Source organism: Scylla paramamosain, chromosome 3, assembly GCF_035594125.1.
Source record: "Scylla paramamosain isolate STU-SP2022 chromosome 3, ASM3559412v1, whole genome shotgun sequence".
In the NCBI taxonomy this organism is placed as follows: domain Eukaryota; kingdom Metazoa; phylum Arthropoda; class Malacostraca; order Decapoda; family Portunidae; genus Scylla; species Scylla paramamosain.
This window is the reverse complement of record NC_087153.1, coordinates 24,810,147-24,882,235: the sequence shown is the minus strand read 5'-3', so window position 1 is coordinate 24,882,235 and position 72,089 is coordinate 24,810,147.

The following is a 72,089-nucleotide window of genomic DNA, read 5'->3' as shown; positions in this document are numbered from 1 at the left end:
CTGAGCACCAACAATGGGATGCACCACAGGGTGAGGTAAACCAGTAGATTTCCAAGACCCAACTCCTTGGCCTCACCATCGGAAACACCCCCAGCTAAGTCATATGTTTCCTTCAGTGGCTTAATGCAGTCAGCCCCAGCATTATGACTTGAGGATGAGCCCTACTCTGGCTTGTCCATCTTGTCCAGCAAGATACAGAACACTGGGCTAAGATATGATCATCTGCCAACGTAGCTGCCTCCTTCAAGATCTTAAACCTCTTCTCCCAGAGCAATGGGATAATCTTCTCAGCCACATTAATAAGTAACTATTAGTTTATTAAATTCATGGAAAGATGTGGCCCGCTCCCTAGCAAACCACTTTTCAAATACGTACAAGTGGTAGCAAGAACAGTCAAGATAGGAATCTCCAAGCCTTTTCTTAGCCCCCCTAAACTGTAGTTTTTTTGGGGGGTCTAAGAAAAGGCCAGGAGGAGGCAGTAGACACCTGCAGAAACGATAATTACTCCCAGTGAGGTCTAAAACACTGTTCAGGGTGTGCTGTGAACTTATTAAACCCAGCTGTGACATCACTGAACGTTTCCCTTTGTGTCTCACAACACAAGGGGGCAGTCACACCCTGCCCTCTAAAGACAACTCTCTTGCTCCACACAAAACTACAAGCACCTAATAACACACACACCCTTCACTCAAAAATTTCAAAATCATCATGGGGACTCCTACACCAGCCTCGGAGTCCCCATCTGGGGAGGGGACCATAAATGTCCCCAGGTCGGACTGCCTTTCTGTCGACGGCCCTAAGTGTGTTGACACCCCCTCTCAACTTTTTCTTCATTAACTTCTGAAACATTCGCGGTCTAAGATCTAATTTTCAGTCTGTAGAACACCACTTCTCCCTTCTAAACCTCATCTTCTTTTCCTCACTGAAACTCATTTGTCTGAGGCAACTGACAGTAGCCCTTTTTCTGTTCCCTCCTACTTTCTCTATTCTCATTTTCGATCCAAAGCTGGATATTGCGTTTATGTGCGCAAAGACTTAACCTGCTACCGTGCCCATGCTCTTGAATCTTCCGAGTTTTCCACCATCTGGCTACGACTACAGAGTCATTCTCATACTAAATTTATCTGTGCTGTATACCTCTCACCTAACTCTTCTGACTATAAGAAATTCTTTGACTACTTAACTTCCAAAGTGGAGCACATTCTGACCCTCTTCCCTTTTGCAGAGATCTCCATTCTTGGAGACTTCAATGTCACCAGCTTTGGCTTTCCTGTCCCTTCACTGACCATAATTGGTGAATCAAAGCTTTGTGCCAGACTCTATCAAAAGCTTTTGATATGTTCAAGGCAACAACAAAAGTTTCACCAAAATCTCTAAAAGAGGATGACCAAGACTCAGTAAGGAAAGCCAGAAGATCACCAGTAGAGCAGCCTTGACGGAACCCATACTGGCGATCAGATAGAAGGTTGTGAAGTGATAGATGTTTAAGAATCTTCCTGTTGAGGATAGATGAAAAAACTTTAGATAAGCAGAAAAGGGACGGTAGTTTGAGGGATTAGAACGGTCACCCTTTTTAGGAACAGGTTGAATGTAGGCAAACTTCCAACAAGAAGGAAAGGTAGATGTTTACAGACAGAGCTGAAAGAGTTTGACTAGGCAAGGTACAAGTACGGACGCACAGTTTCGGAGAACAATAGGAGGGGCCCCATCAGATCCATACGCCTTCCGAGGGTTTAGGCACGCAAGGGCATGGAAAACATCATTGTGAAGAATTTTAACAGGTAGCATGAAGTAGTCAGAGGGTGGAGGAGAGGGAAGAACAAGCCCAGAATCGTCCAAGGTAGAGTTTTTAGCAAAGGTTTGAGCGAAGGGTTCAGATTTAGAAATAGATGTGATACCAGTAGCGACATCTGGTTGAAATAAAGGAGGGAAAGAAGAAGAAGCAAAGTTATTGGAGATATTTTTGGCTAGATGCCAGAAGTCACAAGGGCAGTTAGATCTTGAAAGGTTTTGACACTTTCTGTTAATGAAGGAGTTTTTGGCTAGTTGAATAACAGACTTGGCATGGTTCCGGGCAGAAGTATAAAGTGCATGAGATTCTGGTTATGGAAGGCTTAAATACCTTTTGTGGGCCACCTCTCTATCATGCATAGCACGAGAACAAGCTGTGTTAAACCAAGGTTTGGATGGTTTAGGTCGAGAAAAAAGTGAGGAATGTACGCCTCCATGCCAGACACTATCACCTCTGTTATGCGCTCAGCACACAAAGACAGGGCTCTGGCACGGAAGCAGTAGTCATTCCAAGGAAAATCAGCAAAATACCTCCTCAGGTCCCCCTAACTAGCAGAGGCAAAACACCAGAGGCACCTTCGCTTAGGGGATCCTGAGGGAGGGATTGGAGCGATAGGACAAGATACAGATATGAGATTGTGATCGGAGGAGCCCAACGAAGAAGAAAGGGTGACAGCATAAGCAGAAGGATTAGAGGTTAGGAAAAGGTCAAGAATGTTGGGTGTATTTCCAAGACGGTCAGGAATACGAGTAGGGTGTTGCACTAATTGCTCTAGGTCGTGGAGGATAGCAAAGTTGAAGGCTAGTTCACCAGGATGGTCAGTGAAGGGAGAGGAAAGCCAAAGCTTTCATTGACGTCTCCAAGAATGGAGATCTCTGCAATAGGGAAGAGGGTCAGAATGTGCTCCACTTTGGAAGTAAAGTAGTCAAGGAATTTCTTATAGTCAGTGGAGTTAGGTGAGAGGTATACAGCACATATAGATTTAGTTTGAGAGTGACTCTGTAGTCGTAGCCAGATGGTGGAAAACTCGGAAGATTCAAGAGCGTGGGCACGAGAGCACATAAACGCAACATCCAGCTTTGGATCGAAAATGAGGATAGAGAAAGTAGGAGGGAACAGAAAAGGGGCTACTGTCAGTTGCCTCAGACACCTGAATTTCAGTGAGGAAAAGAAGATGAGGTTTAGAAGGGAGAAGTGGTGTTCTACAGATTGAAAATTAGATCTTAGACCGCGAATGTTGCAGAAGTTAATGAAGAAAAAGTTGAGGGGGGGTGTCAAGACACTTAGGGTCATCGACAGAAAGGCAGTCCTACCTGGAGACATTTATGGTCCCCTCCCCAGATGGGGACTCCGAGGCTGGTGTAGAAGTCCCCATGATGATTTTGAAATTTTTGAGTGAAGGGTGTGTGTGTTATTAGGTGCTTGTAGTTTTGTGTGGAGGAAGAGAGTTGTCTTTAGAGGGCAGGCTGTGACTGCCCCCTTGTGTTATGAGACACAAAGGGAAACGTTGTGAGGTCACAGCTGGGTTTAATGATAAGACGCAGGAGACTCAGGGCATGAATCATCCATGCCTTTCTTTCAATGATCTAGGCTGGATATAAACGCTTACAAATTACAAGCAAAACAAATAACACCGAACTGCCTCTCCCAAATGACTGCGAAAATTTCTAGCTATCGTGGTGAGGTCGCCAATCCTATTACAACCAGATCCAGCCCCTCTTACGGCTGCCACAAATTCGGGTCGACTTTCCCTAGGCTACCACCCTTGCAGCCTAGTGCTGGGCAAATACTACACGAATCCAGGCAATTCGCCGGTCGCAAACAGCTATAAGCCTCAGAAGGTCACCACCCTGTGTCATCCAACAGGGAAAAAAATACAACGCCAACATCTCACACCTGCTGAAAAAGGACTCACCAAGCCACGTGCCAGGGAGAGACAAGCGAAAAAGACGCCACAAACACGAGGATATAATACCCAGTGGATAAAACCTCTCACAACAGATGTCCACACACTGCCCAACACGATATTATAAGTCGCTGGTGCGAATTCAAGCTTGTCTTCAATCTCCCCAAAGGTAGGCTCTATCCCCTTAAAATTGGTGAGCCTGGGGAGAAATCAGATGGCAGAACATGGACGGCAACACAATTTTATCCTCTAGCCAAGATGAAAGACAATAATACACACAAGGCCAGTACCAATTAACCAAAAACGACACTCAGACACGAGGAAGGAGTCACTTGCCCACTCCTGGGAAGACAAAGACAAGACGAGACACAACGACGAACTCTGAGTAGGATCAAGGACAAGCTATGCCTTGCAGAGAGGCCGAGAGCAGTCCCAAACTAGCCACACATTAATAAACCCTGAGAGTGTAGTAGTTGCCTTATGTCTGTAACACACTCTCCCAAATGCAGACTCTCCATAAATCTTCTCCTTCTTGATATGATATTAAGAGAGAGAAGAGGTAAGGAGAATCTGCATTGTAGGAGACATCTACTGACTCCACACAACTGTGGAGATAAAGAAGAGAGAACCAGTGGGCAGAGCTTTCCCACACTCCCAGCCAGGCACAAAGCATGGGGAAGGGAGTGGGTGGGAGATGAGGGGGTGAGAGGCACGTCCCACTCCCACATACAACAAGCTACTTCACTTTGAAAAATACAATGTTTTCACAAAAAAAAAAAAAAAAAATCACTACATGCTTATTTAAGGGGCTGGATAAGATTTAATTTTTTTTATGCCTCTTCTCTTTTAGGTATTGAATTCAGCTCTCTCTATCAAGAGGAAGTGAGGAAAAAAATAGAGGTAAGCGGCATTTTATATATAAAACACGATGTACCTATGCGGCAGGCGTGAGTCAACGCCTTCCTCCCTTTCCTCTCGCCTCTCTTCTTCTCGTCTTCCTTCTCTCTATTATTTCTGCTAATGAGGTACCACTTGCAACGATATATATATATATATATATATATATATATATATATATATATATATATATATATATATATATATATATATATATATATATATATATATATATATAGTTAATACACAAATTCAGCCCTATTAACAGCTGCCGCTATACTCAGGACAGCCTTCCTTCTAACCTAGTATGGGCATAAACACGACGAATCCAACACTTCCCGCTCCTTCCAAACGATAAAAAATTGAGGTCGTCGCTCGCCTAAAACCCCGACTGAGAAGGGGAACATAACAAACACCAAAGAAACTACCACTTGCTGAGAAAGATTCACAAACAAATCACATGCTACGGAGACTGACAGCTAAGACAAGGGATACACAAGTATAAGGTATAAAATATTCTGCGAGCCAACTCCTTCTGGAGATAAAACCACCCACACTCACAAAACATTATATCCTCCTGCACGTGAATTATCTATCTGTGGTGTCCTAGAGGCCTACATGCTGCTACACACACGCAGAGTTACGAAATTCTCTGGCTTTTGAACTCCCAGCAGCAAGCTCTGGAAGCCTGTACCAAAATATTGATTACACACATATTCCACAACCGACACGGCCTGAGATGGTCAGAAAACCACACCCAGGCTCCCAACACGACACAAACCATTAGGACGCTATAATGGAGAGGATAAGACTCGCAGTTCACCACTTCAACTGGCACACACACTCAGCCAAACCTGTGACTGGTGCTTATCCTACCTAGCAAAGGCAGGGGTGTACTGGTGCTAACACTCAGGCAATAGTTACTAATAATGGCCATCTGCCAGTGCTCTGTCACTCAAGCAGGCTATATGCACCCTTCCTTATGACAACAAGTGACGGAGTGGACAAAGAAAGCAGCCATGCGCCCACTCATGGCTGTCACAAGACAAAGGGGGGGTTAAGAACGAGGGAGGGATGGAGAGGTGAAAACCAGCCTGATACGCTTGCCACTCTCGCACATGGTCACTCTAAAAAGGATTACAATTTTATAAAAAAATAAAAAAAATATTACGGGATAACTACAGGGACTGGGTAGGATCTGATCAATTTATATGCGAGGTTAACTCATCTATTATATTACATAACGGACTCAACACGAGGGGGCAAAGGGAAGTTGTCAAAATTAATACGGGAATACACTACGTAGGCAGGTGTGTTTTTAAAGTAAGCTGGGGAGGGCGGGCAGACACTTATCTTGCCCCAGGCATCTCTCTCTCTCTCTCTCTCTCTCTCTCTCTCTCTCTCTCTCTCTCTCTCTCTCTCTCTCTCTCTCTCTCTCTACTGCGCCACTCATAACACGCCTCTTCTTAAATTAAAGAATTTTGGAACTTAAGTAAATTTACAAAATTTTTAGGCATTTGACAGATCAAATCTGGGCTAATGAATATATAAATCACAACATACAGAGGGGGGAGGAGGCACACAAATTACAGCTTTACAAAAAAAAAAAAAGTTGACACTATCACCGCAACAAAGGCAAACAGGCCCATAACACCGTCCTTCCCCAGAACACAAACTCTGGCACTTTCTTTTTCTCCTCTTTTTACTCCTCCCATGAGACCTGTCTCTGGCTCTCACCCAGGACTTATACTGGTCTCTCCTGTAATGCTAATGTGAGGAATTACTCCTGCAGGGAATCATGGTTGCGGCACCTTTCTTCCAGCAGCCATGGCTGCTCCAACTTCTGTGACTTTTATCTCTCATCTTCCTTTTCTGTCATCTCTTACTATTCCCTCTACTGGTTCTACTGCTTCACCTACTCTCACCTCTCCTGCTCTCTCTGCTATACAGCCTACTCATTCTTCTGCACAGCCTACTCATTCTTCTGTATTTCCTCTACTGGTTCTACTGCTTCACTTACTCTCACCTCTCCTGCTCCCTCTGCTACACAGCCTACACATTCTTCTGCACAGCCTACTCATTCTTCTGTACTCCCTAAAACACAAATACAAGTGACATCCAACAGTGACATCCCTATATTCCTGACACAACGTGCTCACCAGACGCCGTAGCCGTTTGGTGTATCGTCGCGGCACTGCCAGACATCATACTCCCTAGCCAAAACAATTCCTTGTGGGCCATCAATTAAGACTAAATCACTGACCACTTCAGTTCTCCTCACTGGAGAACACACTACATCTTCCACTGCGACTTCACTGCCCACACCTTCACTCCGCATTGCCCACTCCTGGCTGCTCAAAGCTTCCATGTCATATCCATAAAATAAACAAACTAAAAAGGCTACTTTTACACCAAAAATAAGAGGAGCCTCCTGCCCGGTCTTACTTAAATAAAACGGCACTTACAGGGTTTAACACGAACAAGCTCGTTTCTTACTGTCAGGCACAATACAACTATTTCTCACTCATTCCACCGACCAACCGATGACACAGAAGTCGCCGCAACGATCTGACAGTTGCTTCTTTCCAGGACACAGCACATCTATTCCCGCACATGGAGCAAAACTCCCACACATGGCCATCCAAACACAACAATCCCTGGCTCCAACCTGCATGGCCAACGTGCCTCTGGGTCAGCTGCACTGGTCCCAGCAACAGCTCCCGTGTGCAATCAGTTCACATCATACCTGACTTCTTGTCACTTTGAAAAGGATGGCATCCATCATCACATACTATACTACTCGGACTTAGCATCTAACACTTAACAGCAACTAGGCCAACTGAAGCCCCCAGATACGCTGTGGGTGCCTCCCGAGCGGCAAGCAACAGATCATCACCGACAACCTCACTCAATGCTGCCTCCCGATGCTGCGCTATAACGCTCACGTCAGCTGCAACATTCTTACAGTTCCCACAGGAAGGAGGAATCGGGTTAACAACATCTCGTATTATTCCCATACCAAGGAAATCAAAACCAGCCATGGCATGAGGGAGAGGGGACCCAGACAAGAGGTAATCGGGCTTGCCCGCCTGACCAACACGGCTACACCCAATAAATGTGACCACACCTGGCCACGAAAACTACTTCAACTGTTTTTAAGTCAATCCGAGTCCAAATTGGCCACACACCAGGCCTCTACATGCTATTGCACCCATGTCTCCTTAACTGTAGATGGCATAATAGAACGGAGTATCAAACCTCTATCCTCCTCTCTCTACCAGATATAAAAAATATTGTTACTCTCAACTCTACCCGAACTTCTATTTCCTTACTGCCCTCTCCTGCCTTGGCAAGAAGTGGGGCAACGCATCCCTGAAAGACAGAATCCTCCCTGGGGACGGTGATAGCTGTATCCTTGGCTATCAAAAGGAGTGGCTCAATACATGAGCCAACACATCCACTGTGTCTGGTGCTGGCAGGGGAGTAGCCTGCTCCCCAACTCTGATACACTCCGCAAGCGAGGAAACTCTTGCCTCCCCAGCAGAGCTAGGAGCCTCTCCGCCCTCGGCAGTGACCCCTAACATAACAGACACACCTGGCTAGGGCTCGGATTGAGTACCTACGCCAACAATCTCCAAACCAAGTGACGACTCTGCCTTAATGCCATCTCCAGGGTGCTCTGCAGAGTGAGACAAGTCATCAGACAAACTATCCAAATCCAGCACTCCACCCTCACCCTCGGCAACATCCCCAAACAAGTCATTTACTTCCTGCGGTAGTTCTGCTCTGTCGCAGATGCCCGGGGGCTTGCCTCGCCTTGGAGCGAGTAACAAAACTAACGGAGTTAGAAACCTCCACAGCCTCCACATCTGGGATAGGGTCTGCGGATGGGGGCTGCACCCAAACTAGTCACTTTCCTGACCTGCCAGGTCATTTCCTAACAGGAAATTGACACCCAACACTAGCAGGTCTTCCGCAAGTACCACCCGCGCTTCTGCGGTCAGTAGCAGGCACACAAGCCTCATCGCCGTAGCGAAGCTTTCTATGTTGCCAATAACGGAGTACTCAACCCCAGCAATCTCAGCACAAAAATGGATGGTACCAGTCCAAATCAGACCTCATAGGGAATGGTGAGGTATCAACAGACGAGGGAGCAGCCACTCCTGCCATTCTACCCTCACAACCAAACAAACACTGGATGGACCTCCTGGTCTTGACTCTGAGACACAATCAATGCCTCCGGCTTCTGGAGGAGTCTTAGAAATCGTGGTTGTCACTAAAACTAACATAGGACAGTTAAACTTAAAGTGTCCAGTATTCTTGCAACAGTGGCACATAGGTTGCATCAAACCATGCTCCCAGTCTGTCTTGGTTGAGGGCTGGATGGAGACTTATTAGCAACAGGACTCACTTGTCCTTACTTATTTTTTTTTATGTAGGAAGGACACTGGCCAAGGGCAACAAAAATCCAATAAAAAAAATGCCCACCTAAGTGTTAGTCCCACAAAAGGGTCAAAGCAGTGGTCAAAAATTGATGAATAAGTGTCTTGAAACCTCCCTCTTGAAGGAATTCAAGTCATAGGAAGGTGGAAATACAGAAGCAGGCAGGGAGTTCCAGAGTTTACCAGAGAAAGGGATGAATGATTGAGAATACTGGTTAACTCTTGCGTTAGAGAGGTGGACAGAATAGGGATGAGAGAAAGAAGAAAGTCTTGTGCAGCGAGGTCGCGGAAGGAGGGGAGGCATGCAGTTAGCAAGATCAGAAGAGCAGTTAGCATGAAAATAGCGGTAGAAGACAGCTAGATAGGCAACATTGCGGCTGCGGTGAGAGAGAGGCTGAAGACAGTCAGTTAGAGGAGAGGAGTTGATGAGACGAAAAGCTTTTGATTCCACCCTGTCTAGAAGACCAGTATGAGTGGAACCACCCCCCCAGACATGTGAAGCACAATCCATAAATGAACGCATAAGGCCCTTGTACAAAGTTAGCAGCTGGGGAGGGTGAGAAAAACTGGTGGAGACGTCTCAGAACACCTAACTTCATAGAAGCTGTTTAAACTAGAGATGAGATGTGAAGTTTCCAGTTCAGACAGACCGAGGATGTTCAGTGTAGAAGAGGGGGACAGTTGAGTGTCATTGAAGAAGAGGGGATAGTTGTCTGGAAGGTTGTGTCGAGTTGATAGATGGAGGAACTGAGTTTTTAAGGCATTTAACAATACCAAGTTTGCTCTGCCGCAATAAAAAATTTTAGAAAGATCAGAAGTCAAGCGTTCTGTGGCTTCCCTGCGTGATATGTTTACCTCCTGAAGGGCTGGACGTCTATGAAAAGACGTGGAAAAGTGCAGGGTGGTATCATCAGCGTAGGAGTGGATAGGACAAGAAGTTTGGTTTAGATCATTAATGAATAATAAGAAGAGAGTGGGTAACAGGACAGAACCCTGAGGAACACCACTGTTAATAGATTTAGGAGAAGAACAGTGACCGTCTACCACAGCAGCAATAGAACGGTCAGAAAGGAAACTTGAGATGAAGTTACAGAGAGAAGGATAGAAACCGTAGGAGGGTAGTTTGGAAATCAAAGCTTTGTGCCAGACTCTATCAAAAGCTTTTGATATGTCCAAGGCAACAGCAAAAAGTTTCACCAAAATCTCTAAAAGAGGATGACCAAGACTCAGTAAGGAAAGCCGGAAGATCACCAGTAGAGCGGCCTTGACGGAACCCATACTGACGATCAGATAGAAGGTTGTGAAGAGATAGATGTTTCAGAATCTTCCAGTTGAGGATAGATTAAAAAACTTTAGATAGACAGGAAATTAAAGCAATAGGACGGTAGTTTGAGGGATTAGAACGGTCACCCTTTTAAGGAACAGGTTGAATGTAGGCAAACTTCCAGCAAGAAGGAAAGGTAGATGTTGACAGACAGAGCTGAAAGAGTTTGAGTAGGCAAGGTGCAAGCACGGAGGCACAGTTTCGGAGAACAATAGGAGGGACCCCATCAGGTCCATAAGCCTTCCGAGGGTTTAGGCCAGCGAGGGCATGGAAAACATTATTGCGAAGAATTTTAATACATGGCATGAAGTAGTCAGAGGGTGCAGGAGAGGGAGGAACAAGCCCAGAATCGTCCAAGGTAGAGTTTTTAGCAAAGGTTTGAGCGAAGATTTCAGCTTTAGAAATAGATGTGATAGCAGTGATGCCATCTAGTTGAAATAGAGGAGGGAAAGAAAAAGAAGCAAAGTTATTGGAGATATTTTTGGCTAGATGCCAGAAATCACGAGGGGAGTTAGATCTTGAAAGGTTTTGACATTTTCTGTTAATGAAGGAGTTTTTGGCTAGTTGGAGAACAGACTTGGCATGGTTCCAGGCAGAAATATAAAGTGCATGAGATTCTGGTGATGGAAGGCTTAAGTACCTTTTGTGGTCCACCTCTCTATCATGTATAGCACGAGAACAAGCTGTGTTAAACCAAGGTTTAGAAGGTTTAGGACGAGAAAAAGAGTGAGGAATGTATGCCTCCATGCCAGACACTATCACCTCTGTTATGCGCTCAGCACACAAAGACGGGTCTCTGACACGGAAGCAGTAGTCATTCCAAGGAAAATCGGCAAAATACCTCCTCAGGTCCCCTCAACTAGCAGAGGCAAAACGCCAGAGGCACCTTCGCTTAGGGGGATCCTGAGGAGGGATTGGAGTGATAAGACAAGATAAAGTTATGAGATTGTGATCGGAGGAGCCCAGCGGAGAAGAAAGGGTGACAGCATAAGCAGAAGGATTAGAGGTCAGGAAAAGGTCAAGAATGTTGGGCGTATCTCCAAGACGGTCAGGAATACGAGTAAGGTGTTGCACCAATTGCTCTAGGTCATGGAGGATAGCAAAGTTGTAGGCTAGTTCACCAGGATGGTCAGTGAAGGGAGAGGAAAGCCAAAGCTGGTGAACAATGAAGTCTCCAAGAATGGAGATCTCTGCAAAAGGGAAGAGGGTCAGAATGTGCTCCACTTTGGAAGTTAAGTAGTCAAAGAATTTCTTATAGTCAAAGGAGTTAGGTGAGAGGTATACAGTACAGATAAATTTAGTATGAGAGTGACTCTGTAGTCGTAGCCAGATGGTGGAAAACTCGGAAGATTCAAGAGCGTGGGCACGAGAGCAGTTAAGTCATTGCGCACATAAACGCAGCATCCAGTTTTGGATCGAAAATGAGGATAGAGAAAGTAGGAGGGAACAGAAAAGGGGCTACTGTCAGTTGCCTCAGACACCTGAGTTTCAGTGAGGAAAAGAAGATGAGGTTTAGAAGAGGAGAGGTGGTGTTCTACAGATTGAAAATTAGATCTTAGACCGCGAATGTTGCAGAAATTAATGAAGAAAAAGTTGAGGGGGGTGTCAAGACACTTAGGGTCGTCGACAGAAAGGCAGTCCGACCTGGGGACATTTATGGTCTCCTCCCCAGATGGGGACTCTGATTTTAAAATTTTTTGAGTGAAGGGTGTGTGCGTTATTGGGTGCTTGTAATTTTGTGTGGAGGAAGAGAGTTGTCTTTAGAGGGCAGGCTGTGACTGTATATATATATATATATATATATATATATATATATATATATATATATATATATATATATATATATATATATATATATATATATATATATATATACTGGCTTGTACGACTTTAGAGGCAATATGGATCCACTGAGTATATTAGCTAACATTACTGAACTTGTTAGTGAACTAAAAAAAAAAAAATAGAATGGAGATATTTATAAGCCAGCTTGTACCAGCATTTGTCTCGGAGGGATTTCAAGCCAGAATAGATCTTGATAAATGAAATTTGCATTATAAAGACTTACTTAGCTCTCAAATTTGGTATCGCTGAAGTAGATGATTTTTATGTTATGATTTATCTAGGGAGTCATCAGGATGTATCTTCAATAGATATGGAGTAGTTAGACTTAATACTTTTAACAGACAATGTCCCTCTTTCATACTATCTCCAAAATGGGACAGCATCAAAAAATATGGACGTGCAGTGTGGGATACTGACGCCTCCCTTTTCACGTGATTACAGAGTGGTGACAGGGAGCAGTCACCTGGGTCTCTCAGTAGTTTCAGTTCTCAGCGTAAGCTTGTAGGGGAAGGTAGCGTTGCTGTTCTTCCTTATGCATGTAGTGTTGGGGGAGGTTTGGACCCCAGTGCCATGTGACTTTACAAACTTACGTGGGTTCTGTATACTCCACAACCGTGAACATGTATAAACCGCTCTATTTTAGTTGAGAGAAAGCATGGAGAGACATTTGCTGCATAGGTCCAGGGGCAGTGATAAGCCCCACGTTATCTGACTTTCTGTGCATGCTTGTGTTTCTTTTTTATAGGCTTTAAATACTTGTTTTCTGAATATAAAATTGGCAGGCAAAGGAAGAAGAACTTTAAGACATACAGTAAAATCCCTCTCATCCGGCATTCGATTATCCGGCAGCTTCAAGTATCCGGCACATTTTTCCCCGAGCCTTAAAATCAATAAAAAATCAGTGTACTCATAAAATCGATTAAAATTCTCGCGCGAGGCATACTTTGTCCCCTCGCCACCCGAGCGCACTGCTTCGCGCCACCCGCGGCCCACTGCACTGTGTTTATTCTGTGACTCAGTCCCGCGTGTGCACTGTTTATCGCCTGATGCCTTCATCATGCCTAAAGTTGTAGAAAAGAGGAAGCGTGTTGTGCTTACACTTAAGCAGCTGATCAGATCAGCTACTGATTAAGATCAGCTGATCTTTGTTATGGTAAGATGCGTGAGTGTAGGATGGTGATTTTTCACTTCTATTCAAGTATCCGGCAATATTCAAGTATCCGGCATGTCGGCGGTCCCGTTGATGCCGGATAAGAGGGATTTTACTGTAATGAACAAGTCTGGTTTTACTGATATAAGTTTCCTACATGATATTGAAAGTGAAGATTATTTATGACTCAAATATGAACAAAGATTATGAGCAACCTTCATCAAGTAGTGAGGAGAGTGCTGAATATGAGGAAGAACTGTTTCAGAGGGGGGCACGAGGGAAGAAAAGGAAGACATCAACTCATAAGCCATTTGATGTTCACATGACTCCCACCCCTATCACCTCGGGTTCGCAAAAGGCTCGTAGTGCTGTTGTGCGACATCCTACGAAAAGTGCCTCCCCTGCTGCTTGTGCTGTGCATCCTGCTGTGCTTCCTGATGCCCCTGCGGTGGCTACTCCTGAGCCTGCTGTTTCCCCTGCTGATCCTGCTGTCCTCCCTGGTGTACCTGATATTCCCTCTGCGATGCCTGATGTGAAGATGGGTCGTTGAACATATGCTGCTGATGACGATGATATTTCCAGAATCGTTAACTTTGGCACAAGCACAGTGACAACAAAATCTGGATTCAGGAAGAACTGTCGTCCGCAGTCACCAACGGCAATAAGGACAGCAGCACGGAACATTGTCGCTCCTTACATCCCAGGACCAGCACCTGAGGCAAGGAGTGCTGACACTCCAGACAAGTCAATGAACTTGTTTTTTTGATGACGGAATTATCAATAAAATTGTGTAATGAACAAATCAAGCCATACCTACAGCCACAGCCAAAGACAGTTATCACAGGGCAATGATGTCCCTGACAGAACCAGATGAAGTGCGAGCAATTCTGGAAATCCTCATCTTCAGTGGTTGCCAGAGGGACAACCACCTTTCGACCAGGGAAATATTTAGTCCTCAGAATGGCTCAAGTTTTTACCGTGCTGCAATGTCAGAGGATTGTTTCTCCTTCCTGTGCAGCTATCTGAGGCTCGATGACAGAGGCACAAGGGAGGAGAGGCGGCAGACTGACAAGTTTGCAGTCGACAGAAAGATCTGGGAAAGTTTCATTGACAAATGTGGCAGAATGTATGTGCCAGGTGAACAGCTACTGGCATTCCATGGGAATTGCCCCTTCCGAATGTATATTCCCAGCAAACGTGCTAAATATGGAATAAAGATTGTCCTTGTGAATAACAATAAGACAAAGTACATACTGGGTGCAATGCCCTACCTGAGAAAACAAGACACTAGACTCCAGTCCGTTTAGGAAATAAATACAAATCAAGAAACTGAGAACGATACGAGTAGACTGATTAGGTAGATACATGAATAGATAGATAGATAGAGAGAGAGAGAGAGAGAGAATAACCAAAGAATGAATAAATAATGTAAGTTACATAGGTAAACAACAGTAAAAGCTATTTTTACAGCAAAGATATGTTATCTCTTATTTCAGTCAAAATCATCGTTCATTTACAGTAAAAAGAAAAAAAAATGTAAAAAGGAAAAAAATGCTACAACTTCGTCATTGGCCTCTCAAAACATTGTTCTTACCTTTTAATTTCATATAGTTTTCATAGAGAGTGAAAAAAAAAAATTCAGTAATAGGAAGTTTTTTTTTTTTTTCACTTGAAAATAAAGCCCTTCTTTGTTTCTCTCCCATATAGTCTGTGATGTTGCCAGTAGGCTGTGGTGCTGGAAGATGAAGCTTCCACAACCAGGGTGTTTTTGTTTCGTCGGGCAAGACTTCAGTACGATTATTTTTATTTATCTATTTAAAAAAATTTATTTTTAGGTGTAGGCATCTATATTTTTTTTTATTTATTTATTATTTATTTATTTTTTTTAGCAGCCTCTAAGAAAAGTAATATACCTCATTATTAAGTACAACATAACACATTCTGGAAGTAAAGATGTTATTTTTTCTTGTAATGTTTTTAAATTTATTAATAAAAAAAAAGATACAACACACCCCAGAACCGTGTTAAGATTTGCCACGACCGTGTTCTAGGGTTAATTAAAATGTTTAAAATTAAAATTAGGTATTTATTTATTTTTGTTATGGAATTTTTTTTTTCTTAAATTAAGTGACCACCAGTCATGGTTTCTGCCAAATGATTTTTGACCCGCTTTTGTATGCTAGCGTTTTAGTTGGTCTGTATGGCACCGAAAAATCCCATGACAACCAGATTTTTTTTACCTTTCTTTTTTTTTTTTTTTTTATGTAAGCTTCTGAGTAACATATAACGTTTTCAAATAATTTTTTCCTCTTCTGATTAACAATGATATTTCTAGTATATTTTTTTATGTTTATCTTAGAGTTATGGGACCTCCTATACTGGAAACAATGATACCTAATCAGTTCATGATGACAAAATTTAAATGAATAAGTTTTAACAATTAAGTGGTGCTTCTAGTTTGCCTTAATTTTTTGGTAGGAAATATCCTAATTGTGTAGGTGTTACATTCAATTGTGTGTTTATCACTAGTGTTTGACTACTACCTTATCAAAGACAATTTATCCGAATCTGTTTACTTCCTAAATTTTGTTTCCACCCCCTCTCAAAAAAAAAATAAATAAATAAAATGAATAAATAAATAAATAAATAAATAAAATAAATGAATAAATAAATAAAGATAAATAAATAAAAATATAAACAAATAAATAAAATAAAAAAATAAATAAATTAAATAAACAAAATAAAATAGAATAAATAGATAAAAATAAATATATAAATAAATCATTCAATCAATCAGTAAATAATAATAATCAAATGACAAAGGGAATTTTACATCCCTCTTCCCTCTGTGGGCAACGATGTTAATGTCTCTCACAAATAATTAATATATATATATATATATATATATATATATATATATATATATATATATATATATATATATATATATATATATATATATATATATATATATATATATATATATATATATATATATATATATATATATATATATATATATATATATATATTGTTACACCAGGGGTATGGGTGCGGGTGGCAACACTGTTGGAGGTGGCAGCACTGGGAGAGGCGGGAAGGCAAAGAGAGCGAACACGCGTGCCCCGAGAGGAAGCCAGCGTGTATCTGCCTGCTTTGGAAGTGTTTCCCTGTCTGTTGAGTGCCTGTCATGCCCTGGGAGACTTGTGGTGCCCCTGTGAACTTGTAAAGCAGTTTACTTGCAGAAGATTTGTCAATAAACCTAGGAAATAGTGTCCGTGTTTTCTTTTGTGCCCCGGCCTCGTGTGTGTGTGCCTTGTCAGAGTGCGACTTATTTGAGGCCCCGCTGCTCTAGTTTCTCGACCCGTGCCCGTGTGGATAACACGCCCGTCCGGAGTGAGGGGTGGGTGCAACAATATATATATATATATATATATATATATATATATATATATATATATATATATATATATATATATATATATATATATATATATATATATGCACAAAAATAGTTATTTTCATATGAAGAAAGTCTTCAAACAATCCAGGATTTCAAGAACTGACGAACGTACCTGTAGACAAAGATGTCAAGTCGCCCAGTCAAAGACTGGGCGCGAAATATCGCGCCCAGTCTTATCTAGTGGCCTATAACATCTAAAACGAGTTCCTCCACATAACTAAAAGTCATTATTTTGCATATCCTTAATATTTTAGACCCCTTCTACATTCACAAATTATTCTTGAACATTTTTTACTAATGGTCTCACGTACTCCTGGATTCTATTAATAGTCTATTCTATTCTATTAATAGTCTATTAATAATTTCTGGATCTAAATATTAAAAGAAAAAAAAATATCAGAATACATAATATCATCAGTTCTGGCATATTTCCTGAGTCTACAATATTTTGTGATTGGGATTTTTCATGTGACTGGCCCAGCAGAAACTCCTTGACCTTGTAAACCCCCTTCCTCATCTCCATTTATCAACATCTAATTTAACAACTTGTAGCTTAAAATTTCATTTAATTTTCTTGCCCTGAAGTTTTACTTATTGCAAAAATATATAGAAAATTCTATTTACATAACCAAGAAGAAAATAATTTTTTATATTTATGACCGTTCCTTTAGGCTATAAAAATATTTCACTGGATTATTATCATTTAGATGGTGTTATCTTTTTTCTTCCTATTTGCTATTATGTTTTATGACGTGATTGTACCTTTATGGTTTTAAAAAATCACCCTAATCTAGATTTATTACATGACATACATATCAAAAATATAAATGGTAGAAAAAAATAATTATATATATATATATATATATATATATATATATATATATATATATATATATATATATATATATATATATATATATATATATATATATATATATATATATATATATATTACCACCCATATCAGTTATCACACATAAAAAAAAAAAAATTCAATCCAGAGTGGGTGATCTGGTGTCTGGTGATCCATTTTACTATCATTATTTATTTTTTTCTCAATTTCTCCTTTCTCTCTTTTTAATATTCTTTATTCTATACCTCAATTGAGGTTCACGCGTTAAGCTGGAATGCGTCCCCCGAGATCCAGTGATCTGTCTCCTATCTCTCTTTTTATATTAAGTACTAGCAGTGAGGAACTCTCAATCGAGAGAGAACCGGTTCTCTTGGAGAGAACATATGGCTGTGAGATCCCTAACATACCAACAATACAATGATGAATAAATCCAGACATACTTATGCACAAAAAATAAATACATATCAACCAGCCAAAAAAAACAAGAAAATACCATTAACCAATCATTCTTCTTCCATTTAACTATCAATCCCAACAGATAATCTCTCTGAATTTTGGCCTAGTGGTCCACCCGTCATGAAGATGCACTCACTCCTGCATCTTCGGGGAGATGTATGGTTTGGCAGTTTGGCTCTACCTCAGTAATAGACAAGGTCTCTGAACTTTTCTCCATAGAAGGACCCCGTTGTTTTAAAATCATAATACGATCATTTCTTTTCCTTTCTTTTTGTCCTTTCTCTCCCTCTCAGAGACGGGCCTGCTGAGATTCACCCTAACTTTCCATATTCAAAACATCACTACCACCTACTCCTATAACTTAAAACAGAACATGGCACTTTTATATTTTTTTCTCTTGAAGGTCTTCTTTTTCCGGTCCTTCAACTTCTGGTTCAGTTTCTGTATTATTGTTCCTCTGTGGCATTCCCTCAGGGGGTGACATAATGGACCTCCATCTGTTGCCTCCAGCAAACTCCTTGGTCTTCTGGTGCAAATTCCATTACCATTAACATTTCCTGCTGCTCTGGGGCTCCCAATGTTTGTTACATAATTTGCCATGTTCTGGTGAGAAATGATGTTACACAATCCTATTATTTTGTCCTAATCCTCCCCTTGCTGTCATCTAATGAGGCGTTTTCTTTAGTTTTAAATTTTGATTCTGTGGGAGCAATTTTAATTAGGTATTGACTACAGTGATGGGTGAGTTCCCAGCAAGGATTCAGTTCCTTTTAGTTACTGTGACATTGTTAGCAGTACGTTGTCAGGTTGTTAGGCGCCCTGGTTAGGTAGAGATATATTTATGTATTCTGAATAATATTGTATTTTTTATGCATCTTATGTACGTATCCTCCCGTCTCATACAGGCTTGATACCCGTCCTGTTGGACGCGTCTCTTTCAGTTGCCATACAGTGAACATGTGTATGTAATCTCGTACCTTGACAGGTACTAAAACTATTAACAATAATTTTCCACTACTTTAGTAGAGTACATCTGATCACTAGCACACTTTACTAACCACAATATTAAGTGTGTAAGCAATTTCCTTGTCATTACCTGCAACACCACCCACGCCTCACGATGCCGGCTTGGAGCGGCACCGACAGATCTCCCTTGGGTGACGTGACGTTGAGAAGTGTGAGCCGTGACTCTGTTGTGTGTGATTGACTGTGGTGACTCTCGTGGTGACTAAACTGGTGAAAACTTCCCGGCAGTGTCTGAACATTTAATGACTCGCCTTTCTTCACCTTGTGTATATAATTTTTTTTTTTATTTTCTATTAATGTAGGAAGGACACTGGCCAAAGGCAACAAAAATCCAATAAAAAAATATGCCCACTGAAATGCCAGTCCCATAAAAGGGTCAAAGCAGTGACCCTTCCGAATTCCTGGATTTAAACAATCCAGGAATTCGGAATATGACGACCGTACCTGAGGGCAACGATGTCAATCAGTCTTTGACGCCGATTTTTTTTTTTTTTTTTTTTTAGGGAAGTGAAAAGATAGGTAGTTAGCTAAAGAGAAAGTGGGTGGGAAGGGAAGGGGTGAAAGAGCGTAAGAGGAAAGATAGGTTGTGGGCTTGACCACATTGTTTTTTTTTTATTATTTTTTTTTAATAGCAACAACACACTTATTTATACGCATACTCATTCGGAGGTCACAACTGCCCCTGCAAGACCACAGCTGTCCCTAAAACAAAGACTTTTGGTTAAAGTTCATCTGACACTGTAGTGCGAGAGAGAGAGAGAGAGAGAGAGAGAGAGAGAGAGAGAGAGAGAGAGAGAGAGAGAGAGAGAGAGAGAGAGAGAGAGAGAGAGAGAGAGAGTGTTTGTGCTTTATTCCCGAATGTGTTTTAGTCAGCCTTTCCCGAAAGAGACACAACTAATCCCTTAACAAAATTTGACTGGTAGGTACTGTGACCCCGAAAATATAGTATGTACAGGGTGTACTGAGTCCATTAAATTGTATTACATTTAAATACAATAGGGTAGCTGATTTACACTTTAATTTTGTTAAGTCATACATTCAAAATGTATTGAATCATGTAAGGTTGAAAAACAAGAAATACTAGAGTTGAGGTGCTGGGTAGGGTAAGATAAGTCAAGGTAAGTAGAATATGTAGGAAAGAGTAGGATGGGTAAGGTCGAGTAGGTAAAGGACTAGGTCTTTAGGTATAGTTAGGTAAAGTAAAGGAGTAGGATGTAAAAGGTGTAAGGATGTGATGCGACGTCGTCTTCGCTGATCCTGGAGGTCCGTCATCACTTATTCCCATCATGTAATTAGTGTAAGATGTCTTTTCCTTTTAAAACTTTGATTTTACTCCAGAATTGCTTACTGTTTTTGTTCCTTCGTGTAACTTCCTGTTTCAATCTGTGAAAAACTAGAAAACAAATTAAAACTGCCTGGTGACGGTGGTTCCATATTAATTATGCTATTGCTTTTTAGGAACAACTTATGTGTGTTATTACGTGGAGTTACTAACTGCTCATACTGTTCATTTTCCGTAATTTTTATTATTACCGAAGTTTTGTTCGCTTTGTAATAGTTGGATATATTGAGAGGTGCAATATGTAGTTCTTCTGTGTTCAATTGTTCTTCATTACGGTGTATAAATCTCAACGCTTTGTTCAGTAGGGTCTGCATTTTTCTTTTTTGGGTTAGTGAAGCCATGCATATTAGTATGGAAGGGTACTCCATGACTGGAATTAATAAAGGTTTTACTAATATTGTTTTTATTTTAGGTGTTAAATTCCTAGATCGTCTTAGTTGCGTTAATACGCCATTACCCTTATTTATTGTTTTGGTGATATGATTAACAAATCCTTTCGAGGAAATATTAAGCCCAAGAAGTTTACCAACACTACTGGTTTTGATTTCTTTGCCGTTACCATTTTTTTTTTTGTTTAAGTTGTGCCATTGGAATACTTTTAAACTTTTCTTCCCTGGTTTTGATCTTCCATTTCTTTTCAAATCTATTTATTCTTTCAATTTCACGCTCAGCTTTAACTTTCATCATTAGCTTTGATTTACTGCGAGAAGTTATAACCTGGGTAATAACATCAGCATATAGCGTATCTAAGCATCCGAATTCAGGTGGGGATAAATCATTGGTACAGTAAATGATGTATAGAGGGTTGGCGATAGTACGCTTCCTTGTGGGACACCACTGTCTTAATAATCTTATATAGTTACTGTATTCGTTAACGATGTTAATTTTTGCTTTTCTATTGTCTCGAAAGTTACAAAAATTTTTTTTTCTAAAATGTCGAGTAATACTAATCTCAGAATCTTATATTTAAGCCAATTATGCCATACCTTGTCGAAGGCCTTGGCGACGTTTCTTAAAACCATGTATACTTGTTTTTTGTCTGCTAAAGCATTGGCAATTGTTATGTATGTTGTTGCTATTGCAGTATGTGTTCCCTTGTAAGTTCAAAAATCATGTTATTTTCTTTTAACATATTATATTCGGATAGGAAAGTGTTCAGTCTTGCTTGTATAAGTCTTTCAAAATTTTTTCCCGGCACTTCAAGTAAGGGCGGTAATTAATAGAGTTTATAGAGCTTTTTTTTTTTTCCCCGGTTTGGATTTTATAATGGCCTCTTTAAAAACACTTGGAAAGTATCCAATAGACAGACATGCGTTAAATATATTTTTAGTTCTTCTAGCGTTTTAAATGTGGATTTTCTAATATTTATATATTTATTTTAGTAGAGCCAGGAGCTTTCTTTTTTTATCTCCTAATGTAGATTTTTATTTCTTCTAAAGTAATTTCTCTAGTGTGGTAATTTTTAGTATTTAGTCTATTCAAGTCAACTATTGGAAATGTCTTAACTCTATCTTTATTTACATTAATGTATTCATCAATATGGTCAGAGTGAGGTTTATCGAAGTTATTTTCTTCCTCCTCTATGTTCTTAAAAACATCTTTCCACGTTTTCTAAATTAGGTTACATTTTTCCTTGTCTGAGAAATACTTATTCCCATCAGTATCTTTCATGTAATTAGTGTAAGATGTCTTCTTTCCTTTTAAAACTTTGATTTTACTCCAGAATTTCTTGCTGTTTTTGTTACTTTCTGAGATGTAATTTGTTTTATCCTTCCAATTTTTATTGTAAGCTTCTTTGCATCTTTCTCTTAATTCGGTTTTTATTCTTTGATAATCTCTGTATGTCTGTAGAACCCAACCATTGAGTGTAGCGTACTGTTTTAAATTTATAAACTGTCTCCAAATCTCTTATCTCCGGTGTAGTTTTTAGTTGATATGTGTACTGATAAGCAGACTTAGGTATGGCTGTATCCATTGCACTTTTAACTGCTTTTATCCAGTTCACTGTTGCATTCTCAAGTTGCTTTGCATTACTTCCATCATAGTTCATTACATTTTATCTTTGAATCTAGTTTAAACTGAAATAGATCCCAATCAGCCTTTTGTGTTTGATATACTTTTAGTTTCTCTGTTTGGAATGGTATTGTGGAAAGCTTAAAAATTATTGGTAAATGATCAGATGTTCTTATGTCTCCTGGCTCACAAATGCAATTTAAGTAATGATGTTTATTTGAAGAAAAAATCTGGATTTATAGATGAAAAATGACTAAAGTATGTTGAAAAATGAGGACCAAGGACCGATGACCTTCAGAGGCACTCTTCTACCAAGCTGCGGACCCTCCCACCGAGCCCAGTAATGCTAGGTAGCTGGACTTAATGTTGCAACCTCCTTTCAGGCTGGCTTGTTTGTGTCCTGCCCCATCAACTTAAGGATGATACCAATGTCTGGATCTTCGCGCTAAGCCTCATAGCTGCCTGTCGTATCTGCTTGCTCCACAGTCCGGCGACACTTCTCTTCACACTCTAGACTCTTCCCAACAGCTAACAACTCCTTCCTGGTGACGCAGTAGTTTCTCTCTGGTGGACTGAACTTCTGGCTGTAATATGCCACCACATGCTCTCTTCAATCCTTCTCCTGGGAGAGCACTGTCCCAATTCCCTCAGCGCTTGCATCACAATCCAGGATGCACGGCAACCTGGGGTCTGGGTAGGGCAACACGAGTGCATCTGCTAGAACCCTTTTTAGCTGCTCAAATGCTGCTTGACACTCTTCATCCTACCGGAACTGCACACCTTTCCTAGTCAGCCGATTCAAAGGTGCTGCAATAGTGGCGAAGTCCTTCACGAATCTCCTGTAGCAGAATCCCAAGAAGCTCCGCACCTCCTTCACATTCGTCGGAACAGGCCACTCCTTCACTGCAGCCACCTTCTGAGGATCAGCTCTCACTCCATCTTGACCCCACGATGTGTCCGAGGAATGATACCTACCTCTGGAACAGAAAGCACTTCTTAGGGCCGAGCTTGAAGTTTGCTGCCCTAAACCATCGAAAGACTTCCTCCAGCCTTTCCATTTCTTGCTCATAGGTACAGCTAAAAAACTATCGAGGTAGACGAGTGCAGTCTCCCAATGCAGTCCTTCCAGCACTCGTTCCATGAGACGCTCAAGTGTGGCGGGCACATTGCAGGGCCCAAAGCTTATAACAAGGAACTGCCTATACCAAACGTAAAGGCTGTTTTCTCCTTGTCCTCTTCAGCCATCTCGACTTGGTGGTAACCAGACTTCAGGTCCAGCGTCGAGAACCACTTCACTTCTGCAAGTACATCCAGGGTGTCATCGACACGAGGTAAAGGGTATGAGTCCTTCACCATCACCTCGTTCAGGGCCCTGTAGTCCACACAGCACCTTGTCGTGCCATCCTTCTTCTTTACCAGGACTATAGCTGACGACCAAAGGCTACTTGATTTCTCCACCAGTCCCTGATTAATAAGCCCATCCACTGCCTTTTCCATTTCTTGATGCCAGGCAGAGGCAACTCTCCTGGGTGGATGTTTGATAGGTAGGTGGTTACCAGTGTTAATCTAATGTTTGATCAGATTCGTGCGCCCCAAGTCCAAGTCACCTGACAAGAAGACATCAGCGTACTTCTGCACCAATTTCTAAAGCTGAACTGCCTGCTTCTTGTTTGAGCACACTATATTCCTGTTCCACAGGTCCTCCAGGTGTGCTGACAAGCCATGGCTAACTGCCATCTTCTTAGGGCCTGAGCCTGGCGCCTCATGTGCCAGCTCCACAGCCTTGCAGCTCCTTACCGCAGCTCCAGCTTGTATCTGCCGCTCTTCATCATCCAGATTAGCGACCAGCATACGTACTTGCTCAACATCAGGCTGCACCAGTGTCTTCCCTACCAACAGTCCACTCTTCAACTGGGATAGGGGTTAGAATTACAACAAATATACCTCATTTTCCATATCACGACTCAGTTTGAACTCACCCAAGTTCCCATCCTTGGTGACGCACAGGTAGTCTTGGCAGCTTCCACCTGGGTGCTGGCCTTCGCCTTCAGCAGCGGCACCTCCTTCCCTTGGACTTCCATGCCCATCTCTCCAAAGTCCAGACAGGCAATACTCTCCAGAAGGTAATCTAGACCCAGTAGGCACGGGTCATCAATGTCTGCCACATACACAGGCAGATCTTGCTCCACTGGACCAACCCATATACTGGCCTCCATTGGTCTTCGTAGTGTCGTGCAGTGTCCAGTGACACCACACAGTTGCTGCACCGCCACAGGAAGGCTCCTCGTCGACGTCACGTCCGGCCTCACAAACGTTCTCTCCAATGCTGTATCCACAGTGAGCCGGCACACCTTCCCGTCGACCGCACCCAACACCTGCACGCTGTGGGCGGCTGCCTGATGACATCTTACCGGAAGACAGGCCTGTGTGGCACTAGCTGGTTGCAGCCCTACTTCACCAGCCGGCTCCCGTTTCCCGCATCTTGCCCCTCTGTGCTTTCTCAGGACAAGAACGGGAGAGGTGCCCTAGCTTGCTACATAACCAGCAACAGGGCTGGTACATATACTGCCTTCCTTGCTCTGCAGGTTGGGACTGTGGGGAGGTGAACGTCTCTGGGCAGTCTTGCTGCTTGTGACCCTGTTGGGTACACGACCAGCACTTCCAGCGGAACTGCCTTGCGCGGGTCTTCTTGGGTCCGCTCTTAATTTGACTGCGCCTAGAATGCAGCTAGCTCCATCTTCATGTTCCCCCTGGGCCTGCCAGGCTTGATGAACGACTCAAACTCCATGGCGGGTGCCAGGGCCGACTGCAGGTCACCCGCATGCGTCTGCTTCAGGTAGATCTTTAGCTGAGGGTCCTCCAGTGCGTCCACAAACTGGTCCCTCAGCAGCACTACCATCAGCAACTCGGAAGCCCCTGGGTGCGCCTTACGTACCAGATGCTGAATGTCCAGAGCCAGTTGCTGCAGAGTTTCTCCCTGAGCTCTGACTCTGGCCCGGAACCGAGCCCGGAACACTTCAGCTTTGTGGTGGTGGCCACACGATGACACCAGTACCCTCTCCAGGCTGAGGTAGGAGGTGCGCTGAGCAGTGTCCAGCTAACTCAGCATCTCTATTACTGGTCCCTTTAGGCTTGACGCCAGCTGCGCAGCCTTCTCCTGCTCATCCCATCCCTGAGCTTGGGCCAGCACCTCGAAATGGGCGAGGTAAGCCTCCAGCGACACTCGTCCATCAAACTCCTGAGGCTTACGTCTTACTATGCTTTCCGTCTTACGGAAAGCTTACGTCCTACTATGCTATGACAGAATAATCTGTCATAGTGCCACCTTACTTAATTTGATCATTACCAACAAACGTGAATCAATAATTTCCTCCGATGTTGTACCATGTTCAATTGCCAACCACGACCTCGTATCTGCTACCATAAAGTTACGTAAACCGAAACGCGTCCTCTCTGTCAGAAAGACCACTCGCCACATGGCTGACTAATCTCCAGCTGCTTTTTGCAGTACCTTAAATAATTAACAGAAGCATTCAATACCGATAATGTGAATAAACAAGTAAACATCTTCACTGACATTTTTCATATTTGTTTAAATGCATGTGCGCCATTTATAGCTAAAAAAAAAAAAAAAATAAATAAATAAATAAAAAAATAAAAGATCCCATTCTCTATGGATGAATGATGGCATCAAACAAGCGATGAGTGAAAGAAATAATGAAAAAAAACCCTGTTAAAACAAGATTACCATAATACCACTTGACAAATTAGGTTTAAAGATTTAAAATCATAGGTTAAAAGAATGATGCATGCATCAAAAAAGGAATTTTATAATAATTAATTTATTGAAAGTAATGAAGACAGTAGCTACATGGCAAGTGGTACACAAACTTGTTCCTAACAAGTCCAAGTAGTTGCTTATCTATGGCCGGTAAAATAGACGAACTAAACATATATTTTGTAAATATTGGAAAAGAAGCCTTTCAGAAGTAAAAAAAAAAGAGAGTAAAAAAGACTAGAAAAGATAAATAAATCTGTAATATTTGTTTTGCAAATCATTTTTTGCCAACTAGAATACAACTGAAAAACACCAGAGTAGGAAAGACTAGAAAAGATATATAAAATAAACCTGTACTGTATTATTTGCTTTGGCAAATCACCTTTTGCGAACTAGAATAAAACCAAAAAAATACCAGAGGAAGAAAGACTAGAATAGGTATATATATATATATATATATATATATATATATATATATATATATATATATATATATATATATATATATATATATATATATATATATATATATATATATATATATATATACCTGAAAAGTATTATTTGCTTTTGCAAATCACCGTTTGCGAATCAGAATAAAACAAAAAAATCCAGAGTGAGTAAGAAAGACTGTAAAAGTAAATAAACATGTACCGGTAATCATTCGTTTGGCAATAATTCATTTGGCATTCATGTTTTGCCAACCAGAATAAAACTAAAAAAAAAAGTCTTATTTTCAGTTTTGGAGCTCTGCTATACTGATGAACATCTTGATATTATATAACTATAGTATTATGTTTTAACACAAATTCAATTTAAAGTCTAGAAGCGTTGCATAAATGAACTGGCATGTTTAAATGTTACAAATAATATGTAAAAAACTGATTTAATGGTTTGGAGAAACGGAAGTGACCAGTTCAAGCTATGAATATTTTCAACAGTCCTGAAGAACTTAGAGAAACGGAAAGAATCAGTTCAAGTTAAGAATAATTCGAATTATATTATGATTCACATAACTCTACTAGATTTCATCCAAATCTTCATCTGATTATTCGTCTGCTTTGGCAGCATCTGAAGTCTCTACGGTTCATCTACCCACTGTCGCGACGGGGAACGTGGTACAGGTGCGGCGGTTTTTTTTTATTTTTTTTTTGTTGGAAGGACACTGACCAAGGGCAACAAAAATCCAATAAATAAAAAAGCCCACTGAGATGCCAGTCCCAGAAAAGGGTCCAAAGCGGTAGTAAAAAAATTGAAGGGTAAGTGTCTTGAAACCTCCCTCTTTGAGGAATTCAAGTCATAGGAAGGTGGAAATACAGAAGCAGGCAGGAAGTTCCAGAGTTTACCAGAAAAATGGATGAATTATTGAGAATACTGGTTAACTCTTGCATTAGAGAGGTGGAGAGAATAGGGATGAGAGAATGATGTCTTGTGCAGCGAGGCCGCGGGAGGAGGAGAGGCATGCAGTTAGCAAGGTCAGAAGAGCAGTTAACATGATAATAGCGGTAGAAGACACATAGAGATGCAACACTGCGGCGATGAGAGGGAGGCTGAAGACAGTCAGTTAGAGGAGAGGAGTTGATGAGACGAAAAGCTTATGATTCCACCCTGTCTAGAAGAGCGGTATTAGTGGAACCCCCCAGACATGTGAAGCATACTCCTTACATGGACGGATAAGGCCCTTGTACAGAGTTAGCAGCTGGGGGGTTGAGAAAAACTGGCGGAGATGTCTCAGAACGCGTAACTTCATAGAAGCTGTTTTAGCTAGAGATGAGATGTGAAGTTTCCAGTTCAGATTATAAGTAAAGGACAGACCTAGGATGCTCAGTGTAGAAGAGGGGGGACAGTTCAGTTTCATTGAAGAAGAGGGGATAGTTGTCTAGAAGGTTGTGTCAGGTTGATAGATGTAGGAATTGAGTTTTTGAGGCATTGAACAATACCAAGTTTGCTCTGCCCCAATCAGAAATTTTAGAAAGATCATAAGTCAGGCTTCCCTGAGTGAAATGTTTACTTTCTGAAGGGTTGCACATCTATGAAAAGACGTGGAAAAGTGGTATCATCAGCGTAGGAGTGGATAGGACAAGAAGTTTGGTTTAGAAGGTCATTGATGAATGATAAGAAGAGAGTGGGTGACAGGGCAGAATCCTGAGGAACACCACTGTTAATAGATTTAGGAGACCGTCTACCACATCAGCAATAGAACGGTCAGAAAGGAAACTTGAGATGAGGTTACAGTGAGAAGGATAGAAGCCGTAGGAGGGTACTCTGGAAATCAAAGCTTTGTGCCAGACTCTATCAAAAGCTTTTGATATGTCCAAGGCAAAAGTTCCATCTAGCCTAGTTTCAACTAGCCAAAAACTCCTTCATTAATGTTAATGAAGGAGTTTTTGGCTAGTTGGAGAACAAACTTGGCATGGTTCCGAGCAGAAACATAAAGTGCATAAAATTTTGGTGATGGAAGGCTTAAGTACCTCCTGTGGGCCACCTCTCAATCATGTATAGCAGGAGAACAAGCTGTGTTACACCAAGGTTTGGAAGGTTTAGGTCGAGAAAAAGAGTGAGGAATGTACGCCTCCATGCCAGACGCAATCACCTCTGTTAAGTGCTCAGCACACAAAGACGAGTCTCTGACACGGGGGCAGTAGTCATTCTAAGGAAAATCAGCAAAATACCTCCTCAGGTCTCCCCAACTAGCAGAGGCAAAACGCCAGAGGCACCTTCGCTTAGGGGGATCCTGAGGAGGGATTGGAGCGATAGGACAGGATACTGATATGAAATTGTGGTCGGAGGAGCCCAACTGAGAAGAGAGGGTGACAGCATAAGCAGAAATATTAGAGGTCAGAAAAAGTCAAGAATGTCGGGCGTATCTCCAAAACGGTCAGGAATACTAGTAGGGTGTTGCACCAATTGCTCTAGGTCATGGAGGATAGCAAAGTTGAAGGCTAGTTCACCAAAATGGTCAGTGAAGGGAGAGGAAAGCCAAAGCTGGTGGTGAACATTGAAGTCTCCAAGAATGGAGATCTCTGCAAAGGGGAAGAGGGTCAGAATGTGCTCCACTTTGGAAGTTAAGTAGTCAAAGAATTTCTTATAGTCAGAGGAGTTAGGTGAGAGATATACAGCACAGATAAATTCAGTTTGAGAGTGACTGTGTAGTCGTAGTCAGATGGTGGAAAATTCGGAAGATTCAAGAGAATGGGCACGAGAGCAGGTTAAATCGTTGCGCACATAAACGCAACGTCCAGCTTTGGATCGAAATTGAGGATAGAGAAAGTAGGAGGGAACAGAAAAGGGGCTACTGTCAGTTGCCTCAGACACCTGAGTTTCAGTGAGGAAAAGAAGATGAGGTTTAGAAGAAGAGAGGTGGTGTTCTACAGATTGGTAACTAAATCTTAGACCACGAATATTGCAGAAGTTAATGAAGAAAAAGTTTAGGGGGTGTGTCAAGACACTTAGGGTCGTCGCCAGAAGGGCAGTCCGACCTGGGGACATTTGTGGTCTCTCCCCAGATGGGGACTCAGAGACTGGTGTAGGAGTCGCCATGAATTTTGAAATTTTGAGTGAGGAATGTGTGTTTTATTAGGTGCTTGTAGTTTTGTGTGAAGGAAGAGAGTTGTCTTTAGAGGGCAGGCTGTGACTGCCCTCATGTGTTGTGAGACGCAAAGGGAAACGTTCAGTGAGGTCACAGCTGGGTTTAATGATGAGTTCACAGCACCCCCTGATCCAGTGCTTTAGACCTCACTGGGAGTAATTATCGTTTCGGCAAGTGCCTACTGCCTCCTCCTGTAACTGTTGGTATGCGCCACCTTGCATTGCCCTTTCATGCTATGTGGTCCAATCGATCGCATCTGTAACAATCTATAGTTTTCATGTTTGTTTGGTGCATATTAACATTGCGGAATGGGGCAGGAATAGATGGCATTTGCATGTCTCTCCTTTGATTTGGGGCGATGTACCTTTTAAGAGGAGGAGAAGGAGGAGGAGGAGGTTGATTAAATCGCTGCGGCTTATTTGGCTGCGTCTGCCGTGTAGAAGAAGCCATCACAGCTGCCGCAGTAGTGGTTGGAGCTCCTCGTCTCTCCTTAAGGACATCTGCATCAGTCAGTTTTGACTGAGGTTGTGTATTGGTCCATGCATAACCTTTCTTTAATATTTTTAAGGGATCCTGCAGCTCATCGGCTTTTAATGTGCGCTCAAATGATGGAGGAAAACAACTTAGCATCCTTGCAGCAAAATTACTTTTATGTAGTGGCTCAAAAGCACGATTCTGACGTGACAATTCTCCATAGGCAGAGTCTCATCTTAGGTAAAACTCCCGAAGAGCTTCTCCGCCTCCTCTTTGCGCTCTTCAGCGTCTCCGTCCACATTTCTGTGTTAATGTTATCAGGGTAGAGTATGAGAAACTCTTCCTTTACATTATCATAGTCCATACCATGGGCAGCGATAGCATTCTCCAATGACACTCTCCCACTGCCTAGACAGTACTGTTTGGCTAGTTCAAACTTACCCACTTCATTCCATTTCAACTAAGTTCTTGATTCTAAATCCGCAAAGAAATCACGGGGATTGGTGTGACAAGGGAGATCAGGATAAGCAACATGACGTTCTTCATCGCCACAGAAGTATTTCAGGCCCTGTACGCAGACAAAATAATTTTTAGTATGTCTGGAAATGATGGCTTCGGCGTCTTGTTGTGCTTTGGGCACTCCTTCCTGTTGCATCAGGCGGCTGTGCCATAATGATCCCGTCCCTGAACCTGATATCACTTTTACAAGGATCACAGATGTTTCCCGTTATCACTGTTGGCTACGGATTTATTCCAGTTAATCACGGTTTATTATGGTTTATCCCACACCTGACAGCAGTGTCGTTGTCCCCTAACTTACCTTTAATAATAAGTTAGAATTTATGCAGGAACTGCACCAGTTATATACTCACCAAGCACTTCAGGTACTACCACAATCCTTTAATTAAGTCTAAGTCCAGATCAGTGAGAGATAAGTCTAGGGTTCTCACAGTGGGGTAAGCCATAAACGCAGTTCAGAGAAAAAAACTAACATTATTTATTAACCAGTAAGTAAAATTCCAAAAACACACGCAAGCAATAAAAGAAAGAAATTCCACATACTAACTCAAGTTCAATGAAACTTTAAGTATAAGTAACTCAACAACAATCAATAAATCTTTCGCGTTACTGTTAGCTGAACGTTAGCGCAACTTCATCAAAGTTAGGCCACTCAGTAACACGTCACTCTTCATGAGACATATCAAATACATAAGTGCACATATAATATAATCACAGAATAATGAAACACAGCATGTAATATCAAAGACAAAAAAATACGTGATCGCTACATGCGAAGGGCCACAGAAAATACCGTTACTAAACATAACTCAACAGAAAACGACCGGTAGACTCATAGTGCAGCAAAATTGAGTTGCACTGGCTCAAAAATAGGACACCACCTATATTATGACGACCTGAGAACTCTATGGATCGTTTTGTGCTTCCTTCTTATATTCACTTTCCATTCACCTACCTCTACGCGGCAACGAAATTATATATACGGTTATATACATTGCCATCCATAAGGTCTAGAATCCGACTAGTTAATAAACTCATCTCTTCCTTTAAAACACGATCACCAGAATGTTCGCTTGTGTACTTTTCAACACCAAAAGCTTAAGGACTATTTTACCCTGAGGGTACACTGGATACCCACTCCAATACACAGATATTTAAAGTTAATATGTCCGTCTACCACTCACAATATTGTGGTCATGAAAGGCGAGGGTTGTTGTGGCTCGTGCCTTCACAGTTCATTAACATGCTTTTAGCCCGCTAGCATCGTCTCTAGTCCTGGGCCACGTCATCTACACCTGCATTTTCGTAGTGTTCACGAACAAGGCGGTCATTTTTCTGACCTGGGTCGTGGGCAGGCGGCGGGGCCTCACGGGGGGCCACGCCGGGTACATTTCTATGAGCGGCGTGGGCGTGAGCTTTGTCGTGAGCGATACTATAGGCATGGGTGTCGTGGCTACAATATATATATATATATATATATATATATATATATATATATATATATATATATATATATATATATATATATATATATATATATATATGCTTCGGCTGCGGTACCATAATTTGGTATATATATATATATATATATATATATATATATATATATATATATATATATATATATATATATATATATATATATATATATATATATATATATGGAGCATCGGCTGGGGCGAATGCTCCAGATTCCTCACAACTCCAGGCGTTAGGAAGATGCTACCTGCCGCGGCCTGCGAGTGGAAGGTGAACCCCGCGAGGCCAGCCAGCGTGGAGGGACGTGCATCAAGCCGACCCTGACCTTGCTCCAGTGATGCAGCGGCTGAAAGAGGTCGAGCGGCCGAACAAGTTGGAATTGTCGCCGGAGAGTCTCGCTATGAAGGCCTTGGTATAGCAATGGATAATGCTGAGGCTGCAGGATGGTGTGTTGCAGAGATGCTGGGAGGATGAGACCACGGAGGAGCGTGCCTGGTTGCTGGTGGTTCTTCTCTCCCTCCGCTCACGCCGCTGTCTCTGGTGGGCACATGGGACGAAAGAAGACTCTCTGCCGCCTTCATCAGCGTATGTACTGGGTCGGTATGAAACGGGACGTGGAGGAGTGGTGCAAGTTACGCAGCGCCTGTTCTACCAAGAACGGCGCTGCGCGTCGCACATGCATCCCACTCCAGCTGTATCAGTCCGGCGCGTCCATGGAGTGGGTGGCGGTGAATATTGCCGGACCACTGCCTTGCACACCTTTTCGTAACCGTTACATTCTGGTGGCCATGGACTACTCTCCAAGTGGCCAGAAGCATACAGTATCACGAGGCAGAGACGGTGGCTGGTGTGCTGGTAAGAGAGCTTTCACCAGGTTTGAGATCCCGGGAGAACTTCACTTCAAGGACGGGAGTTTGAGTTCCAGGTATTCAAGCAGTGCTGCGATTTGCTGTGGGATGCACAAGTCTTGCACCACGCCTCGCCGCCCCCAAAGCGATGGCATGGTTTAACGCTTCAATAGGACGCTGGCGGAGGAGCTGACCAAGTACTGTAGCTCAGACCAGCAGGATTGAGACCTGTGGCTGCCTTTCGCTCTGGTGGCCTACCAATCGACGCAACAAGAGGCCACGGACTACACTCTAGCCCGGATGATGTTTGGCCGGGAAATGCGGCTGCCGCCGGATTTGGCAACAGGGCGACCACTGGGAGAGGAGTTGCCAGGGACAGAGCCTGAGTTTGTGGCAAAGTTACAGCAGCGGATGGACGTTACACGGCGGCAGGTGGCGAGTAATCTCCGGCTGGCGGACAATCCATGTCCCGCGGGTATCAGCAGCGTGCCAGGGACGCCCAGTATGCTCTGGGGGATCGCGTCTGGCCAACCCCCGGAGGAAGCGAGGCCTCGCCCCGAAGCTCCAGAGTCACTGGGAGGGACTTTACACTGTCCTGCAGCTGCTCTCAACAGTAGTCTTCAGGATCAGTGACGGCGCACGTAAGCGGTCCCGCGTAGTACACGTCGACCGTTTGTGGGCCGCCGTGCAGGAAGGCCACTTTACGTGGGACCATGGGGGACCTACCTCGTTGCCGGAGAGTGAGGGAGACAGCAGCACTGAGGAGGAAGCGGCAGACGACTTTGTAGGCAGTGATGTTGTCCCCCGGCAGCCGAAGGAGCGAGTGATACGGACGTTGTGGAGGGAAAGGTGTGTGCCGTCACCGCGCCGCCCTCGGAGGATAAGGAAAGGACCGTTATTTTGGCAAGATTATCAGTGTGACGATAGTGACAGTGGATAGTCGTGACGACTATCTCGATAATGTGGTGCGTGGGTGACGTTGGTGGCACTGTAGTGAAGTTGGACGTTGGCAACACTGGTACTGAGACGAGGTGGACGAGGTGGTAGTGGAGGCGAGGGTGTTGCAGACAGACGGATGGGAGGCAGCTGGTTGACTGGACGACTGGTCAATTAGCTGTAATCCGAGCCTTAGATTGGAGCTGCCGCCGCCGAGGAGAGAGAGTGCTCCCGTTTCCTGCATACGCCACACTTCCTCCGCGCTCTGACACTCATTGCTCCCGCATCACGCTGTGAGTGTGTGTGACTGCGTCCCGAGTGAGAATTGCGTGTCCCTGAGACTGAGACATTGGCTATCTGAAGCCCAGATGTGTGCGCGACACCTACGTTACCCGTGACGGAGCGGATTGCGGGCGGAGGCAGTTATACGCTGCCCGCATGGTGCGAAGCTAACGTGCACTTTGACACTACTGTGTGCTGCGACACTACTTTGTGCTGTGACGCTGCTTGTGTGGTGAGGCACGTTGCGGTACTGGACGCTATGTTGAGTGAGGCCGTGTGGTGCATACCTTGCTTGTATAGTGACGTGTTGGTGTATCTCGTGTCCTGTAGTGTAGTGTACTGTTAATAAAGACAGAAGTGCCAGGTGAGATTGTGTCTAGTTACTCTTTCCCCTCTCAGTAGTCTGTTGAGTCCAGACTGTAAGCATGTGTGCCTCCCTCGCCCCCCATTAGCCAAACGAATCTGGTGACGGTGGTGGATGCCCTTTGTGTGCTGACCGCCCCTTGGCTGCTACTGTGGTAAGTGAGTACCTACCTGAAGGCGCCTGAAGACTGAAGGGGGCAATCACAACAGTACATATGTGTGTGTGTGTGTGTGTGTGTGTGTGTGTGTGTAGAGAGAGAGAGAAAGAGAGAGAGAGAGAGAGAGAGAGAGAGAGAGAGAGAGAGAGAGAGAGAGAGAGAGAGGGGGGGGGAGGGCAATGTGTGTGTGTATCTACATCAATCTATGTATTTATCTACCCCTCTCTCTCTCTTTCTCTCTCTCTCTCTCTCTCTCTCTCTCTCTCTCTCTCTCTCTCTCTCTCTCTCTCTCTCTCTCTCTCTCTCTCTCTCTCTCTCTCTCTCTCTCTATATATATATATATATATATATATCACACACACACACCAATAAACTGTCTTTTAGATGCACATAACCTCGTTTAACTTCTGCAAGAGTGGATTAAAACTCTCTGCAAGGTGGATTAAAACTCTCTACGTACTGCTGAAGGAGACAGTGGCGGAGGAGGGTGAGAAGCTTGGGAGGTGATATTGACGTGGGTGGAAGGAGGATGAGATTGTTTTCTTGCCATCTTAGATAATGGTGGCATCATCTTTAATCCCTCAGAAAGCAGGTGGGGAAGTGTGATGAGAATAAGTGACTGAAGGAGAGATTAATGAAATGAAGAATAGTTTTGAGATGTGGAGAGAGGGAGAGTTGGAAGAAGATGAATCGGTGATGAGAAGAGAAAAGTAAGAAATGATAATGCTTGACTGGAAGAAAAAGAGTGGTGATGACATAAAAAGAAGGAACATGATGGAGGTTGGCGGTGGATGGCGTGGGAAATTAAAGAAGAGGAGGAGGAGGAGGAAGAAGAAGGGGAGACGACAAACGCAAAGGGACACAAGATGAAGAAAAATAGCAACAGATCTGTTAACCCCTAGGAACCTGTTTATGCTGATATAGTCTGTTTAATGAAATGTGAGAGATACATGATAATAAGAGCGAGGAAGGAGGACCTAAAAGGTTGTATTTGGAAGAGGAGGAGGATGAGGGTAACAGTATCGTGGTCTCTTCATTAGAGAATGAGTCCATGGCTAAGCTTAGCAGGAGCTCGCGAAGTCTCGGTTAATGGCATTCTAAATTCACTCTTAGGAGCTTGATATTGGCGGGACGACTAGTAGTTGGCCAACTCAACTCCTCCACTCTCCATTCGAGAACAACAGCCGAGTGATAACCGTTATTGATCTCGGCAAGTCCAGACGACGGTGAGTGGACGTCCGATCTCTCAGATAGGTTAGGTTATTTCTGGTAAGGAAAAGAAAAATCAAGTGTCGACTGCAAAGCGAAAGTCACATAAGTTTTGGTAGTGAATTTGGAGAAGGTTAATCGTAGGAAGGAGAACGGGAGACAAGAGGCAGATCAGATAAACTGGTTGAGACATATACAAGGCGAAAAGATACTACGAAAGTAAAAATGCCAAAAATGTAAAAGGAGATCCAAGCGGCGTCTTTCAAACATGCAAGAGTAAGTCTAGGGATAGTATCAGTCCCCTTAACAGTCTGTTAATACATAGATATCAATAAAAGCATGCGCGAGGGGTTGAACGATTACTTCTTATTTGTTTTTACTCAAGAAAATTTTACACGTCCATTCATGATAGGTAAAATGTTTGCAGGGAGAGAAACGAAAAAAAAAAAAAAATAAAATAAATAAAAAAAAAACATATCTAGGGAAGATATCCATATGTAATGAGTGCAAAACTAGGGCACAGTTAACCTACCTTAATTAGGCTCACCAAGCACTCACCACAAGAACCCACTGATTAATTTAAACCTCCTGCTTAGGTTCACAGAAACCTGGGCCACAATTTAAAAATTTAATGATTGAATACATAATAAAGAAAACACAAATGAGTACATAATAAAGAAAACACAAATAAAATATGAGTGCTTAACACTCTTAGAGGCCACACTGCTGGCACTCCAAAATACCTGATCCCATGAGAAAATGGGTAAATCCACATACAAATAAACAGGAGAAATAAACACTTCACGCACCAACACAAGAAATGTTATATGCCACTGACAGTCCCACCCTAACCAGTACCCCCAGGACCCTCACACCCTATAGGCCCAACCGCACACCGACCCAACGCGCTGAAGGTACGCCACTACCACTACCCTGAAGTACGGCAGCTCTTCCTCCATGCACGGCGATACTAACACCATAGCAGCCAGGGACAGCAAGTTCCTCACTGCAGCCTCCTAGTTCACAGTATCTGCTACGGTGCCACCTCACTGACGTCCCACAGCACACTGCCAAGACCAAACTCCTGCCAACCAAGCGTACAAATCACCACCCTATCTCCCAATAATGTCCCCCAATGTACACTGTTTCACCATGAAAGAATACAACAAATCCCAATAACATACCTGCAAATCAAATGGCAAATCCACCACTACTCTGCACCCTGTCTCTCTCTCTCGCTCGCCTCTCCCGCCAAAATTCCCACAACAACAAACCTCCAGGGCCTTAAGACTCGTTTTGGCGGGACTCGCTGACTAGTCTGTGAGCCTCTCGCAGGCGCGCCCACTTCAACTTCTTACACTCACCCCCCCTGAACTTTGTGCATGCCCTCATGCACAATCCCCACAGCCAACACAAGACGAACCCGTTGCACCCCTTTCAGCAATCCTACTAGACCTCCTGAGTTGAGGGGCCTGAACCCCTTTAACCTGCTCTGAGCCTTCACCACTCTGTTCATCTGGCTCTTCACCAGGCCCTAGGGCATCCTCTCCCTCCTGCTCAACCACTGAGTCCACTTGTTCCTCTGAGTCCAGTTCTGGAAACCCAAAGCGCTTTAACACTTCTGTCATATCTGGCATTTCTACTTCTTCCTCCTCTGTTGGCCCTTCATTACTTGTCCCTGCTGGCACTTCATTACTTGTCCCTGCATGGCCCTCACTGCCATTCCAAGGACGCAAGTTACTGCGATGTAACACCTTACTACAGCCGGACTCACCTTCTGGTCTGACCCTATACACCCCACTCACCCCATCCAACACCTCCTCAACTTCCCACACCTCAGCTGCAAACTTAGGCTGAATCTTCCTCCTACCTAGTACTGCATTGTCCCTTAGCAACACTCTTTGTCCCACCCTCAATGGCTCTGCTTTTCCTTGCTCCTGACGCTTCCACCTATTGGTATTGTGGTAACTCTTGATGTTCAACTTAGCTGCTTTCCAAGCAGCCTCCTGTGTCTCTCTGAGCTTCCTAATCCACATGCTATGGTTAGTAGGCTCACTATCAGTTTCCTCACAGAACCTATCCAAAGGTAAATGGGGCTCCACACCAAACAACAAATAATGGGGTGAAAAACCAGTGACAGCATGGGGTGTGGTATTATAGATGGCAGTGAGGCTTGACAAGTGCCTAGGCCAATGCTCCCGCTGTTCCTGACCAAGGGTAACTAACATCCCATGTAAGGTGCGGTTAAACCTCTCACAGATCCCATTTCCTTGAGGGTGATACGGGGTGGTACGAGACTTGGCTACATGGTAATACTTGCATAGTTCCTGCACTAACTTTCCCTCAAAATTCCTACCCTGGTCACTATGTACCCTTTCTGGGCAACCAAAACGGTGAAAAATCTCCTCCACCAAGATCTTGGCTACTGTGCTTGCCTTTTGGTTTTTAGTAGGAAAGGCCAGGGCAAACTTGCTAAACACATCCGTCACCACCAATACATTTTCCTTGCCATCCCTGGCCGGATCCAGCAAAGTGAAGTCAACAGCCAACACTTCCCAGGGGCGGTTGGCTTCCAACGTACCCAACTTAGTCTTGGCCCGCACACCCTCCTCCTTCCCCATGACACAGACTTTGCACTTTGCCACATACAATTTGATGTCTTCATGTAGTCCTGGCCAAGCAAACCTATCCTTCACTAGTGACGTTGTTCTAGCAACCCCTTGATGACCCCACTGATCATGAGCGGCTTTAAGCACTTCTTGTCTCTGATTCACTGGCAACACCACTTTCCACTTCCTAGAATCTGTCTCCCTTCCACGCCAGTAGATCACCCCATGCCTCATAATGAGGGACCCTCTCACTCTCCACCATTGCCTAAACTCCTCTACTTGTAGCAACTGCCTTAGTTCTGCTGGCCTCACTCTACCAATCATTTGTCTCCACAACTTCCCTACAACTGGACAAGACTGTTGCATATCCCTAAGCTGCTCCTTACTGGCACCACGCCATACCTGCATCACAGCCACCCCTTTCACCGAGGTGTTAGGACTGGTTTCCCATATCTCCTTCTCTTCCTCCCCTCCCTCAATCAATTCCTGGGGCCTCCTCGACAATCCATCCGCGTTACCATTCTCCTTCCCTGGCCGGTATTTCACCTCAAAATCAAACCTTCCCAAGTCACCCAGCCACCTACTCTCCACTGCCCCAAGCTTGGCAGAGTTCAAATGTGCCAGTGGATTATTATCCGTCAGCACTATAAAATGTCCACCCACCAGATAGTGCTTAAACTGCTCTGTCACTGCCCACTTCAGAGCCAACAGCTCCAACTTCCTAGAGCTGTAATTGCTCATGTTCCGCTCTGACTTTCTGAGACCTCTACTTGCAAAAGCCACCGGATGCAACCTCCCATCATGCTCCTGAGATAAAACTGCTCCCAGTCCTTCAAAGCTAGCATCTGTCTCCACCACAAACTGCTTGCTGTAATCTGCACTTTTCAACACTGGAGCCTGACTTAACTTCTCTTTCAACAAGGCAAATGCTCTGGCCTCATCCTTCCCCCAATAATCACTCACTGCTGCCTTAGAATCACCACTCATCAAAGCATGCAACGGAGCAGCCACCTTCGCAAAATTTTTCACAAACCTTCTGTAAAAGGAGCAGAATGCGACAAATGCCCTGACCTCCCTAACAGTGCGCGGAACTGGCCACTCCTGTACAGCCCGTATTTTCTCTGGGTCTGTATTAATTCCCTCCTTAGAAATGATAAATCCAAGGTACCTAACCTGGGGCTTTAGTATGTGGCATTTGGAAGGTTTCAACTTCAGCCCATGTTTCCTCAAAAGCTTCAACATTCCCTCCAGTCTATCCAGATGCTCATCCACACTCCGAGCAAACACCAACAAATCATCCAGATACACCAAAAGAGTCACAAAAACCTGATCGCTAAACACATACTCCATAAACCTTTGGAATGTTGCTGGGCTATTGGATAACCCCATAGGACAGCGCACATATTGATAATGGCCAAATGGTGTTACAAAAGCAGTCTTGGGCCGGTCTTCTGCCCGCACAAGAATCTGATGATAACCTGCAGCTAAATCAAAAGAAGAAAAATACTGCGCCCCGGCTAATGCATCTAGTGTGTCTTGTACCCTTGGTAATGAGAAGGCATCTTTCACTGTCACCTCGTTCAGCCTTCGATAATCAACACAAAGTCGCAGCGAACCATCTTTCTTCCTCACCATCACTATTCGGGCTGCATATGGGCTCACACTCTCCTCTATCACTCCCTGTTCCAACAGTCCCTTTACATGAGCTTTAACCTCAGTGATACATGGGGGAGGAATATGTCTGTATGGAAGGCGAATGGGCACTGCACTATTGAGGTGAATTTCATGCTCCACTCCAGTAGCACATCCCAAATCCTGCTCGTTTTCAGCAAACACATCTCCGTACTCATGGATCAATCCATCCAGTCTCTCCAACTGTGCTGAATCAAGCTGACTCTCATCCACCTGCACCCCTAGTCTGTCCTTGAACTCCTTAACCACTGAAGGAGGTGCAGTCTGAGCTACTGTGTGTGTGTGAGCTCTTCCCACAGTAACCTCCCTTCCATGAGAAACTTTAGCTACCTTCCACTGTGGCCTGAATTGCACATCTGCTTGTCCCAGGTTACCCACTGACAGCCATCCTTCACCCTTAACCACTCTGGTATAACTGGGAAATATACACAAACCTTCAGGCACCCAGTAGCCCTCACCAGGCACTAAGGGCTCCAACACCACACTATCTACATCTACTTCCTGTAAACTTTCCACAAACACTCTCATTATTCTTCTGGTACCAGCCGGGATTACTAAATCCTGTTGCTGCTGAATTACAGCAAACCCCAGAGGCTGTTGTGTCACCCTCAATTTTGCCTCAATGGCACGGACACACCTGCCCCACTTCTCAGTTAGCCCCAGGTGCACGGCTCCCTTCAACACATTCATCCCAAACAACACTGGCAATGTAGTGCCCTGCACCACACCACTCTCCCCACCACCACCTTTCACAAAAAGTCCACAGTCTTTAACACTTTTTCCCTCAATTTCCACATTCACCTTCACATAACCCAAACAGGGAATTTCCCTCCCATTTGCATCTGTAATCCGAATGTCCATCCCATAGATCACAGCTTGCTTGGGGAGGAGGTGCTGTTTGTACCATTCCTCTGTCACCAGACTGACCTCAGCACCAGAATCAGCCATAGCACTTACAGGTATACCATTCACCAACGCATCTATCCTCAGAGTCTTTCCAAACAACTTAACTTTCCCTCTTTTTACATCATTCCGTTCCTCGGTCACATTAGTCACACTCCTTATCTGAGCTGTAGTGGGGACCCTGTCGTCAGGCCTTGAGAGCTGGCCCCTTGTTCTCAAGGACTCCCGTTTCCTGCTGTCTTGGACACCAACTCCTTGAACCGTTCACACTGATATCCCAAGTGTCCATGTTGTCCACACAAGGAGCAAGATGGTGAAGAAAGGGTACTCCTCACAACTCTCTCTGGCTTTTTCCCACTCACTAACTCTGCTTCTTCCTTCACAATCCGCTCAGCCTCACTCACTTGGTCTGCTGCTCGCTGAACCATGTCCTCCCACTTCACAGGCTGGTGCTTTTCCCACCATTTTCCCAACTTCACTCCTATTTTTCTGTCTCTCAAATTCCTACAGAACCATGTAGTTAGCAGCCATTGCCGTTCTTTATCTCCCTTGTCTCTCACTTTGTACATTTTATCCACAATAACACCCAGAGAATCAGCAAATTCCCACACTCCTTCACCTGGCTGTTGAACCCGAGCATGCAGCTGTTTTTCTAAGTCTGTATAATTCAGTTCTGGTCCAAAAGCAGACCTCAAACAATCAAAAAGGTCAGACACAGTCTTCACAGTACTGTTGCGGACCCTTCGACGGGCTGGGCCTTCCAAGAACCCACACAGGTATGACACTCCCTCAGAGCCCTGTAATCCCAGCTGCTTTATTTTCTCTGTGGCATCCTCTACCCAGTCATCCAACTCACTGGCCCTCCGTACCCTTCCAGAGAATTTTCCAATAGTGGGCACAGGACGTGACCACACCATGTTTTGCATGTGCCCCATTTGGTCAAACTTATTACACAGTTGTGCCACTGCTTGGGATAACTGAGCATTGCTACTGATTAATTTATCAACTACCTCTGGGGTCACTTCCACCTCCCTGCTCTCCTCCTTGCACTCAACTTTAACCCCAGCTACACCTTGGCCATCAACATCACCCAAACACAACAAATCCTCCATTGTGCAGGAGTAGTGCCACACTAACACTTAAGTGGATTTTGCCAAAAGCACTGGACCCAAGCAGGAGTTTGAAACAATTTCCCCAAAAGGGCATAGAACTACGCTCTGCTACCAATTGTAATGAGTGCAAAACTAGGGCACAGTTAACCTACCTTAATTAGGCTCACCAAGCACTCACCACAAGAACCCACTGATTAATTTAAACCTCCTGCTTAGGTTCACAGAAACCTGGGCCACAATTTAAAAATTTAATGATTGAATACATAATAAAGAAAACACAAATGAGTACATAATAAAGAAAACACAAATAAAATATGAGTGCTTAACACTCTTAGAGGCCACACTGCTGGCACTCCAAAATACCTGATCCCATGAGAAAATGGGTAAATCCACATACAAATAAACAGGAGAAATAAACACTTCACGCACCAACACAAGAAATGTTATATGCCACTGACAGTCCCACCCTAACCAGTACCCCCAGGACCCTCACACCCTATAGGCCCAACCGCACACCGACCCAACGCGCTGAAGGTACGCCACTACCACTACCCTGAAGTACGGCAGCTCTTCCTCCATGCACGGCGATACTAACACCATAGCAGCCAGGGACAGCAAGTTCCTCACTGCAGCCTCCTAGTTCACAGTATCTGCTACGGTGCCACCTCACTGACGTCCCACAGCACACTGCCAAGACCAAACTCCTGCCAACCAAGCGTACAAATCACCACCCTATCTCCCAATAATGTCCCCCAATGTACACTGTTTCACCATGAAAGAATACAACAAATCCCAATAACATACCTGCAAATCAAATGGCAAATCCACCACTACTCTGCACCCTGTCTCTCTCTCTCGCTCGCCTCTCCCGCCAAAATTCCCACAACAACAAACCTCCAGGGCCTTAAGACTCGTTTTGGCGGGACTCGCTGACTAGTCTGTGAGCCTCTCGCAGGCGCGCCCACTTCAACTTCTTACACATACGAGTAGATCATCTTAACCTAGCATGACTCGGGCCTCACGTGATGGAGAGTGGCACTGGGCTACCCGATCATGCATGTGATCCGTCGTTGGCACCGGCCAAGGGCAATAAAACTATAAGAAAAAAAAATAAAGGCCCACTGAGGTGCCAGTCCCCAAAGAAAGTCAAAAGCAGTCATCAAAAGTTAAAGGATAAGTGTCTTGAAACCTCCCTCTTGTGCAGCGAGGCCGCGCCAGGAGATGAGGCATGTAGTTAGCAAGATCAGAAGAGCAGTTAGCATGAAAATAGCGGTAGAAGATAGCAAAAGGTGCAACATTGTGATGATGAAGGAAAGGGTGAAGACAGTCAGAGAAGAGGAGTTAACGCGAAAAGATTTTGATTCCACCCTATCTAAAATAGCGGTATGAGTGGAGTTAGTAGACACCTGATGAAATTATAATTACTCCCAGTGAGGTCTGAAGCACTGGAACAGGGGATACTGTGAATTTATCATTAACCCAGCTGTGACTTCACTGAACGTTTCCCTTTGTGGATGAGGGCTTTGCACATTTCACCAGTGAAGGCACGGCGAAAGTGGAGGGAAGCCCTGAGAAGGTGATCAGAAACCTTCGTGATGCAGGAGCTGACCAGAGCCTGATCTTAAGTAGTATTCCCATGGAATGAGAAGACCAGCACTGGCAGAGAGATCTTGTGCAAGAGCGCAGGAGGCAAGTTTAGTATTCCCCTGCACAAAGTTTGGCTGGATTGTAGATATATCACTGGAGAGATGACGGTGGGAGTGGAGACACTGCCTGTAGATGGAGTGGATATGTTGGTTGAGAATGACCTGGCTGGAGGTAGAGTGATCCCCAAAATCCAAATGGTAGACAGTCCTCTGGTAGGGATGACAGGCCACCACCCCAGCAGCAGTCCCTCACTCAACAAATGGGGAGGTGGAGGTGCTTGAATTGTTCCCAGTCTGCGCGGTGACCCGAGTGGTGGCCCAGAGGGGACTTGTGGACACCGAGGGAGCAAACACAGGAGGATGAAAGCCTGGGCGCCATATTCGAGAAACCCGATGAAAAAGGAAATAACCCGGAACGTGCGAGTGATGAAAGGGTTGTAGGCCAGGTGGAGCCCAACCTTGACTTTGTGGTAGAGAGGAGTGAGCTAATAAAAGCTCAGGAAAGTGATGAAAGCCTGAAGCCTGTTTAGATTGAGGTTAAAAGGCTTGGTGATGAGTGTGTGGGGTTACTATGTGGATAACGGTGTGTTAATGAGAAGTTGGAGGCCTTTGAGTACTCCTTCCTCCAATCACTGGATGGTGAAAAAGCAGATTGTGGTGCCACAGGTGTATAGGAAAAAAAAATTGGAAATGACACATGAAGGAAATCTGGCAGGACACCTGCAGATCAGAAAAACCTTAAGAAAAATTTTGTTATTTTTACTGGCCCAAAGTGAGAGGTGATGTGAATGAGTTTTGTAAAACGTGGTTTATGTCAGAAGATGGGCAAGCCGAATCAAGTGATTCGCCCTGCCCCCCTTCATCCTATCCTTGTGGTTGAGGAGCCTTTCAGTAAAGTTGTGATAGGCTGTGTAGGTGTTTGCTGACTATTATGTATATATCATCCAGGTTCCCTGAGGCCATTCCCCTCAGGAGTATAAACTCTAAAAACATTGTGAGGGAGTTGGTGAAACTTTTCTCAAGGGTGGGAAATCCTAAGGTGTTCCAGTCAGACCAGGGAAGTAATTTCACTTCTCGCATGTTCAGGGAAGTTCTAAGGGGCCTGAATATTGAACAGAAACTGTCGAGTGCTTATCATCCCCAGTCTCAGGGTTGTGTAGAAAGATTTCACGAGACTCTGAAAAATACTCTTAGGATGTATTGTGAGGAGATGGGTATTGAGTGGGATGCGGCGTTGCCACTACCTTTGTTCGCATTGAGAGACAGTGTGCAAGAGTCAACAGGTTTCAGCCCATTTGAGTTAGTGTATGGGCATGAGGTGAATGGTCCTTTGAGGATGGTGAAAGAAAAGTGGTTAGGGGCAGAGGAGCCTCTTAATGTGGTGAAGTATGTGTCAGATTTCAAGGATAGATTGATGAGAGCTAGGGAAATTGCGCAAGAAAACTTAAAGGGTAATCAGAGTGAGATGAAAGGCTGGTATGACAGAAAGGCAAGGGCCAGATCTTTCCAGCCTGGGGTCAAGGTTTTAGTCCTTTTCCCATTGCAGGGTAACTCTTTCAAGGCCAAGTTCCGTAGACCTTGGAAAATTGAGAGAAAAGTGAGTGATGTGAATTATGCTGTAAAAATTCCAGGGAGAAAGAAAAACAACCATTTGTGTCACATTAATATGTACAAGCCTTTCCATGAAAGAGAAGGAGAAAAGGAGAATGAAGTGGATAAAGGAGTAAAAACAGTGAATGTCTTGAGTGTAACCACTGAGGTAGAGGAGGAGCGGTCTGAAATGAAACTAAGTAGGTGTGAGGGAATGGTACTGGAGGACTCAGCCATGTTGGGGAATTTGAATGATAAACAGGGACACATGGAGTTAGAAAAGAAGGAAAAGGTTAGAGAAATTATTGAAAAATTTAGTTCTTTGTTCCTTGATGCACCTAGAAAAACAAATATGGTAGTACATGATGTGGATGTTGGGGAGGTTGAACCCAACAAACAACACCCTCACAGAGTTAACCCACGGAAAAGGGAAATCATCAGAAAGGAAGTGGAGTATATGTTAGAGCATGACTTGATTGAACCCAATGAAAGTTCATGGAGCTCACCATGTGTATTAGTGCCTAAAGCTGGTCAAGAGAGTTTCCGTTTTTTTATACGGATTATAGGAAGGTTAACATGGTGAAAAAATCTAATGCTTACTCTATCCCTAGAGTTGATTATTATATAGATCATGTGGGTAATGCAAATTTCATAACAAAAAGCTGAGTGGCAAGTAGGACTTACTGAGAGAGGGCAAAAGCCATATCAGCTTTTGTCACCATGGATGGATTGTATAAGTACAAAGTTCTTCCGTTTGGGATGAAGAACAGTGGTAGTTCTTTTCAGAGATTGATGAACATAGTACTGAAAGGACTGAAGGGATGTTCTATGTATATAGATAACATTTTATTATATACTGGGAGATAGGAGGATTATGTGCGGTTATTCAGGAGGCTAGATGATGCCAATCTCACTGTAAACTTGATAAAAAATAATTTTGTGTAAGCTGATGTGGAGTACCTAGTTTCAAGAGAAAGGTAAAGTGAGAATTGTGGAAGCCAAGGTCAAAGACATTGTAGAACTTCCTCCACCCACCAACAGGAAAGATATACTGAGATTCTTATTGGCTAGTGGATATTACAGGCGTTTTTGTAAAAAATTCTCAGATGTTGCCATGCTCCTGACCAAGTTGCTGAGTAAAAAGTTAAAATTATCTTGGATAAACATTGTGAGGATGCTTTTGTGGAAATTAAGAAAATGTTAACCAGTGCTCCAGTGCTGCGCATGCCTGATTATGAAAAAAACATTTGTGTCATATGTGGATGCCAGTCAGAATGGTGTTGGTGGTATGTTAATGCAGGATCATGAGGGAGTTGAGCACCCCATAGGCTATTATTCTAAGACGTTGTCTCATATCAGAGGGTTTACAGCATTATTGAGTCTACTGATCTAGTATTGAGGTGATTTCTGGTGTGCTGTGCCAAGGTAAGGGTTGTGTGAGACTGTTTAATAACTGGGGATTTCGGATAGGTCATGTAGGTATTCGAAGGCTTTAAAAATCCAGACCTTTAAAACTTTCCGGGACCAGTGTGACGTCCACTTTCTTGGAAAGATAACCAGGATCGTGACACAACAAATACCATTATATATATTATATATATATGTATATTTCACTATTTCATATATTCATCCCACGTGTACCATATCCGGCCAGTCCTTTATCCACCTTTCAAGGGAATTTCACACCCACTTCCAGTCCTAAGGGATAACACCTGCGTACATATGTTCGTCTTCCTTCCTGGTCATTACTCCTCCTCTATCCCAAGGGAAATTTCATACCTACTTCCAGTCCTTAGGAATAACACCTGCGTTCGGTCCCCTTTCACTACCTCTCAAGGGAATTTCACACCCACTTAGCTCAGATAAATACAGCCTGCATGGTAGCAAGCTCTCAGTTCATTCGGGAATTCAGTCCAGGCAGAGTTCAGTCCCAGTCAGTCACCCGGTTACGAGCAGTCAGTCTTAGTCTCTCACAGAGTTCTGCTCAGTTACAGTCAGTCTTGAGAGATGCTGCTCAGTCATCATCCATATCACTTCAGAGAGAGAGGGAACAATCAATCGTCACGTTACAATTTCGTCTCGAGTCCAGTGTAGACAATCAGTCATCTATTAAATAAAAAAACTCTCGTCATCGTGTCTTTTATTCACACACATCGCTATATCAACTAACTACCCATGACCTCCAAGCTACCAGAATCACCGCCTCACTCCGGTTCTCCACGCTACCAACACTCCAAGCATAATCATCAACTCAGAACAAGTACAGGTGACAGTCAATTCCAGAAACAAGTGGTAGTGGACATCAAATCTGATACACTGGTGGCGCATGCAATCCAGAACACCCATGCCCACAAATTATTATATCCCCCGGCTTGACAGCGGTTTACCTGTGATCTCCCAGAAGACAGACAAATACCACCTGTATATGGGGAAGCCCGGGCAAAGAATAGATAGCGGCAAACAGCAGAGTATTGCAAAATTCTCTGGTTCCAAAACTCCTAGCGGTGAGCTTTGAATAACATTCGTGTCTAACAGCACGAAACACTAACAACATGAGTGCACAACAGCCTACAAGCCCCGAGATAGTCAAAGAACTGCTTTCGAGACTGCCAACAAGACCCAAAACAATCAGGATGCCTTGACGGAGATGAAAAAAGCACATTGTCCACCACAATTTATCTGGCACAGCACCCAATCATACTTTTGGCAGATGCTTATCCTACTTAGTATATATAGCATGGGCATACTGCTGCTAACACCTCGGCGGTAACCTATAATAATAACCCTCTGATATATCCCAGAGCCTCCTGTGCTAGCTCTCATCACTTCCCCCTTACCTCCGTATTTCCCTCCTAAATGATACTTGTGACTAACTGGCTTGTGGGAACGGACTTCTGTCCGCTGTCTTAGGTGGCAGGCAGTGACTCATGTAGTAGGGGAGGGGATCAACAGTGAGTGACGAGGAGAGGGAGGAGTTCAGCGTCTCTCTCACTTTGTCACCCCAATCTTACTCAAAAAAGGAGGCTAACTTCTAAAAATCATTACTCACTGATCAGGAGTTTAGGAGGGATTTAACAGTTTTATGAAAGAGAGCAACTCCCTTGCTACATTATGTACCGAACTCAACTCAGGGTGACAAAGGCAAGTGGGCAAATTTTTGATGGGAAGGAAATTAAGTGGGAGTGCGCTAGATGTAATATAAACTAGGGAGCATGGGTACGGCTTATCACGCATCAAGTATCATTTGACTTCTCTTCTTTTTTCTATCTTCTCATCTTCGTATTCTTTCTTGCTATAATGGTGCCATTCATAACTATATATATATATATATATATATATATATATATATATATATATATATATATATATATATATATATATATATATATATATATATATATATATATATATTTCATAGATAGCTCTAAATCTGCTATGTAAAGTCTTTCAAGAAAAGTAGTCGCCGATCTTGGTTTCTCCTTTCAGGTGATGTCACTTTAAAGGTGTTGTGTGTTGTGTACTATAATGGTTCTTTATTGCTGCATTCTGTAGGTAGCATGTGAGGCGCCTAGAAAGTTAGTCCGTGTCATCCCGATGTAAGAATGAGGTCCATAGCCCTCACTAGTGCAGGTGTGTTCGTAGATGACATGGGCTTCCTGTAGAGGTGCTTGGGTAGTGGTCTAGTGGTTCTTGATTAGCAGCTGTGATGTTTTCTTGGACTTGTAGTAGATAGTGAAGGCTACGGTGATGAAAGCCTCTTCACCAGCGTCCCAGTCGACAGAACTATACACTTCATCCTAGATCGCGTCTACAGATTTGACGACACCCCACCCCTCGATATACCTGAAAACCACCTGCACACGTTCCTTGAGATATGTACAAAAGAAGCACCCTTCACCTGCCCCCGAGAAAGGATGTACTGCCAAATAGATAGTGTAGCCATGGGCAGCCTCTTGGGCGAGCTCTTTGCTAACTTCTTCATGGGCACCATAGAAGCACTCAGCCTTGAATCCCGCCGTCCCTCCATCCACAGCCGATACGTCAATGACATTTTTGTCAGAGTGAAACACCTCGAAGAACTGCAAGAATTAAAACAACTATTCACTTACATCTCTGGCATCAACTTTTTCTTCGAAGAAGCAAGAGAGGGACGCCTCCCATTCCAGGATGTCCTAGTAACATCTCAAGCTTCTGGCTTCAACACTACAGTGTACGTCAAATCTACAAGCAAAGGACTCTGCCTGAAATAGCGAATGCCCGCAAAAATTGTCTCTGCTCTACAATAAACACGCCTATATCTGCCACTCACTTAGTCGCTGTTCATCTTGGAAGAACGTACACTCCGAATTGTAAAGATTGACACAAGTTCTCATCAGTAGTGCAGTTAACAAATGGGACCACGCACATCCAGGCTCCGCCAACAACCAGAACATCATCAAGCTCTTCTACCGGAGCTACATGTCTCCAAAACTGAGGAAAGGGTCATCAAAAACATTATACGAGTATATAATAGCATCAAGCGCACAGGCCCTGAAAACACCAAAGCCCTCACTATCTACTACAAGTCTAAGAAAACATCACAGCTGCTAATCAAGAACCGCCAGCACCTCTACTCGTATTCCTGACCGTCTTGGATATATGCCCAACATTCTTGACCTTTTCCTGACCTCTAATCCTTCTGCTTATGCTGTCACTCTTTCTTCTCCGTTCGGTTCCTCCGACCACAATCTCATATCTGTATCTTGTCCTATCGCTCCAATCCCTCCTCAGGATCCACCTAAGCGAAGCGTTTTGCCTCTGCTAGTTAGGGGGACCTGAGGAGGTATTTTACTGATTTTCCTTGGAATGACAACTGCTTCCGTGTCAGAGACCCATCTTTCTGTGCTGAGCGTATAACAGAGCTGATAGTGTCTGGCATGGAGACACACATTGCTCACTCTTTTTCTCGACCTAAACCTTCCAAACTTTGGTTTAACACAGCTTGTTCTCGTGCTATACATGAAAGAAAGGTAGCCCACAGGAGGTACTTAGGCTTCCATCACCAGAATCTCATGCACTTTTTATTTCTGTCCGGAACCACGCCAAGTCTGTTCTCCAACTAGCAAAAAACTCCTTCATTAACAGAAAGTGTCAAAATCTTTCAAGATCTAATTCCCCTCGTGACTTCTGGCATCTAGCCAAAAATATCTCCAATAACTTTGACTCCCATGGTCGTGCTGCTCTTGATTTTGCGAATGTCTCTGGATGTTCTCAGTTAGTTGTGGGTCCAACACTTCTGGCTGGCAATCGGCTTGATCTTGTCTTTACCGACGTACCAGAGACAGTCAAGGTAACCACTATGGCACCTCTTGGCACATCAGATCACTCTGCGATTAGTATTCAACTTAACTTGAGACAAAATATTCCTGCATACACAGTCACCAAAGAGGTCTTCTTGAAGGGGCGCGTTAATTGGAGCTCTGTCAGAGAAGACGTTTCTCGTATTCGTCTAGGACCGGTCTTGAGCAACCCTGATCCTGTCTCAGCATTGAATGAGGAACTGAAGCGTATTATCTCTCGGAGGGTTCCTGTAAAGAAAGTTTGTTTGCGCTCCAACGACAAGGCCTGGTTCAACATTGATTGTCGTACTGCTAGAGACACTAAGCAAGCGGCTTATCGCAGGTGGTCACACTTAAGGACACGTGAAACTTGGGATGCGTACACTGTTGCCAGAGCTTCCTGTGTGGCAGTCTACAGGACTGCTGAGAGCGAATATTTTACCTCTGCGAAAGAAAAACTATCCACTGCATCTGACCTGCACAAGTGGTGGTCCACGCTGAAGTCAGTTGTCTTTGGTTTGCGACCATCTCTCCCTGCTCTGCTTTCTGATACTGGACAGCTGATTACAAGTCCAAAAGGCAAAGCTGATCTGCTGATGAAACACTTTGACTCCAAGCTCTGTCGAGCTCCAGCCCCCACCAGCGAGTTGCCTCCCGCCATGCCAGTCTTGACAAAACTGGCTTTTAGGTCTAAGGAAGTCATGAGACTACTTTTAGCACTCGACTCCCATGGCGGCACGGATCCGCTTGGGATGTTTCCTATGTTTCTGAAGGAAACAGCTGCAGTTCTTGCTCCCAAACTGAGTGCAGTCTTCAGACGCCTAATCCTGACCGGTAGTTTCCCCATGTGCTGGAGAAATGCGAACATCACAGCGATCCCTAAAGGCTCTCCATCATCTGATGCCAGCAACTATAGACCAATCTCTATCACGCCGTTACTTTCTAAGATCTTTGAACATGTTATTTCTGGTCGTCTCTCTCGTTACCTTGAACACTCTCATTTGATACCAGCTAATCAGTTTGCTTATCGGAAGAACCTAGGGACTACGGATGCGCTACTCACTATCTCTCATAAGATTCAGCAAGCTCTTGACTGTGGGCATGAAGCCAGGGTAGTCCAACTTGATTTCTCTGCAGCTTTTGACCGAGTCAACCATGCCGGTCTTCTCAGGAAGCTGCAATCTTTTGGTGTCGGTGGCCCGGTACTGTCCATCTTGACTCAATTTTTGACCCACCGCACCCACCGTGTGTGCGTTGATAGTTGCTACAATGACTGGTACAGCGTCCACTCAGGTGTTCCCCAGGGTAGCGTACTGGGACCTCTGCTGTTCAATGTCTACACTTCCGATCTACTACAAATCACTAGCAATCCTATTTACGGATATGCAGATGATGTGACACTTGTTGCTACTGTTGAGTCACCGAATTCACGTCTTGATGTTAGTACATCCCTGAATGAGGATCTCAGACGTATATCTGACTGGTGTCGCACCTGGAACATGAAACTGAATGCATCAAAATCAAAATGCTTGTGTATTTCACGCTCTCGCACGCTAAATCCCCTTCACGGCCCTCTGCTTGTTGATGGCGCGCCTCTGACAGTATGTGATGAGCTTGATATTTTGGGTGTCAGATTCGACTCAAAACTGTCTTTTGAACGGCACATCAGGCGTCTTGTCAGTTCTGCCTCGCAAAAGCTTGGCGTTGTGAGGAAGGCTTACCGGATTTTTGGTGACCAGTCTATCTCTGCCAGCTGCTTCCGGTGTTTTATTCTTCCACTGCTGGAGTATTGTGCTCCTGTGTGGTCTTCCGCAGCTGTGTCCCACCTCCGTCTCATTGACAGAGTTGTCTCCTCCGCTAGGTTCCTCTGTGGTGGCGAAGCAGCTTGGGATCTTGGTCACCGACGCAATGTCAGCAGTGTCTGCATGCTATATAAGATCCATGCCAACCAGCTTCACCCGCTGAATGCCTCCATCCCAAATGCATTTGTGCCCACCAGAAACACTCGACTTGCGTCAAATTCACATGCGCGCTGCTTACAGCAGGTTAGGTGTCACACCAGTCAGTTTCAGCGAAGCTTTGTTCCTTGTGCTGTAAGACTTTGGAACATGCTTGACGAGGGCACATGCACTGCGAGTGATGTGCAAAAATTCAAGTCTGCTTCGAACAAAATCTTGAAGAGTCTAGTCAATTAAACTCTGGTTGCTTTTGCAGCTATACCGGTGATAAATTATGTAACTATACCTGTGATTTTATACCATCAAGTTTTAAGTAGTTATACTACATTTACTCGTGTTGTCTGACATATATTAAATAAGTCAGAATTGTTGATTTTTTTTGTTGATTTTTTTTGTGAGTTTTAATAATTCTCAGTTCGTTGAGGCGTTCTTTATAATTGTTTAACCTATTTTCTCCTCCTGCTCTGATTTCATCCTACTATTGTGCTAATTGCTTTTCCTTTCTTCTTTCTACGGTCAAGGTGGGTGGGGGTTGTCATCTGGCAACTTATAGCGCTTGCGCTCGTCCCACTCTGCCTTCTCCGTTATGTTTAATAATAATAATAATAAAGCTGAACTCTTCCCTCAAACCTTTGCTAAAAACTCTACCTTGGACGATTCTGGGCTTGTTCCTTCCTCTCCTTCTCTGACTACTTCATGCTATCTATTAAAATTCTTCGTAATGATGTTTTCCATGCCCTCGCTGGCCTAAACCCTCGGAAGGCTTATGGACCTGATGGGGTTCCTCCTATTGTTCTCTGAAATTGTGCCTCTATACTTGCATCTCGCTTAGTCAAATTCTTTCAGCTCTGTCTGTCAATATCTACAACTACCTACATTTGGCCTGTTCCTAAAAAGGGTGACCGTTCTAATCCCTCAAACTACCGTCCTATAATATATATATATATATATATATATATATATATATATATATATATATATATATATATATATATATATATATATATATATATATATATATATATATATATATATATATATATATATATATATATATATATATATATATATATATATATATATATATATATATATATATATATATATATATATATATATATATATATATATATATATATATATATATATATATATATATATATATATATATATATATATATATATATATATACAGGTGGCCTAAACCCTCGGAAGGCTTATGGACCTGATGGGGTCCCTCCTCTTGTTCTCCGAAACTGTGCCTTCGCGCTTGCACCTTGCCTAGTCAAACTCTTTCAGCTCTGTCTGTCAACATCTACCTTTCCTTTTTGCTGGAAGTTTGCCTACATTCAACCTGTTCCTAAAAAGGGTGACCGCTCTAATCCCTCAAACTACCGTCCTATTGCTTTAATTTCCTGCTTATCTAAAGTTTTTGAATCTATCCTCAACAGGAAGATTCTTAAACATCTATCACTTCACAACCTTCTATCTGATCGCCAGTATGGGTTCCGTCAAGGCCGCTCTACTGGTGATCTTCTGCCTTTCCTTACTGAGTGTTGGTCATTCTCTTTGAGACTTTGGTGAAACTTTTGCTGTTGCCTTGGACATATCAAAAGCCTTTGAAAGAGTCTGGCACAAAGCTTTGATTTCCAAACTACCCTCCTACGGTTTCTATCCTTCTCTCTGTAACTTCATCTCAAGTTTCCTTTCTGGCCGTTCTATTGCTGCTGTGGTAGATGGTCACTGTTCTTCTCCTAAATCTAATAACAGTGGTGTTCCTAAGGGTTCTGTCCTGTCACCCACTCTCTTCTTATTATTCATTAATGATCTTCTAAACCAAACTTCATGTCCTATCCACTCCTATGCTGATGATACCACCCTGCACTTTTCCACGTCTTTTCATAGACGTCCAACCCTTCAGGAGGTAAACATATCACGCAGGGAAACCACAGAACGCCTGACTTCTGATCTTTCTAAAATTTCTGATTGGGGCAGAGCAAACTTGGTATTTTTCAATGCCTCAAAAACTCAATTCCTCCATCTATCAACTCGACACAACCTTCCAGACAACTATCCCCTCTTCTTCAATGACACTCAACTGTCCCCCTCTTCTACAGTGAACATCCTCGGTCTGTCCTTTACTTATAATCTGAACTGGAAACTTCACATCTCATCTCTAGCTAAAACAGCTTCTATGAAGTTAGGTGTTCTGAGACGTCTCCGCCAGTTTTTGTCACCCCCCCAGCTGCTAACTCTGTACAAGGGTCTTATCCGTCCATGTATGGAGTATGCTTCACATGTCCTGGGGGGGTTCCACTCATACTGCTCTTCTAGACAGGGTGGAATCAAAAGCTTTTCGTCTCATCAACTCCTCTCCTCTAACTGAGTGTCTTCAGCCCCTCTCTCACCGCCGCAATGTTGCATATCTAGCTGTCTTCTACCGCTATTTTCATGCTAACTGCTCTTCTGATCTTGCTAACTGTATGCCTCCCCTCCTTCCGCGGCCTCGCTGCACAAGACTTTCTTCTTTCTCTCACCCCTATTCTGTCCACCTCTCTAACGCAAGAGTTAACCAGTATTCTCAATCATTCATCCCTTTCTCTGGTAAACTCTGGAACTCCCTGCCTGCTTCTGTATTTCCACCTTCCTATGACTTGAATTCCTTCAAGAGGGAGATTTCAAGACACTTATCCACCAATTTTTGACCACTGCTTTGACCCTTTTATGGGACTGGCATTTCAGTGGGCATTTTTTTTATTAGATTTTTGTTGCCCTTGGCCAGTATCCTTCCTACATAAAAAAAAAAAAAAAAAAAAAAAAAAAAATATATATATATATATATATATATATATATATATATATATATATATATATATATATATATATATATATATATATATATATATATATATATATATATACAGACTGGCACAAAGTTTTGATTTCCAAACTACTCTTCTTCAGCTTCTATCCTTCCCTCTGTAACTTCATCTCAAGCTTGCTTTATGACCGTACAGTTGCTGCTGTGATAGACGGTCACTTTTCTCCTAAATCTATTAACACTGGTGTCCCTTAGGATTCTGTCCTGTCACCCACTCTCCCTATTATTCAATGACCTCCTAAACCAAACTTCTTGTCCTATCCACTACTATGCTGATGATACCACCCTGCATTTTTTCCACGTCTTTTTATAGACGTCGAACCCTTCAGGAAGTAAAGAATTCACGCAGGGAAGCCGCAGAACGCTTGAATATATATACATATATATATATATATATATATATATATATATATATATATATATATATATATATATATATATATATATATATATATATATATATATATATATAGGGCGTAATTAGAATGAAAAATGATTGTGGAAAGGAAAGAGATGGGAAGGAGAAGAAAGAAGAGACAGGGTAGGGGTGAGAATTTGACAAGTGTCTGATGGGGTATCCTGGACCAGAGCAAGTTAATATTTACCTGGGCAGAGTCATTCGTATTCCCCATGTAATTTTCCTTACTTCCTATTTTTTTTCATTCAGTTTGAGTCTTACCCAGTAGTTAGTAGAAGAATTGCCCTTGACGATGGCCCCATAGTTTAGTCACCAGAATTTTCTGAAAATACTTGTTTTATTTATACCCGTCAGCAGCCTGGGAGTGGGAGGCGAGGCGAGCGTAGTGGGATGGTGGAGTGCTCCCCATCCCTTCCCCTCTCCCCTCTCCTCAATCCAGCGTGAATCACTGCCTGAGACGTAGATTCAAGCTATATTCCCACTTTTCAGTCATCGTCCAGCCACCATGAGAGATAGACTGGAGATACAAAGATGAGAGATACAAAGGCAGACTGCGTGTTCTGATGAGACTGGGAGGGGATTACAGCTAGACAGGTCATTTGCACTAAGGGGAGTTATTGAGTAATTTACTGGCCCCTTCCTATATGTGTCGTGTAGGAGTTTCCATATCAGCCTACCTAGAAGTGTAGTTAGGTGGAACGCACTACCTACATAACCTAATGGTGAGGTGACTCCTCGGCGAGGCTAAGGCAAGCTGAGTTTTGGGTGTTACAGTGAGAGGTGAATTACTCTCTTGTTTATGTTGTGGGCAGAGCTCGGCACTTCTAGAAGCACTTCCGCAAACCTCAACTCCGGATTTGCAAATTTACGTTTGCCGCAAAATCCCCACAAATTTACGGATTTGTGTTTGCGGAAGTACTTTGCAAACATAAACATACCCCCAAACCACGTGGTAAAGCAAGCACAATCTTGTTTTAGGATTGCCAAAACTTGCCATATCTGAAGTTGGCAACTAGAAGCTTTCAGTTCATGCCTAATATTGCCAACTTAGCGCTTTTGGTGCTAATTCTAAGAATTTTCATAATAATCTAGCGCCAAACATTTACGTTTCTTATTCCATAACTAGCGCCCTTTTTTGTTCCATTTAGTGCCATATTTAAAAATGTTCAGCTTTTTTTTTTTTTTCTTATGCTAGCGCCTTGCGAAATTTTTGTTGCTGTTGGAGGACTAAATTAAGCAAGTTTCAACACAGGACAGTTGGGGATTCGAATCCGGGCTCACCAGTGAAGTGGAGCTGGGTTTGAATCCCCAACTGCCCTGTGATAATAACATTAAAAATTAATATCTGTCTATCTATCTATATGTTAGCTTTTTCCATTGCGCAGGTGGGTAGCCCAGACAGGGCACAACATTTTTTTTTTTATGTAGGAAGGATACTGGCCAAGGGCAACAAAAATCTAATAAAAAAAATGCCCACTGAAATGCCAGTCCCATAAAAGGGTCAAAGCAGTGGTCAAAAATTGGTGGATAAGTGTCTTCAAACCTCCCTCTTGAAGGAATTCCAGTCATAGGAAGGTGGAAATACAGAAGAGGGCAGGGAGTTCCAGAGTTTACCAGAGAAAGGGAAGAATGAATGAGAATACTGGTTAACTCTTGCGTTAGAGAGGTGGACAGAATAGGGGTGAGAGAAAGAAGAAAGTCTTGTGCAGCGAGGCCGCGGAAGGAGGGGAGGCATGCAGTTAGCAAAATCAGAAGAGCAGTTGGCATGAAAATAGCGGTAGAAGACAGCTAGATATGCAACATTGCGGCGGTGAGAGAGGGGCTGAAGACAGTCAGTTAGAGGAGAGGAGTTGATAAGACGAAAAGCTTTTGATTCCACCCTGTCTAGAAGAGCAGTATGAGTGGAACCCTCCCAGACATGTGAAGCATACTCCATACATGGACGGATAAGGCCCTTGTACAGAGTTAGCAGCTGGGGGGGGTGAGAAAAACTGGCGGAGACGTCTCAGAACACCTAACTTCATAGAAGCTGTTTTAGCTAGAGATGAGATGTGAAGTTTCCAGTTCAGATTATAAGTAAAGGACAGACCGAGGATGTTCAGTGTAGAAGAGGGGAACAGTTGAGTGTCATTGAAGAAGAGGGGATAGTTGTCTGGAAGATTGTGTCGAGTTGATAGATGGAGGAATTGAGTTTTTGAGGCATTGAACAATACCAAGTTTGCTCTGCCCCAATCAGAAATTTTAGAAAGATCAGAAGTCAGGCGTTATGTGGCTTCCCTGCGTGATATGTTTACCTCCTGAAGGGTTGGATGTCTATGAAAAGACGTGGAAAAGTGCAGGGTGGTATCATCAGCATAGGAGTGGATAGGACAAGAAGTTTGGTTTAGAAGATCATTAATGAATAATAAGAAGAGAGTGGGTGACAGGACAGAACCCTGAGGAACACCACTGTTAATAGATTTAGGAGAAGAACAGTGACCGTCTACCACAGCAGCAATAGAACGGTCAGAAAGGAAACTTGAGATGAAGTTACAGAGAGAAGGATAGAAACCGTAGGAGGGTAGTTTTGAAATCAAAGCTTTGTGCCAGACTCTATCAAAGGCTTTTGATATGTCCAAGGCAACAGCAAAAGTTTCACCAAAGTCTCTAAAAGAGGATGACCAAGACTCAGTAAGGAAAGGCAGAAGATCACTAGTAGAGCAGCCTTGACAGAACCCATACTGGCGATCAGATAGAAGGTTGTGAAGTGATAGATGTTTAAGAATCTTCCTGTTGAGGATAGATTCAAAAACTTTAGATAAGCAGGAAATTAAAGCAATAGGACGGTAGTTTGAGGGATTAGAGCGGTCATCCTTTTTAGGAACAGGTTGAATGTAGGCAAACTTCCAGCAAGAAGGAAAGGTGGATGTTGACAGACAGAGCTGAAAGAGTTTGACTAGGCAAGGTGCAAGCACGGAGGCACAGTTTCGGAGAACAATAGGAGGGATCCCATCAGGTCCATAAGCCTTCCGAGGGTTTAGACCAGTGAGGGCATGGAAAACATCATTACGAAGAATTTTAATACGTAGCATGAAGTAGTCAGAGGGTGGAGGAGAGGGAGGAACAAGCCCAGAATCGTCCAAGGTAGAGTTTTTAGCAAAGGTTTGAGCAAAGAGTTCAGCTTTAGAAATAGATGTGATAGCAGTGGTGCCATCTGGTTGAAGTAGAGGAGGGAAAGAAGAAGAAGCAAAGTTATTGGAGATATTTTTGGCTAGATGCCAGAAATCACGAGGGGAGTTAGATCTTGAAAGGTTTTGACATTTCCTGTTAATGAAGGAGTTTTTGGCTAGTTGGAGAACATACTTGGCATGGTTCCGGGCAGAAATATAAAGTGCATGAGATTCTGGTGATGGAAGGCTTAAGTACCTTTTGTGGGCCACCTCTCTATCATGTATAACACGAGAACAAGCTGTGTTAAACCAATGTTTAGAAGGTTTAGGACGAGAAAAAGAGTGAGGAATGTACGCCTCCATGCCAGACACTATCACCTCTGTTATGCGCTCAGCACACAAAGACGGGTCTCTGACACAGAAGCAGTAGTCATTCCAAGGAAAATCAGCAAAATACCTCCTCAGGTCCCCCCAACTAGCAGAGGCAAAACGCCAGAGGCACCTTCGCTTAGGGGGATCCTGAGGAGGGATTGGAGTGATAGGACAAGATAAAGATACGAGATTGTGATCGGAGGAGCCCAACGGAGAAGAAAGGGTGACAGCATAAGCAGAAGGATTAGAGGTCAGGAAAAGGTCAAGAATGTTGGGCGTATCTTCAAGACGGTCAGGAATACGAGTAGGGTGTTGCACCAATTGCTCTAGGTCATGGAGGATAGCAAAGTTGTAGGCTAGTTCACCAGGATGGTCAGTGAAGGGAGAGGAAAGCCAAAGCTGGTGGTGAACATTGAAGTCTCCAAGAATGGAGATCTCTGCAAAAGGGAAGAGGGTCAGAATGTGCTCCACTTTGGAAGTTAAGTAGTCAAAGAATTTCTTATAGTCAGAGGAGTTAGGAGAGAGGTATACAGCACAGATAAATTTAGTATGAGAATGACTCTGTAGTTGTAGCCAGATGGTGGAAAACTCGGAAGATTCAAGAGCGTGGGCACGAGAGCAGGTTAAGTCATTACGCACATAAACGCAGCATCCAGCTTTGGATCGAAAATGAGAATAGAGAAAGTAGGAGGGAACAGAAAAGGGGCTACTGTCAGTTGCCTCAGACACCTGAGTTTCAGTGAGGAAAAGAAGATGAGGTTTAGAAGAGGAGAGGTGGTGTTCTACAGATTGAAAATTAGATCTTAGACCGCGAATGTTGCAGAAGTTAATGAAGAAAAAGTTGAGGGGGGTGTCAAGACACTTAGGGTCGTCGACGGAAAGGCAGTCCGACCTGGAGACATTTATGGTCCCCTCCCCAGATGGGGACTCCGAGGCTGGTGTAGGAGTCGCCATGATTTTAAAATTTTTGAGTGAAGGGTGTGTGTGTTATTAAGTGCTTGTAGTTTTGTGTGGAGGAAGAGAATTGTCTTTAGAGGGCAAGCTGTGACTGCCCCCTTGTGTTGTGAGACACGAAGGGAAACGTTCAGTGAGGTCACAGCTGGGTTTAATGATAAGTTCACAGCACCCCCTGAACAGTGCTTTAGACCTCACTGGGAGTAATTATCGTTTCGGCAGGTGTCTACTGCCTCCTCCTGTCAATAACATAAAATAACATTAAAATAACATTAAAAAAATATGTTGATAATAATAACATTGAAATCAAGTTAACACATTTATTTATTTATCAATATAATATTTCATTGACCTACACTTCCAAGTTGTTTTAACCGTGTTTTATTGCTTTTGTCGTAAATTTGTGGTTGCGGAAAAGTAAATGTCATGAGGTTTGTGAATTTGTGGTTGAGGAAGATAGGTTGTGGGTTTGCAGATTTGTAGTTTGCTGAAGTGATTTTTGGTTTGGGGTGCCCAGCACTGGTTGTGGGCATCTTGTCTATGTGTGCGCTGTTCTGTAAAATCGTACTGTTATTCAATTCTCTCGTAGAGGGTTTGTAAGCAGAGGAATAATAATACGTTTCTGTGTAGTAGAACATTCTCCTTCCCCTAGTCACGTTTCTGTGAAAGGGGGCATAGCCTGTCTCCGGGGAAGGTGAATACAATATTGCACAGCAGAGGGAGATAGTGTTCTACGGAAGTGGGAGGATTTTGTCTTGTTGTTTGCACGGGCAGTTTTCCGTAGAACATTATAATCTTTATATGTGTGTGTTGCTCATTGAGACTCTTCTTAGAAAGTGGCTAGCGATTCTTTCACAGCTGTTGGAATTAGTGGTTGTTGTAATATTTCCTTCTTTGTGGGTGGGAGAAACAGATTGGCGACCTCATGTATTTGTAACCTGGTTTTATGACCGTCTGGTAAAGGGTGCACGAGTCTAAAGAGGACCTTGTAACCCATCTTAAGCCCTGTACTCAGTCATATAGGGGTGACTTAGGGAAAGCTAGTCCATTTAAGGCAGCTGTGGGAAGGACAGGGATCTGTAGTCATATATATATATATATATATATATATATATATATATATATATATATATATATATATATATATATATATATATATATATATATATATATATATATATATATATATATATATATATATATATATATATATATATATATATATATATATATATATATATATATATATATATATATATATATATATATATATATATATATATATATATATATATATATATATATATAACATGATTAAAATACAATAATAAAATGGCTACAACTTAACACGAAGTTTAAACTCTTTGTATAAATATACACACAGATACACAGAAAAGCACGAACACATACACAGACTCATATTGTAACACGTGTGCGTTCCTATTCACTAGCTTTCTTTGTTTGCCTTCTTTTTCATACTAAACTTTTCATCTGTTATATTCTCGAGGTCAGAGTCGAGATTTCCACCTTCTCGCCCAAGATGACACTCACAGTTCGTTACCTGGAAGCGCTCACCTGTGTTAGTTCCCCCTTCCTTCACTGCCCCCTCACCTACATATTCTGCGTCCCTACCCTCTCCTTCCATCTGCTTCACAGCTCCCATTATCGGTGTCCTGCATCCCCTTCCTCCCCTCAACGTGCATTACGTGCATTTCACCCTCTTTCCTTTCTTTCTCATATCCCACCATTCTTTTTCCTGAGCGAATATAATTCCATCTTCGTCTCCCCTTTCCATTTTCTTTCGGTTATCAACGGTTACGCTTTTTATCCACCTCGGGCACTTCTCCCCCGTCCTGCTCTCCCTGTCTCCACGATCTCATACCTCCAGCACGGCACCTCTTCCTCCACCTCCACACCTTCACTAGATGCAGTAGCCATTGCAGTAGTAATAGTAATAGTAGTAGTAGTAGTAGTAGTAGTAGTAGTAGTAGTAGTAGTAGTAGTAATAGTAGTAGTAGTAGTTAGTGATTAACATGAAACTGTGTGTGTGTGTGTGTGTGTGTGTGTGTGTGTGTGTGTGTGTGTGTGTGTGACTTTGCCCGTTCCCTCATTTCCATACTTCTTTTTCCTTCCTTTATTTTTATATTCATTCACTTATCTTCACTTTCCATCCGTCTATTGAGATATTTTTCTGTCTTTCCTTATCACTCTGATTAGGTTGCTTTTACTCCCTTAATCTTCGCCTATGATTTTATCCGTCTATCCGTTTATCCGTTTATCTGTCCTTTTATCTTATTACGATTAATTTATTGATTCCGTCACCCATTCATTCCTTCACTTCTTCATTCATTTGTGTATCGAAGACACGAATATATTTCACTCTCAGTTTATCTATTCATTCTATCCATTTTTAGAAGAAGGAGAAGAAGAAGAAGAAGAAGAAGAAGAAGAAGAAGAAGAAGAAGAAAATAATAAAAAAAAGAAGAAAAAGAAAAAAAACTCACTTCGTCTCCCTCATGCCTACTACCTTTCCTTCTCAAGCGACCACCACCAAATCATTTACCCTTCGCTCACACCTCAAACCCATCCCTCCCTTGACTCCCTTGTTCCCCACCCTCTCGGAAAGCGGGAGAACACTCTTCAAACATAAAATTCTCGTCAGCTTCAACAAACTCAGATAAAATATTCACCCCAGCCAAAGACGTTCCTTTGTTTATCTCTCTCTCTCTCTCTCTCTCTTTCTCTCTCTCTCTCTCATATATATATATATATATATATATATATATATATATATATATATATATATATATATATATATATATATATATATATATATATATATATATATATATATATATATATATATATATATATATATATATATATATATATATATATATATATATATATATATATATATATATATATATATATATATATATATATATATATATATATATATATATATATATATATATATATATATATATATATATATATATATATATATATATATATATATATATGAGAGAGAGAGAGAGAGAGAGAGAGAGAGAGAGAGAGAGAGAGAGAGAGAGAGAGAGAGAGAGAGAGAGAGAGAGAGAGAGATAAACAAAGGAACGTCTTTGGCTGGGGTGAATATTTTATCTGAGTTTGTTGAAGCTGACGAGAATTTTATGTTTGAAGAGTGTTCTCCCGCTTTCCGAGAGGGTGGGAAACAAGGGAGTCAAGGGAGGGATGGGTTTGAGGTGTGAGCGAAGGGTAAATGATTTGGTGGTGGTCGCTTGAGAAGGAAAGGTAGTAGGCATGAGGGAGACGAAGTGAGTTTTTTTTCTTTTTCTTCTTTTTTTTATTATTTTCTTCTTCTTCTTCTTCTTCTTCTTCTTCTTCTTCTCCTTCTTCTTCTTCTTCCTCTTTCGAGATGCAGAAGGATGAGTGGGAAGTAAAGTGAAGGAGAAATAAACTGGCGTATAGGAGGAAGTGAGTGGGTATTTTTTGGATGTGGGGCGTCGGTAAAACTAGGCCCACCTCCCCCCCAAAAAAATAATAATACATATATAAAATAAATAAATAAATAAAATAAATAAATGAATAAATAAATAAGTAAATAAAATCTAAATAAATAGAAATAAATAAATAAACAAACAAATAAATAAAAATGAAAATAAAATGAATAAATAAATGAATAAATAAAAATAAATAAATAAAACAGAGAAACTTTTCCGCTTTCAAAATATCACAGTAACAAAATGTACGCCATTTTAGTGCTGGAAGTGTCTGAAACACTTTCTTGAATTAGAGTTGGAATCATAGGAAGGAGGAAAAAAAAAAAGTAGAGAGTTCGAGAGTTTACCAGTGAAAAGGCATGGAAGAACGAAAATTGAAGATACTGGACAGTCCATGCATTAATAGTGTGAAATACAGAGAGATGAGAACGAAAAGAAAGTCCTGTGCAGTGAGGGATTGAAATGGAGAAGGAGGCATGCATTTGATAAGGTACGAAAAACAACAATCGTGGGGATAACAGTAGAAAATAAAGCTCTTAGGTTTCAGGTAATGGAAAGCTAAGGCCCTATTCACATGGGACATTTCTATCATGCAGCTGGTACCGCCACACTGTCGTAGCACTGATGGTAGCGACACCAGCGACGTCACCGCCTCACGCAGTAGGGACACTTGATAAAAGTGATGACACCACAGGTAGCGGTGATGCCATCTTCATGTGTCTCGGCCCCATAAGACAACACTCACTGTGCAGTTGAGTGTGATGACAGCGTAGGTAGCGCCGCCTTCCTTAGGGATGCTATCCCCGGCGTCTCGGCTCCGCAAGACAACAAAACAGTTTAGATCATGTTTTTATTTTTTTTATATAGGAAGGACACTGGCAAAGGGCAACAACAATCTAATAAAAAAAATTCCACTGAAATGCCAGTCCCATAAAAGGGCCAAAGCAGTAGTCAAAAATTGATGGATAAGTGTCTTGAAACCTCCCTCTTGAGGGAATTCAAGTCATAGGAAGGTGGAAATACAGAAGCAGGCAGGGAGTTCTAGAGTTTACCAGAGAAAGGGATGAATGACTGAGAATACTGGTTAACTCTTGCGTTAGAGGTGGACAGAATAGGGGTGAGAGAAAGAAGTAAGTCTTGTGCAGCGAGGCCGCGGAAGGAGGGGATGCATGCAGTTAGCAGGATCAGAAGAGCAGTTAGCATGAAAATAGCGGTAGAAAAGAGCTAGATATGCAACATTGCGGCGGTAAGAGAGAGGCTGAAGACAGTCAGTTAGAGGAGAGGAGTTGATGAGATGAAAAGCTTTTGATTCCACCCTGTCTAGAAGAGCAGTATGAGTGGAACCCCCCCAGACATGTGAAGCATATTCCATACATGGACGGATAAGGCTCTTGTACAGAGTTAGCAGCTGGGGGGTGAGAAAAACTGGCGGAGACGTCTCAGAACACCTAACTTCATAGAAGCTGTTTTAGCTAGAGATGAGATGTGAAGTTTCCAGTTCAGATTATAAGTAAAGGACAGACCGAGGATGTTCAGTGGAGAAGAGGGGGACAGTTGAGTGTCATTGAAGAAAAGGGGATAGTTGTCTGGAAGGTTGTGTCGAGTTGATAGATGGAGGAATTGAGTTTTTGAGGCATTGAACAATACCAAGTTTGCTCTGCCCCAATCAGAAATTTTAGAAAGATCAGAAGTCAGGCGTTCTGTGGCTTCCCTGCGTGATATGTTTGCCTCCTGAAGGGTTGGACGTCTATGAAAAGACGTGGAAAAGTGCAGGGTGGTATCATCAGCGTAAGAGTGGATAGGACAAGAAGTTTGGTTTAGAAGATCATTAATGAATAATAAGAAGAGAGTGGGTGACAGGACAGAACCCTGAGGAACACCACTGTTAATAGATTTAGGAGAAGAACAGTGACCGTCTACCACAGCAGCAATAGAACGGTCAGAAAGGAAACTTGAGATGAAGTTACAGAGAGAAGGATAGAAACCGTAGGAGGGTAGTTTGGAAATCAAAGCTTTGTGCCAGACTCTATCAAAAGCTTCTGATATGTCCAAGGCAACAGCAAAAGTTTCACCAAAATCTCTAAAAGAGGATGACCAAGACTCAGTAAGGAAAGCCAGAATATCACCAGTAGAGCGGCCTTGACGGAACCCATACTGGCAATCAGATAGAAGGTTGTGAAGTGATAGAAGTTTAAGAATCTTCCTGTTGAGGATAGATTCAAAAACTTTAGATAGGCAGGAAATTAAAGCAATAGGACGGTAGTTTGAGGGATTAGAACGGTCACCCTTTTTAGGAACAGGTTGAATGTAGGCAAACTTCCAGCAAGAAGGAAAGGAAGATGTTGACAGACAGAGCTGAAAGACTTTGACTAGGCAAGGTGGAAGCACGGAGGCACAATTTTGGAGAACAATAGGAGGAACCCCATCAGGTCCATAAGCCTTCCGAGGGTTTAGGCCAGCGAGGGCATGGAAAACATCATTGCGAAGAATTTTAATAGGTGGCATGAAGTAGTCAGAGGGTGGAGGAGAGGGAGGAACAAGCCCAGAATCGTCCAAGGTAGAGTTTTTAGCAAAGGTTTGAGCAAAGAGTTCAGCTTTAGAAATATACGTGATAGCAGTAGTGCCATCTGGTTGAAATAGAGGAGGGAAAGAAGAAGAAGCAAAGTTATTGGAGATATTTTTGGCTAGATGCCAGAAATCACGAGGGGAGTTAGATCTTGAAAGGTTTTGACATTTTCTGTTAATGAAGGAGTTTTTGGCTAGTTGGAGAACATACTTGGCATGGTTTCGGGCAGAAATATAAAGTACATGAGATTCTGGTGATGGAAGGCTTAAGTACCTTTTGTGGGCCACCTCTCTATCATGTATAGCACGAGAACAAGCTGTGTTAAACCAAGGTTTAGAAGGTTTAGGACGAGAAAAAGAGTGAGGAATGTATGCCTCCATGCCAGACACTATCACCTCTGTTATGCGCTCAGCACACAAAGACAGGTCTCTGACACGGAAGCAGTAGTCATTCCAAGGAAGATCAGCAAAATACCTCCTCAGGTCCCCCAAACTAGCAGAGGCAAAACGCCAGAGGCACCTTCGCTTAGGGGGATCCTGAGGAGGGATTGGAGTGATAAGACAAGATAAAAATATGAGATTGTGATCGGAGGAGCCCAATGGAGAAGAAAGGGTGACAGCATAAGCAGAAGGATTAGAGGTCAGGAAAAGGTCAAGAATGTTGGGTGTATCTCCAAGACGGTCAGGAATACGAGTAGAGTGTTGCACCAATTGCTCTAGGTCATGGAGAATAACAAAGTTGTAGGGTAGTTCACCAAGATGGTCAGTGAAGGGAGAGGAAAGCCAAAGCTGGTGGTGAACATTGAAGTCTCCAAGAATGGAGATCTCTGCAAAAGGGAAGAGGGTCAGAATGTGCTCCACTTTGGAAGTTAAGTAGTCAAAGAATTTCTTATAGTTAGAGGAGTTAGGTGAGAGGTATACAGCACATATAAATTTAGTATGAGAGTGACTCTGTAGTCGTAGCCAGATGGTGGAAAACTCGGAAGATTCAAGAGCGTGGGCACGAAAGCAGGTTAAGTCATTGCGCACATAAACGCAGCATCCAGCTTTGGATCGAAATTGAGGATAGAGAAAGTAGGAGGCAACAGAAAAGGGGCTACTGTCAGTTGCCTCAGACACCTGAGTTTCAGTGAGGAAAAGAAGATGAGGTTTAGAAGAGAAGAGGTGGTGTTCTACAGATTGAAAATTAGATCTTAGACCGCGAATGTTGCAGAAGTTAATGAAGAAAAAGTTGAAGGGGGTGTCAAGATACTTAGGGTCGTCGACAGAAAGGCAATCCGACCTGGGGACATTTATGGTCCCCTCCCCAGATGGGGACTCCGAGGCTGGTGTAGGAGTTGCCATGATGATTTTAAAATTTTTGAGTGAAGGGTGTGTGTGTTATTAGGTGCTTGTAGTTTTGTGTGGAAGTAGAGAGTTGTCTTTAGAGGGCAGGCTGTGACTGCCCCCTTGTGCTGTGGGACACAAAGGGAAACGTTCAGTGAGGTCACAGCTGGGTTTAATGATAAGTTCACAGCACCCCGTGAACAGTGCTTTAGACCATCACTGGGAGTAATTATCGTATGTATGTATGTAGGCACATGCATTATACATCTCCCACATAGGCATACACATTATAGATTTGAAAATAGCTAGGACCTGCTCTCAGTAGTTGGCGAACTAGAAGGGCATGCGAGACATACCTACCCCTGTGTAAGAGTCATTATCCTGAGCTCCTTAAGCGAGATAATGTACATTTAAGAGCAAATATAAGGTGAAGTGCAAGCAGACAGCATCAGACAAGAGGCTGGTGTGCCAAGGTTAAGCACAATTACTTAGTGAACCATTAAGACAAGCTGGTCGCCAGTAATTCTCTGTTTCGTCTTATTCGTGAGTAATACTTAAAAATTTCCAAAGTACCTTAATGTCTCGACTTCAGTTGTATCAAGTTGGGCTCTCATGTGATTTTCATGCATGTGGTGACCAAAATATTTTGTTATGTGTGTTCATACATATGTTCAGTGATGGAGAGTGAGCGTTACTGTGTTACCTGATAAACCAGGTCCGTGTGGACTTAAATGAATTCTCCATATTATTTGCAACAATGTGTAGTGAATTATTTATTGTAGGACTCAATAATTTACCTGATTCTATTTACTTGGCTTTACCTTTGGAAATGGAATAGGTTATGATGTGGAATTATTTTTCTTTTACCTGCATGTTTAGTGGAGCTGCATTTATGTCATGCCCCATTCAAACCTATGACCAAACTACTCGGTAATTTGATTTCAGTAACGAGCCAACCTTTATATTATATTTTGTATCGAGCACAACATGAGGGGGCAAAGTAAGCTGACAAAATTAACATGGGAAGAAACTAGGTAGGCTCATGGGGACTGGGGAGGGCGGGCAAGCACATATTGCGTCTCAGGCATCTTCTGTCTTCCTCTCGCTCTCTCCGGCCTCTCTACTGCACCACTCATAACAATATATATATATATATATATATATATATATATATATATATATATATATATATATATATATATATATATATATATATATATATATATATATATATATATATATATAGTTCACCATCCTGGTGAACTATTTTGATATGTCCAAGGCAACAGCAAAAGTTTCACCAAAATCTCTAAAAGAGGATGACCAAGACTCAGTAAGGAAAGCCAGAAGATCACCAGTAGAGCGGCCTTGACGGAACCCATACTGGCGATCAGATAGAAGGTTGTGAAGTGATAGATGTTTAAGAATCTTCCTGTTGAGGATAGATTCCTCAGTCCTTTCTGACCGTTCTATTGCTGCTGTGGTAGACGGTCACTGTTCTTCTCCTAAATCTATTAACAGTGGTGTTCCTCAGGGTTCTGTCCTGTAACCCACTCTCTTCTTATTATTCATTAATGATCTTCTAAACCAAACTTCTTGTCCTATCCACTCCTACGCTGATGATACCACCCTGCACTTTTCCACGTCTTTTCATAGACGTCCAACCCTTCAGGAGGTAAACATATCATGCAGGGAAGCCACAGAACGCCTGGCTTCTGATCTTTCTAAAATTTCTGATTGGGGCAGAGCAAACTTGGTATTGTTCAATGCCTCAAAAACTCAATTCCTCCATCTATCAACTCGACACAACCTTCCAGACAACTATCCCCTCTTCTTCAATGACATCAACTGTCCCCCTCTTCTACAGTGAACATCCTCGGTCTGTCCTTTACTTATAATCTGAACTGAAAACTTCACATCTCATCTCTAGCTAAAACAGCTTCTATGAAGTTAGGTGTACTGAGACGTCTCCGCCAGTTTTTCTCACCCCCCAGCTGCTATCTCTGTACAAGGGCCTTATCCGTCCATGTATGGAGTATGCTTCACATGTCTGGGGGGGTTCCACTCGTACTGCTCTTCTAGACAGGGTGGAATCAAAAGCTTTTCATCTCATCAACTCCTCTCCTCTAACTGACTGTCTTCAGCCTCTCTCTCACCGCCGCAATGTTGCATATCTAGCTCTCTTCTACCGCTATTTTCATGCTAACTGCTCTTCTGATCTTGCTAACTGCATGCCTCCCCTCCTTCCGCGGCCTCGCTGCACAAGACTTACTTCTTTCTCTCACCCCTATTCTGTTGCAAGAGTTAACCAGTATTCTCAGTCATTCATCCCTTTCTCTGGTAAACTCCGGAACTCCCTGCCTGCTTCTGTATTTCTACCTTCCTATGACTTGAATTCCTTGAAGAGGGAGGTTTCAAGACACTTATCCACCAATTTTTGACCGCTGCTTTGATCCTTTTATGGGACTGGCTTTTTAGTGGGCATTTTTTTTATTAGATTTGTGTTGCCCTTGGCCAGTGTCCTTCCTACATAAAAAAAAAAAGAAAAAAAAAAAAAAAAAAAAAAAAAAAAATATATATATATATATATATATATATATATATATATATATATATATATATATATATATATATATATATATATATATATATATATACACACACACACACACACATACATGAGTCGCCCAGAGCCAGAGTGACGTAAGCAGCCTCGTTTCCGAATTTATTTTATTGCATTGTCTTCCCCAGCCTTCCTACTGTGACGGGTGAGAGCGCGAACGTCAGAATGAACCCCACGATAGGGTAAAAAATCCAATTGAAATTTATCTACCTCCCCATCACCATACCCACACACTTCACACTCTCTCTCCCTCCAGCCTGCTTGCTACCCTTAAATGACAGGCTGCTATCTTATTTTTGCTTATACACAACACGTAAGCCTTTCATTATTATGGCGGACAACAGCGTACCCCCTGAGGAGCCAGGACCCTCCAGAGGAAGGTAAAAGTGAGTAATCCTGCAGAATGGAAGAAAAATATCACTAAAAGAAGATACATGGGAGAAGCTTTAGTGAGCTTTTGAAGTATTGGATGGTTTTATTATTTCTTTATATTCTATTATCCTTTATACCGGTATATTTTCATAACGTCTATTAGTTCTTTTTTTTTATTTTTTTCCAATTTCATTTTTTCTAGCTTGTATCATTCTCTTCATCTGTGTTCGTCTTAGGAAGTATTTGTATTCGTTTATATTTGTGCTTCATAAAATTGACAAGTTCACTAAAAAGAACACTTTTTAATTGTCGTGATTTCCCTATTAGTACATAAAAAATAAAACAACTTGATAGAATAAAGAAAATAAACAAAGCGTGGGCACTACATGTAATTTTAATGTAACTGCGTGATATCTTTAACAAAATTGTATCGAAAAAAACCCGGTCACCAATTTATTTTTAATAATGTAATTCCATTGTAATTCATAATGTAATTCAACTAAATAGTTGTAAAGGACATATATTACTGAATATTTTAATACCACTCATTACTTTCTATCTCAATCCATTGAAGAGATATCGCATTTTGAAACTCGGAAAACTATGACAGAGCTTTTCTGTTTTTTTTTCTTTTTTTTCGCGCTTACGTCACTCTTTCTATAGGCGTTTTATATATATATATATATATATATATATATATATATATATATATATATATATATATATATATATATATATATATATATATATATATATATATATATATGCCGAAACGATAATTACACCCAGTGAGGTCTAAAGCACTGTTCAGAGGGTGCTCTGAAATTATCATTAAGCCCAGCTGTGACCTCAGCTGTGACCCGTTTCCCTTTGTGTCTCACAACACAAGGGGGCAGTCACAGCCTGCCCTGTAAAGACAACTCTCTTCCTCCACACAAAACTACAAGCACA